This window comes from Antennarius striatus, chromosome 1 (genome assembly GCF_040054535.1).
Source record: "Antennarius striatus isolate MH-2024 chromosome 1, ASM4005453v1, whole genome shotgun sequence".
In the NCBI taxonomy this organism is placed as follows: domain Eukaryota; kingdom Metazoa; phylum Chordata; class Actinopteri; order Lophiiformes; family Antennariidae; genus Antennarius; species Antennarius striatus.
Window position 1 is genome coordinate 28,371,476 of NC_090776.1, and position 72,089 is coordinate 28,443,564.

The 72,089-nt window shown below is 39.3% G+C and overlaps 1 protein-coding gene across 1 annotated transcript; it reads left to right on the plus strand.

Annotated features, from left to right (window-relative positions):
- Window positions 1-5,619: 5,619 nt before the first annotated feature.
- igdcc4 (immunoglobulin superfamily, DCC subclass, member 4) lies at window positions 5,620-53,737 on the plus strand. Its single transcript, XM_068322093.1, has 20 exons — window positions 5,620-6,474; window positions 21,512-21,823; window positions 30,708-30,849; window positions 33,963-34,096; window positions 37,115-37,249; window positions 38,033-38,185; window positions 38,613-39,023; window positions 39,103-39,267; window positions 39,856-39,993; window positions 40,073-40,255; window positions 40,646-40,858; window positions 41,342-41,443; window positions 41,548-41,734; window positions 41,868-41,995; window positions 42,873-43,043; window positions 43,221-43,355; window positions 45,126-45,228; window positions 45,410-45,641; window positions 45,748-45,876; window positions 46,708-53,737. The coding sequence occupies exons 1-20, from the start codon at window positions 6,408-6,410 to the stop codon at window positions 47,227-47,229; spliced, it is 3,762 nt and encodes a 1,253-aa protein (XP_068178194.1). The 5' UTR covers window positions 5,620-6,407; the 3' UTR covers window positions 47,230-53,737.
- Window positions 53,738-72,089: the final 18,352 nt, after the last annotated feature.

Below are 72,089 nucleotides of genomic sequence, written 5' to 3' on the forward strand. Positions count from 1 at the left end.
GTCTGGCATGGGTCAGGTATGCGTTGCCTCACACACCTCTATTTTTAGATCAGAGCACAGCATTCAGCTGAATTGTATTAGTGAAGGCGCCGTAAAATCTGAGCAGTTATGGTCAGAACTCAAAGAGAGCCACCTGCTAAAATTAATAGAAGAAAGCGCATCATCAGGTGTCAGAGAAAAACACAAGCAAACAATTTCTATGAATATAAATTTTATTACCTTTCATAAACTTTTATCACGTGCTGAGTGTGGAAAGCTATGAAGTTTAGCCCTTCTTTCACTTTATTTCAGTGTCACTCCCACAAGTTTTTAATTTTATGTCCACAAATATTAATCAGAAGGCATTCCAGCCTAAATTAGCTTGTGACAGTTTTTTTTCCCTAAGGCCAAAACTTTATTAGCCTTAAACATAAATCTACAATAAATTGTCACCCCATCTTACTTCTTTGTCTGTCTTGCTCACTTCATCTTTCTGTCTGTGTCTCGAGGCCCTCCACAGCAAACAAGGCCGCCATTGACTATTTTCTTTTCACCTTGCAAACTTCAACAAGGATTCTGTTTCAGCATCTGCTTTTAAAGCTACTTCAGACAAGGGTTGCTTCTTTCAGGGACTAATGATCCTATTTGCTGTATTTACAGAGCTGAACCTTATCACTCCTTCTTCAGCCACAAGCCCTACTTCACTTTGAAAAGATTCCAATGAGATGGTCACTATTCTACCGTGAGCGTTCTCAATTGTGGTACTGATGCAGTAGGTAGTCTTCTGGGTCGTCTTTGCTGCATGCATTGACATCCCCTTAGACAAGATATACATAGAAGGCTAGATGCTTTATTGTTGATTAACACCTTGAGAGGACTACAGTATGAAAAATATAGAAAGAAAATACAGCATTGTAAGTAACCCACAAATAATCCAGTAATGAATAAAGTTATGGAAATTAAAAATTTACATTAAAATTCATGGTGACACATTTTTATTATCCACAAGGATAAATGAAACTGTGCTACCCAAGCAAATACACATATTTCTTTCTTTTTTTTTTCATTTTGAATGCATTGGTACATTTTATTTATTTTCATCAGTGGGTGTGTAAATGCAGTTTAAAAGAGGTAAAAGTAAGTACCTGTTGTTTGACACTCAATATCCCTGCTTGACGCTCTCAATTGTGGCCCAGCGCCAGCACACTCCAGTGTCATTGTCCTCCAAAAGAAAAACCATTTGCCCAGTCACCCCCTACCCCATGTGCCACCGTTGTTATGGTTTCTATGGAGACACTTTCCTTCAGACCAAGCATGTGGAGGGCAACTCTCCAGCGGAAGGACTTTGAATAACATTGTGGAAAGGCAATCATACACCAACTTCATTTACATATTCAAACACAAACCACGGACCATTCTGTACAGTAATTATTCCCTAAATATTTCACTGCTGTTGGTAAACCTATCTTGAAATGGAGACCATATATATGACGACTACTTTTTTCTAATTCATGTTAGAGGTCAAGTTTATTCTCAAACAGAGGAGCATAAATGAAAAATTATATTCTTCTATAGGAATTGAAAGCATGTTCTTTGCAGACTGGGGATTGTTCAGCATTCAGCATTGCTCCCTTCGCAGCCCTGGCATGAAGAATGCATAAGTATGTCTGGACCTGGTATGGCCACTTCCCAGCACCTCCAGCTGGGGGCACTGCTCCGTATGTCTGTGAGTCTGCTCCTATGTGGTATTTCCTTATCTATTCAGGAGACGAGCTGCTGTCAGATGGAGCAGTGCGTCTCTAACCTTGAGGAAGATGAAAGACCTCAGAGGCTACTGTACCCAGAATTCAGATACAGGGATGCATATAGAAATCTAAGACAACACAGCAGACAACATTTCTGTCTTCTTACTCTATTATACACTTGAAATGAAAAGACTTAATTGAAAGACATAAAAATAGTTACGTATATAATATTATATAAACTAGAGCTGCAAGTTAGTATCATAAATAAGTACCAGTGATTAGTCTGCTACATGCTAATATACATATAATACATCTCTTAATGTCTAAAAATAAGAACTACCACTGTACAATTGAGAGTAATGAAAAACAGGGTTGATATAATTTCAATGTCATTCTGCTGTAAGCACATTTCAAGTACATGTCAAATAAAAACAACTTCAAGGACTCAATCAAAAAGATTGGGTAATTGTTCTCATGCAACCCTCCGCAACATGTACAGCTCCAATTTATGGTAAAGAATAATGATGATGAAACATAAACAACTAATGTCATACCTGAAATAAAGGTTTCATATTTATTTAAAAGTCCCTATTTAAAAAAAAATGCTCATGTAATTGTGCTTACATGTATGATGCTTTATCTATATAAGAGCTGTACCCATAATATATATCTAAGCATATAGTTTCTTCATATATACATTTATATTAATGTACAACTATTGTAAAACAACTTTCACAGTGTTCTATCAGAAAACCTTGTTTTTTCTCAGTGTCAGGATCAGGGTTAAGCTTTTCAGTGGCTCCTATATTTGGTCTTCTTTACTGACCAAAAATAATGTGATATATATTGCACATACCTACTTCAGTTATCAATAAAAAATAATGTGTTTAAAATGATAAAAATGACTTTTTACATTCACTGCTAGTTTAGTTTTACTGGATATCTTCTTATCTACACCAGCAGGAACAGATCATTCTTAAGAAACATTATGCAACCATGCAGAAGAACCCAAAATTGCATGGCTTACTTTCAAAAGTTAAGATGCATTTCCTTCAGTAACTTTAGTTCCAAATGAGAACAAACTGGGGATAATTGCAGAGTGCATCAGCTCATTGGTTTTGTTTGCCTTGGACATGAATTTGTTAATAGAATATGCTCTGATTCAGAGGGCATTTCCCATTGTTCAGGGTGCCCGTCTTTGTTATTAAGCCCACATTTACATGACAATGATTTTGCTGAGAATGGAGATCTTAAAAAAGATCGGCCATCACACTAATACTTTATATGTATACCAAAGGATTATGATGAAACTTTTAAAATGAACTCCAAAGAACAAGGTCACTCCTCAGGTTCAATCGATACTGCAGGAGCATCAATAAACTTAACAGTCTCCAGCACAAACTAAACCATTTTTTTTTCTCCATTGATGTTGTTGTCATTGCTGCTGTGGTTGTATAGAGTGCAACATGGTGTTAGTAGGCGAGCAGGGCACCTGGACATGGTGAAAAACACACTGAAGCACCAGTTGACTTCAGCTAGGCAAAAGAAAGCTGACTCCCACTGGTTAACAACATGGTTTGCATCAGACTGTACACATGAAACAGAACTTAGACAATAGAGTGACTGTTTCAAACCAAGGTTCCACTTACGAGTGACTTACGGTGAGTTTGGAATGTCTATATCCAGTATCCAGTTTCAGTCAATACAAATGTCCAGAAGGATGTTTCTTGCAGGATGTTTATTGCAAAAAAAATAAAAAAAATTGAAGGGTCAAACAGTAAAAATAGTAATTGGTTTCCATATATGCTGGATTATGTTGCTTATGATAAGAGCCATGTTTCTCCCACCACCGATCTGATCTGATCTGACAGTTGAATACCAAACCTTCAATCACCTGTGAAAGGTGTAGCAGCCAATAATGCGTTAACAAAGAGACATAGCATCTGAGTTAAAGCAAAATAAATTAATAAAGCTTACACATACCGTATATATATATATATATATATATATACATTTAACAAGGTTCCATTTCACCGTGAGTACAACATCTGCCATTTCACTGTGAGTACAACATCTGTGAAAACTGACAGTATCAGGACTGCAGCAACTGAGGATAACTCTTATTTATTTATATTTAAATTACTCTCTGTTGCAGATTTTTTTTTTTTAAGAAAAACAGTACACAACCTTCTTGTTGCTGCCAAGAAAACTCCTAAAAACCACTTCATACTGGACCACAAAACAGTTTACACTTCTAGTGTTCTAATTGGTCTCAGTGGACAGACCTTCAAACTTGTAAATATTTTTCTCAGCAATTCATCTCATGCATCGTCTTAGCTATCCTGCTTTTCATTCTTTGACTAAAGAAAGCTGGGTTTGTTGGAAAAAATGGTCTGCCAGTGGTGGAGAACACTTCTTATTTTGTAAAAACAACAACTGTTGTAACAAACTATTGAGACAACAATATTTAATTATAGAGACACTGATATTAGCCACAGTCCATGGCTGGTTTTGCCAGTCTGGAATGACAAATTTCAGATGGGGTTTCAACTGTTGCTGCAGCATGGTGGATTGTGGCTTGGGGAATCAGGTTACCCATAATTAAAAAACATGTCTTTGAGTAGGTTGTACCAACCACTAGATCACCTTTTGTGGTTCTTATAGGAAGTCATTTCACTGCTGGGTCTCTTGCACACAGCCAAAACTCCATCAAAGAATAAACTGTCAGCATTTTATTACACCATTTTTATAGCAATGTCTCATAGATGATTTGTACATTCATATTCTTGTGCTCGTGTTGAGTGATTTGCGAGCAGCTGGTCGTTTGTGTCCATTATTTCTCAGGAGTTGGAGAGGAAAAAGAAGCAGGGAAAGCAGCTTGACCACAATCACAGAGGACACAGCAATGGCATTAATTTTCTATTGCAATTACACAATCCAGCGGCCCAGACATGCACTTTAATCAGACACCTGGGAAATGTATCTCATTTAATCTAGCCATCTCAAATCAGCTCCGTATCAGTATTACACGAATATGAAAAGACATAAAATAACAGATTGAACAAGATATAAGGTAGATATATAAGGTGCTGGCTTCATTTGATAACATGCCCTTCTTCATGCTCTTCAACTGACTTTGTTTCATTTTCAGGTCATCTTCCACTGACTATGTGCGTGATTTCGACACACTATACTCAAGAAGACCTCATTGTTTTGTTTTTTTCTATCATATGTTACTCTTTCATTTTTATTCTCAATCCTAGTGTACTCCCTCTCATTTTGCTTCAAATTTAATTGCACTTGCTGGATACTACAATTTCCTCCTGACATTAAAAAAAAAAAAGATCTTTCATTTCATTAAACAGTAAATTATAAGTTAGAAAAAACACGTCGATGCTCATTTACAGGGTAACGCGTAAAGTCATTGACGTATGGTCCCCTTCTTTGTGTGTGTCCCTCCTGCTTTGGTGAATCTGGCGGTGGTGCTGGTGTCGGTGATGCTGAGTGCTGCACCAGGCGAGTCTTTGTCCGCTCCGTGAAGGCTGGACTCCAGCTGGCTCCCGTTATGTGCAAAAGTCAGTGGGTCCCTCAGCACTCAGTGCAGGAGGCGAGCTGCTTGATTGATTGGGATGAACACCACTAACGCCACCCCCGTTATTCCTTCCACCCCCTCCTCGTTCTCCCCTTGTCTGGTCTTGCTGACGGAGCACATAAACCTATCCCAGTTTTTTTTTTTTTTTAATCCCCAAAATACCAATAGCAATTATTACACAAAAGCGTTCATACAGCAATTGCATGCACACACACATCCGAGTGTGTGCACAAACAATGGTGCATACTACCCCCCCCCCCCACACACACACACACACAGAGTGAAACCGGGATATCCTGGTAATTGTGTGTGATTTAACACGGGAATCTTATGCGCGATTCCACCGAAACATGTGTATCTCCATATCTCCATGTCCACAGACATAACGGGGGGGGGGGGGTCCCAGACACCGGGTTCATTCAGGGCAACACGTTTGCAGTCATGTCAGTTAAGCAGATCATATCCCCACACTTCATTTGTTTCTGACAGAATGGAGCGTTGCCTCCATCGGCTGAATCCCTTCAGACCAAGTGAGAACGAGCGCGTTTTTTTTTTTTTTTTGTTTGGATAAATTGAGTCGCATCTTCTTCTTTTTTTTTCTCTCTCGATGAATCTCCATTGTTGGTGTGAAACAGGGGTTTGGGATCGTAAGTGAGGGACGCGGAGGGGTGTGTTCGAATCACCGACAGCCTTTCCAGGACTCCGGCGACGACCCAGCCAAGCCTGTCTGGTTTGAATGTGCGTGTGCGGGGGAAGTGTGCGCGCACATGTTCGCCCATACGCGCGCACACCCGTGTGTGTGTGTGTATCCGTGTGTGTGTGTGTGTGTGTGGACGAACAACCAACACACACTTAACACTCGTTCGCAACATGGCGTTGAAGCGCCGAGAGACACGACGGCTCTTCCCTGACTAATGCAACCTGACTGCGAACAAAGGCAGGAGACTGTTACCCAGAGAGACCTCAGCAGCCACGGGGACTCCTTTACGCACCGACGGAGACCATAGCGGATTCCAACATATGCATGTCGCTATAGCTGCTTGTATAGACGTACGCTGCTTACCCCTCTGTTTGAAATCCAAAGGCTGTACATGGCGGTGGAGAGTACAATTTGGGTGTTCTGTCTTCTTTCGCTGTTTTTTGGTCCATCCAAGCAAGGTAAAGCGCTCACTTTATTCATCCGCTTGGTTTCCAGTGGAGTGCGTTGTGTGAGGCAGCGGGCCACTCTCCATACACTAACCTGCGATCACTCATAAATGAGTTGTGATAAATAAAAGAGCTTATACAGGATGGGTACGCACCTTGCTCGGTTCATTCCATGTACACTTCGTATTCTGTGCTCACCTCACGTGGTTTTTGTGGTGCGTATTTGTGGTTGTGATACTTCTGGTGTCTTTTCTCGGGACACGAGGCTTCCAGCGTTCCAAAGTTGCAGCGCATTGCTTCAGCCAAGCATCCCCGATTGGAGCGGCCAGAGGGCTCCCAAACGGGACGCTTGGCCGCACGCTTGAATGCCTGTAGGATCGGTCCTGGAATCTCATGCAAAGCAGAACACGCTTGGATGAGTTGATTGCCCTTCCACAAAGAAAACTTTTTTTTTTTTTTTTTTTGTTCTTCCAATATTTTAATTATAGTAATTTCGTTAATAGAAGTTTTCCATTTCCTTCGGCTCAGCGAGTGGTGTGAGATGATTGTGAGGAACAAGCAATAATGTCTTCGAATGGAATAATAGTCTGCAGAGGAACTCGATGAACCCTAAAAGAGGATGTCTGGGAGCTGCAGCGCTAGATGCTCTAACAGTTGTATTTCCCCACACATAGAGACTCTCAAGAGTCGGCGTGAGGAGGAAAGTCTACCCACACAGGTGGGTGAGTGGCTGCAAGAGTGGCTGCAAGATTTACATGACAAAGAGCTGTGCAGAACATCAGTGGAGGTTATCCACTTTCTTTAAAAAGATCAGCCTTTATATTTACCACCTGCATACAGAAAAAATTTTATCACATGGACTGAAAGAAAAAAGAAGAAGCATTTATTATCATACAACTGTACAACAAACTTACAAGGTTAGATGGAGAGGCAGTCCTGGTCCGATGCACCCTGGGCACGCTTGCCACTACAGGCCAACACAACCTAAAGTTGCTTAGATGCATGTTTTTTTGTGATGATGGGGGAAAGCGGAGAACCCAGAGAAAACCCATTCAGACAGAGAAATGCCATTTTGAAAATGCAGGTGTTTGAACCCATGACATTCTTGCTGTGAGGCAACAGTGCTAACCACTATGCCATGTCACCATAAAGCCAAAATGTATGGAACTACTTGAACAATCTATTATAGAAGAGGTACCTGGATACTGATTCAAAGAAGCAAAGTAGGCAAATCACGGAGTTGCCTACGTCTTTCAATTTACAGATGTTTAGAGAAGGTAAAATTAAATCCGTTTCCACTTTTGCAAACGCTGTCACCCAGTGGAGTATATGCGATCAAAATAAAAGCCAGACTGATGGGAAAATGGTCAGAGCTAAGCAGTTTTTAAATGAAAATCACCACATTAATAGACTGTTTATGCATTTATCGGTGACTCAGCCTGAGAGAGAGAGAAAGACACAGAGAGAGAGAATCAGCCAGTGGAAATGGTTTGATTTAACCACTCCTGAATACATATATTTCTCTAGACGTTGTGTATTTTACTGTGGCACAGTTTGAATTATTACAGAAAACAAACCACTATTTCACCATTAAATTTTTAAAAAAGAAAAAGAAAATGCGACTCTGGGTTACCTCAAGGTATACCAGCTCCCACAGGCCAAAATTATGCAATACGGGTGAACTGTTGACTATGAATTGGCCTAAGGCATCAGTTAGACTATCAATAGTTGTTTGTTTTGTATGATGAATTGGGAATAGGACGTATGCTGTCTCCCACGCAATGGCAGCTGGGACAGGCTCCAGACCCCCTGCAATAAGTGGTTACAGAATATAGATGCATGTTATTTTGGTCCCAACTCGTCAAATGTGAGTGATCAGTCCTAGAAAGTGATGATCTGATATCATAAGAAATGTAAACACCTGCTGCGAAACTTAACTTTGATTTCAGTCAAATTTTAACATACCCTCACGAGACAACGTGGGCAGTGTTTCATCTGTTGTACCATATAATACCTGTGAAGTCCATACTTGATATTTCATATTTTATTAGTTTACTTACCAGTGTAAATGCTGCAGTCTTGTTTTCCAATTTTAATTCAGCCCTATGTCTACTGGGAATAATATTTCAATGTGTGTTGTCTGCAGCACATACTCTATATACTGTAAGCATAATTTCCTCTACAAACAGAACACAAATCATTGCCAGTATTAACTTTTGTCTCATTCAGCAGCATGTTTGTCTCGAAATTGTCTGCACATGGGTGTGCTGCTGCAACTGTACTAGTACATGATCTTCTGTGTTGGTACCCAAAAATGAAGTAAGGTAATATTGTGCAGAAGGATTAGTGTTGTCATGAAACATTTCCATAGCATGAAAGAATTAATCCGATATGTACTTACTCCACATGCTTCTTGGCAGACACTACACGTTTTGAGATTTACATGATAATTTTATTGCAAGTTCCATTATTCATGGTTCAATTATGCATATAAAGACCTTAAAAGGGAGGCAACTGTGCCACTTTGACTTCCATTTGGTATTAGTAGTAGGTCAGGGGATGCAATATATAGAGAGTTACATTATCGTGACCTGCAGACAGAAGGAATTACTCCCCTTGAGATCCTCTTGACTAGAGACTGTGGTCACATTATGATAAAATCTCTCGTACGTACATGATGGAGATGCTTTCTATCTCGAGAGGAGTGGAAATTGATTTATTTACACAGAATTATGAAAGCTGTGTGGCAAACAGTTTTGATATATTGTCTCATCATTGTCTGAAGCATTTTCAGTTGAACAAAAGATCACATTTATGAGAATATAAAAATACCTTCAAACAACTTACATGCTGAACTCGGGTTAAATATCCAACACCTACCTTCAACAAGGGTTTTGACTCAGAATTCTGCAACGCACTGACAGCAGCATAATACTTTATGATCAAATGAATGCAAAAATATTCATGATGTTTGCAAAGTAATGAACCCATGATACAATGACACAATCATTTAGGTTGGCTTGATATGGTCATATCTATTTGTGTGCATACTGTTGGGTTTAGGAAGTGGGGAATGGGTGTTTTGGGAACTAGACTATTGGGTGGGGGCTTGGGGTGATTCTGGGACAGGAAGGATTTTGGCACTGGCAGAGCCAAGTTGAGGGCAAGGGCTGTATCTTCATCCAGAAACAAAGAGCCCATATCGAATGAATGAAAATGTGTCAACATCATTTACAAAGACATTTTTGTGTTTAAAATCTGCACATTCAAATTTGGAAAATAAGATCTACACTCCTGCAAGACTTTATGGGTAGGGGAATTTGATCGCTGCAAAACATTTGTACATCCGAAAATTGTAAATATAGCAAGAGTTGCATGATATAATGTCAGTGTCATATTCATAATATTATGAGATCATTAAAACCTGTGTAGAGCTATGAAAAGGATTTTCACTCACAGGTTACAAATTTTATTTGAGTCTGCTTTCACTCTCCTTTACAAAGTTGCACCAGAAATTGTTGAATTTAGCTTACTTGATGTCTTTCCTGTTCACTTTAAATACATCATTTTCCTACATTTCTACCCGTGTGACATGCCTCGATTATGGAGAGAAGTACTTCACATATTTTTCCTTCACCCGTTTTATGTTTGTAATGCTTCTTGTACAGGGGAACTAATTATGAACTGCTTAACCGTTAGAAGCAAATGAAAGGGGACAAACAGCACTGGTGTGAGAATATCTGACTACATCGGAACAGTTTAACAAAGCAAAAAATAAGATGAGTTTAAATTAAAATAAAGGTAAAGCAGCATTTATGTCCATGTTTTGCCATCACCACACCGTTTATAACTGTTTTTCCCTCAATTTAAACCCACCTTTGTTTTCCTATTTTTTATTTCATCTGTAATGAGGGTTAAAGTTGTAAAGTTGAAATGAATGATACTCATGATTACCATGATCTGCTCATTTAGTTAATATTGTAAGTGAACGCTTGAGGAAAATTAGCCCACAAACAGGGATCATACTGCTTAATTGACCCTGTGCAGTGTTGGTGGGAGTGAACTGGGGTTTTTTTTTTTTTTTTTTTTTTTTGAGTCAACCATTTATTCCACATACTGCACCAGGGTACTCTGGGGTGAAGTCCATTCTCTAGCTAAAAAGGATTACACACAGGGTTATATTTGCAGCTTGGTACAGTGTCAGAGGAACATATTCTGAATGTATTGAAGCTTGAGTGTCAAGCAATGAATCAGTTAAAAGAGAGGAATCTGGAAAAGGTTGTGAGACACTGCTTTAGCCACAAATTTCACTAAGTCCAGTGTGAAGCACAGACAGTTGGTTATCTCTGTCCCAGAAGAGGATCATGTACTGCAGGAAAGCCAAATGACATTTAGCATGATTGTCTCATCTGTGCTGCACTGAACTGTGTGACAGTTATTGGTAATTTCTTCTCTTGTCTTATTTCTTATAATCCTTCCACTTTCTCCAATGTTTACATTCACATCATCAATCTCACAGTGATGTGCGGTCAGGGGAGGCAGGTGTCAGTCATTCATTTGTTTTGACTTGCCTTACTATAAAAATGAAAAAAAAACAAAAAAAATTTGGTAACAACGAAAGTTTTTTAATTGTCCTTATTTCTGTGTTACAGTTTGTATGTGTAAATAATTCTGCTATGAGACTTTAAAAATAATCCACTCACTTTTGCTTATTAAATGACCAATAAGCTACACTGTAGGTTTATATGTTTGTAAGCATCTTCATCAATAAGTGCCTCACCAGCCATGAACCTCACCACACTTCACTGAAATCTCAGGTGATAAAGCACTGGATTAATGTAATGCAAAGCAGACCAAGTGATCAGTTTGAATTTCCCAGAAATCAATTATTTATTAACAAACAAGATGGTAACACAAACTTGTTAGATAAAAAAAAGTCTTTGTTATCATAATGATTCATTTCCTTAGAAAATCCTTAATCATACTAATAATATTGTTAATAAGCATTTTGTACAATATTTACAGCAGAAGCAAAAAAAATATCAGAATGGAGTAAATTTTCAACAATGCATCTTTTATCAAAGTCCATACTCTCATATCAGGACTTAGTCTCCCAGATATTTAGAAAAATTTCATCCTATATTTGCAGGGCTGATGCTCGATTCTTTTCCGATATGTATTTACATTATTAGAGTAAATTAGAACCGGTGGGTAGGCGTGGGGCGTGTTACTATGGTTTGGTGCTGAGATTGGCTAAAACCTCCACTGGCTTCTTTGCTGCCAACTGCTTTTGTAAACTATTGATGCAACAATTGTTTTTTTCAACAGCAACAAAAAAAAAAAAATCAGCCAAGTATGCATCCACCCTCAGAATTTATCAATGGCAAACAAAATATCATATGCTGGGCAAACGGATGTACGTAACACCAACCACTGGCAGCTTTATGGAGCTAAAGATTTGGCTTGTTCCTCTCTTTAGCCACTGCGGGAAAATGGAGTCAGTCTCCATCATTAGGTCCCCTAAGAGTTGTCATCTAGGTCTCTTACTAAACTCTGTCATGTTTCAAGCAATTCTATTTTGTTTTGTCTTCCCTGTAGGGCCAGCTGTTCCTGCACACTGGCTGGTAGATAAAATTAAACATTGAATTTGTACAGGGGCTTCTGTTGTCCACGGAAAGACTTGTCACTTAATTGTCACTTGTTACTTAATTTGTTTTCCTTTATAATTTTATTGACATATGAATGATGTGTTTTTGCACTTTTAATTACTATTTTCTGACATAATTTGTGCCTATTGTTGCTGTCGTTCAGTGATTCTGTAAACACACACACACAGATCTTGTGAGCTCAGTGGGCAGAGCTCGGTGGATAGCAGTGCCTGCGGAGAATTTCTAAGTACACATTAGCAGTAAATTAAGTATCTGCATATGTGTCTGTGTGATTGTATTTGCTGAGGTGCATTCACCCTCTGTGCTTGCTTGCTTTGTGTATAAGTGTGGATGTGCCAGCTGCGATTTGTGAGTGCATCTTGATCTCCTCCCCAGAGAGTCTATGCTAAATTAGGATGCATATTATTTAAAGATGCCCTGGGCTGAGTTTCAGCTGGGCATATTTGTGCAGGGAATATGTTGATTTTTAAGGGTCCCTTTGAGCACCAATTCACGTTACCAGATACACCGTCTTCACACCACAGAAGGAGAGGAGGTCTTGAACTCAATTATGTCTGCTATGAAATCAAATGCTTTGCTCTTTTGGGATGTTCAAAGTATTGTGCTGAATTTATTTTGTTAGTGATTCTGAGCCGACCTGAGAAGCTCAGCATCTGCCTGTAAATACAACCTTGTGATCTAATGAGCAATTGAATTAATGTTTCCTTTCTCTGATTTCTTCCATGTAGACCCTTGGACAGAATACTATTTGGACAATGAATCAAAGCATGTATATTTAGACATCATAAAGATTCCTGTTGGTTAATATAAAGGTAATATTCATGTTAAAATATTTGCGGGGTTACTGATAAAATTAATGTCTTTTTTAGCTTTTCACTAGTGGGTTTGAGACATGGAGAAGTTCCACATTTTGTTTAATGAATACCAACACCACTCAGTTCTCTGTCAAATGAAATATATTACTCAAAGGTCAGCTATGGAAAATGTTTTTAATGAACATCCCAGCATTAGCTTAATGTATGAAAGCCTGCTCAATACATTATGCCTTTCATCAGTGCATGGACTGGGTAGTGTCACACAGCAGTCTCATTCTGATTTAACACTGCTGTGTCATTCCCATGTTAGTTTCATTGCTTGCTTTTGTCGACTCTTGGATGAGGGCCTATTGGCCAGTTAACATGGTTATGTGGAGGCCCCATGCTGCTGGGAGGCTCTGCATTCAGCAACATTGCCCTGTGATTGGTGGAGGCTGGACTGGGATGATTGAGCACTTTACTTTGAGCATGAGGGACTGTACTGGTAAAGCCCCTCCTCGCATTCTAGAATATTTTCCCTGTTCTGGTCTCGTTCTGTTCTTGCTCATATTCACACACAGGAGCCATATTTGTATCACCACACTCTTTCTTTCTCATTGTTCACTTTCATGCAAAATGCAGCTCACTGGAGTATGTAGGGTCTTGACACGGTTGCCATGAACAGCGATGGCCTGTTAATATATATCTTGCCTACGTGAATCTTCAAGTGTGTTTCAAGCTTGTGGTAGTAAGATTTATCAAGCCTTATTTATTAGGTGTTGCATGAAAATAAGCTCATGGGTCAATCATTTGGTGTATGTGGGTGTGTATACACCCCGGTCCACACTCTCCAACCTGCACAATTGCCCCTTCCTGGCCTCCCACATTTAATTTACATACAATAGTGCATTAACAGAAATCCCTCAGGGTTGTAATTTCATCCCAAGACATGCATTTATGATTAAAAAAATTTGCATGATCAAAGATCACACAAATGCAATTTTTTTGCAATGTTTTGGACTGAGTATGTATGTGATTGTGGTTAAAATTGCTGAATGTGAGAAGAGACCTGCTGTATCGTCTTGGGAGGAAAAATGACCATAATGGTTAACACCTGACACGGCAGCTGTTCAGATTATGGAGTGACAGGTGGCCTTACTGTGGGTTCAGTCAAATGTTGGGCCCACTGTTCTACTAATAAACACAGCGTTGCAATTTGCCAACAGACACATTTAACTCACAAAGAGGGTTCAATTTGTATCATGCCTAAGAATAAAAAGGTATTGAATTGAATATCAATACAAGTGCATGATGTTCGGCAAGCCATTCCTCCTCTCCCTCATCTCCTGCTATGGTCTGTATCACACATTCATATGTTTATTCACATGCATTGGCTTTCCTTTCCAAATTTGGTAGGAAGAAGGTGCTTTTGCCCTTCCTTCTAGTGATGCTGGAGAGATGAAGATGATCTGAAAAAAGTGAATGGGTTTTATCACAATATTCATAACCTCATATCCATAACTCTTCAGCAAAGGTGGAGTCTGGTGGATCATATGGCAATATCTTTTTCTTTTTCCATCACGGAGGGAGCACCATCATTGTTGATCGATTTAATATTTTTCTGGTTTATTCCTCCATTTACGGCCAGATATATGTCTTCCCCTCTCATGTGTGTTGTAAGTGCTGTGACACCAAGCTTTACCTCACAGAAATTATCTCTGCATGCTTGCATTTGATATAAACCAAAAGCTGAGCATTGTCACTAATACAATTTTGACTGGTTGACTGAAAAAGGTGTGCAGGATACGTCTGGACCACCTCATCATGCTGTGTCTGTACATACTTAGCTACTACTACAGTGCTTCATGTGGTTATTGCAGCTAGAATAGAGATGATTTTTTTGTCTTTCTGTTCATGTTTTTCTCCATTTAGAAGTTCTTTAGACGATAGTATGGAATCCATTTTCTTCATCACTTTCCCATTTATGTTTTCTGAAAGTCACTGTGTTCTCCTTGAACACCTGTGTTCACTTGTGATTATGCTGCCAGGGATTGAGAGAGAGAACGTAAGTTTGTTTGTTCATGTTTACCTTGTAGCTCATTCATTTTCAAAGTCGATGCCTCAGAGTTTCATCGAAATCTTCTAAACATTCATGTGTAGTTTCACAATAGCACTTAATAGTTCCACATTTGAATAGCTTGATAAACTATGTGGAAATGAAGACATAGCCTTGTAGAGCTTGTTGCAGCAAGAATAGCTTAAACATGTAATAATAATAATAACTAGCGGGAACCCGTTGAAATTCCATGATAAAACAATAATACCATACTTCATACCAAACATGGTATTGGGTGCGCTTGGTATTTTAAACCAAACGCACCCATCACAGAGTTCTCCTACCAGCAGGCAGCGCATCCCGGTCTGACCCAGAACTGGCATTGGCGTCTTTGGCGAGGAACGTAAAAGCTCTTATATAACTTCTGGATTTATTGGTAGATCTATAGATCTACTCCTGACCATTGTGACAAAGTACAGGTAGTCCACAACATATGAACTCAGTTGGTTCAGAGAGATTATTCATCAGTTGAATTGTTTGTAATTCGTTATTTATTCAATTTCAATTTATAATCGCCATTTGAGGTAAATTAAAAGCTGTTACTACTTTAAATGCAAGAGTATTACCAGAAAAAACCATAGGACATAAAAACAACACATAGTAAAAATAAAATACAAGTTAAGTTGAGTTAAGTCGTTTTCGATTATTTGTCTGATTTCCAAAAAAAAAACAAACAGTAAAATTGTTTACATCATTTCACGTGACTTAACATTTTTCCACCACAAATATTGAACTCTTAAATTCACTAGAAAACTGTTAAAAGCACATGATTTCATGCATGTTACTCTACAATAAATAAGAATAAAAACATGTAATTCTATTCAAATACATTCACATAGTCCTAAGCGTCACTCGTAATATACACATTTGTTTTAAATTCAGATCAGTTTATAGTAAACCTTTGCTCCTAATCGGTCCAGGAGCTCTGGACCAGTTTTAAGTGCATCCAACAACAACAGCCAGTCAGATGTTGATGTTAATGATCCACTGTACTGTACTGTAGCATTTAGCACGAAGCTTGCCTTTAGAGAAAAGGAAGAGGAGAAAGTGGGGGTAGTTCTTGTAGTTGTTAGAGGCACAGTTGTCATCAGAAACATAATCACTACCACTGTCTTCACTAGTAAAGTATTCAACTTTAGTAAAGTATTCAAAGTGTGAAGCCTGACACTCTACAGAGAGAACAACAAACAACATCAAGAGGGGGAGTCGAGTTTTGGGGATGCGCGTGCGCAGCGGTGCTGCTTGGCTGGAGTGTGGAAGAAAGGGGAACTGCAGGACAATAGTCCGATACGGCATCTCATGTTTGTTTTTATCTCTAAGTCGAATGTTCATAATTTGAGGACTACCTGCATTGATTTATTTTCTCGCTGGCTAGTTTTGGCCACAAGTGCATGTAAGTGCTGAGCCTATTTTTTCACCTTGTTTCTGTTGATGTGTAAGGTAATTGAATTAGTAAACCAAAGCAGCTGAAACAGCAGGCCTGCTCTCGTTGAGCTTGATTTGAGGTTAGGTTTGTGGTATACGGACCAATCACACACAAACACACACATGCTAACGTACACACACACACACACACACACACACACACACACACACACACACACACACACACAGAGTTTTCCTGTTGAATGCTGCCAAGTGCTATCAGTCACACCATCTGTCCCTGTCCACTCAGCCTGTATTTGGTTTTGCACATAGTGATTTTTTTCTGAGATGAATTCCCTTCCAATATAATACGCTGCTAACATCATTCCGGACTCATGGCAATTATACACTGCTTCGATGTCAATTTAGCAGGAGGTACAAGGCAATCTCGTTATCACTGCTTTTGAGTGCTTTAGTGGTTCCTCTTCAGAAAAGCCTCTGTAATCACATTTCACTGTTCTTTTTTTGCTGAGTCTCAAGGCTTCTCTAATCGTGTATGCACTGCTCAGGTCTCAATTTGATTCTGTTATTCTTTGTATTTCATCCTCCTTTTCATTTTTTTACCTAGTATTTTCTGTGTGGCCTCTTGAGAGCCTTCTTGGTCAACACCATAAAATTTCTATTTTTGAAATTTGCCTCTCTTTTTTTTTGTCCCTTAAATTTTATTCCACACCATAAAGAAGTCAAGCTTTTAATTTGTAAAATACCTTACTTCATTAACTGTGAAATGCATACTTACTGATCGTATCTGTGTGTTTAGTGTTTAATTATTAGGAGGTTTCAGCTTTCAGAACGTTCAAGACAGTCTTTTTGAGAATATGTTAGCCTGCCAAAAGTCAGCTTATAGGAAAAAACACAATGGAACAGCCTTTTAGAGCTGCAAGCACAACTTGTGTACAGTATATGTGGCATGTGATCTTAGGTTAAAGAAATATCCATTCATCCATCCATCCGTCCATCCATCTTCAACCACTTATCCAGGGCCGGGTCACGGGGGTAACAGTCTGAGGACGGATGACCATACTTCCCTCTCCCCAGACACCTCCTCTAGCTCCTCCAGGGGGATCTCGAGGGTCAGCCGATAGACATAGTCTCTCCAGTGTGTCCTAGGTCTTCCCCGAGGTCTCCTCCCGGTAGGACATGCCCGGGGAGGCGTCCAGGAGGCATGTGGAACAAATGCCCATGCCACCTCAGCTCGCTCAGCTGGAGGTGGAGGAGCAGCGATTCTATTTATGCGTGTGTGTGTGTGTGTATATGTATATGTATTTATGTATACATTATATACATATAAATTGATGACTTAGTAACAAAGAAAGGACACAGACAAATCTGTGAAAAGAAAAAGTTGTACTGATGTGATTCTTGAACAGAAGTCCAGTTGCATCAAATTCAAACTTTTGAGGATTATGATGACCTGGTCTCCTCCCGGAGACCAGGTCCTCCTCCAGGTCCTCCTCCTCACCTTAAGGTGAAGAAGCGTGTCCAGGCAGGATGGAACGGGTGGAGGAAAGTGTCAGGTGTGATGTGTGATAGAAGAGTTTCAGCTAAAATGAAGGGAAAGGTGTACAAAACTGTGGTGAGACCAGCGATGTTGTTTGGTCTAGAGACAGTGTCACTGAGGAAAAGACAGGAGACAGAGCTAGAGGTAGCAGAGACGAAGATGCTGAGGTTCTCTCTGGGAGTGACCAGGATGGATAGGATCAGGAATGAGTACATCAGAGGGACAGCACATGTTAGAGGTTCTGGAGATAAAGTCAGAGAGGCCAGACTGAGATGGTTTGGACATGTCCAGAGGAGAGATAGTGAATATATTGGTAGAAGGATGCAGAGTTTTGAACTGCCAGGCAGGAGGCCTAGAGGAAGACCAAAGAGGAGGTTTATGGAAGTAATGAGGGAAGACATGAAGGTAGTTGGTGTGAGAGAAGAGGATTCAAAGGACAGGGCTAGATGGAGGAAATTGATTCGCTGTGGCGACCCCTGAAGGGAAAAGCCGAAAGGAAAAGAAGAAGAAGAAGAAGAGGATTATGATGACCTGGATGAATGCATATACGTAAACTATTATGCTACTGTCGTTTGATGGTACCCCTCATCACATGCAGGTGACTATGAGCAAAATGGCATTAAAAACACCTTTTATCAAAGTAAAATATTTGAAATTTAAATGAAGCTTCTCCTGTGGTTTGTGAAAGAATGTAGATAGACTACGCCTCTTAACATAAGGCCAGTCACCTCATACGTCACCTTTAGTACAAGAGCATAAATTAAAGAAATGATGATATTGTTAGCAGTGCCCAACTAACAGATGCATTGCCAATCTTTTTCTCTGCAATAGAATTCAGTTTCTTTGTCACTGTGTGATCTAAAGTTATTAGTGTTACACTTACACTATGCATGTCTTATATTTACTTTTGTTGTATTGAAGTCCATCAAACCACCAATATATGAATGTGTTTTTCATCTTGCTGTTATTGGTAACATCCGAAATCCATTATGAATGACCAAAAGTGCATTTAATCATTTATGTGTGATCTGTTTGCTTCGTTGTATCAGTTGTTTGTCTCCTTATGTCCTGTTTCACCTTATTCCTTCCCTCTTTCTCTTCGGAAACCATTGTGGTTTCTCTACTGAGAATAAGCCATGAACTGCTTGGCACAATTCCATTACAACCCATTCACTGGATCACAAAGCCAATTCTATATCTTAAAGTGCACCCTCTCCTTCCCACCGGCTCCCATTTGTACAGTAAAATAGCAAAATGGCCTCTCCTCAGATCTCCCCTCTTCACCACATTGTGGCCTTATGAAGTACTAGCAGTTATTGTGTATATGTGCTTCTGTCTTTGTGTGGTTTTGTGCATGCATTCCAGTATGAGAATATTTGTAGAAATGCAAGTGTTTTACATAGCCACAAATCTAGGACATAATGAGGTACACTTTGTATGTGATATTGTTTTATTCCCAAAGGAAATATCGACTACTGAAATGTTTGATATACTTGCCTGCTTAGTTTTTTTTGTTTTTCAATCGTTGGAAAGGTCAAATTAGTCCAAGGCTGTGAAAGTGTTATGCTTATTTTGCTGTATTATACAGTATATTTAGTATTATACAGGATAACATGTCCAACACCTGCTAAAAGTAAATATGTAGTAAGTAAATAATGCTGCTTTCTTATTCTTTGTTCACCTTTTCTCAACCCGTCACTTCACTGTTTTGCGTGGTATAAGGCCTCCATGTAGTACAGGCTGATTCTCACCTCTCATCCTTTCCCTAGCTCAGCAGCAGTAATCTGGGAAATAGCTGCTAATGTTTTAATGACTCAATGACACCAAATTTGTTGAAATGAGAGCTGTGAAATGTACTGATGTGGGCTGTGTCAGTGAGTACTCATTTACTTGAAGATGGTTGTTCCTGTTCCAACAAGAGTGTGAGTTTGTTTTGATATTTTTATGCGTGCATGTACCCCTGTTTGTTCCAGGGTTTTAGATATAGGTGTTTGTATAAATCTCTATGTTGTGAGGGGGATTCATAGAGAGGTTTGTTTGATGTTTTTTATTTTCTTGTTAGTCTGTTCCATTCTCAGGTGTTTTGAAGGAGTTCACTTTCTGTTGAAAAGTTGTACTGATTCTTCAACAGAAGTCCAGTTCCATCAAATTCAACCTTTTGAGGATTACGATGACCTGTATGAATGTATATACGTAAACTATTATGCTACTGTCGTTTCATATTCCATGTTCATAATGTCATCACATAACTTTGTTTGAATTGAAATGGTCTTCAAGGAGTTTGACTTGGTTCGAAAACAGTTTTGATTGAAGACTTACATAGGGAAAGCTGAAATAGCTCAATCTGCTGCAACACAACAAAAAATGCACTTAGAAAAAGCTCTAAGGAAAAACAGCTTTAATAAGAAAACAATGTAAACTTCATGAGGAATATAAGCTGAAGATGAAGATGACTTAGACAAGTGAGTCATTGTCTGTTTCAAGTACTAGAACACCAAAAAACCCATTAAATTTCCTAAGTGCGCAAATATTTGACTTTTTTTTATTATTGTTCAGATTTCTTTGATGCAAAAAGCAAATTATTGTACAGATTTTTTAGAATAATTCCACTATTCACTGTATTTTAGAAAAAAAATTGAGTAGAGAAAAAAATTTCAGTTTTTGTTACTGTACGGTCTCTTAGAAATATACCCGCTTGTTAGAAATATAATTTATATGCTATAAAGGAAATGTAATGCTGCATTACAAGAGGTTTAGACCTTGGTAACAAATGCATATTAGATAAGGTTAGTACAGTAATTGACAACATATCTTCATTATTCTAAGAGAAAATATGTCCTTAGTTATGTCTTCCATCCCATTTGCTATTCAACCCTCTTTTCACTAAAGATCTTCTACTTTTTTGTGAACTTTCTTCTTCCTCTTTATTCACGAACGTTATTAGAATAATGGAGTGTGTCATTTATATATTAAAGGTAAAACAAAGCAAGGATAGGTGATGTATAGGTGAGACTGCAATGAAAAGATAGGCAATTAAAGAAGTTTATTCAAGTTTATTAAAGAAATGCATGTAAGTGAACAGTGTTTGAAATAAAAAATTTAAAGTTTTGGTTGGACTTTGAATAAACAATAACACCCTCTTCAAGACACAACAACCACTTTATTTTCAGACCTGCTCCTACCCATAATCCTGAGTCTTGGCTCTTCCCTGACCCTAAATCATCCTGCCTAGGGAATGCTCTTCCTCTATCCATTTGTGCTGCCAGCACTTCAGATTATATTGACGCTATGCTCCAAAATGCTAAATTAACAAAGGCTGCTTTTGATGAAGTAAATAACCAAGTATGATCAATGGCATAGTTATTTGAATACCTGGTCTGTTATCTGTGATATACAGGTGTATATCAGATCCTTTGGAAGTAATGATCAGCCTTTACAGACGTCTGCTTTGTTTGAACACTGATTGTTAGACTTAAGACTTAACTTTGAATTCTGAATATACAGCATATGGTCAACAAATGTTTTATTATTTTGTCCAACACAGAAAAACCTGTTTCAGTGGAGCTGAGCTGTGGGGCAGGGCCCAGCCATGTATTCTTGGAACCAGGTTTTCCCCTCTTGCTGGACTGCAACCTTGGGTCCAGTGACGCACTCTTCAATGTGACCTGGCTTCAGGATGGTCAGCCTCTGCCTCTGGAGGGGGGTGACCTGCAGTATCTGGCAAATGGATCCCTCCTCTTGCTGCCCACTTCAAAGGATGGACACTCACCTCATGGTGTGGAAGGCAGTTACAGCTGTGTGAGCGCCAGCACCCTCGGAGCCTTGACCAGCCGGACCGTCAATGTTTTCCTAGCAAGTAAGTGAAAATAATTATGCAACTTTTTTGCTTTTTCATGTAGGACCCCCAAGTATGACTTTTATTTGCACATTGAAATGCATGTAAAACTGCATTGAGGAGCAGTATGCGTTGTTGAGTTCTGTCTTGCTGTAGCCCTCAAAGTCTTGAGGGAGAGAGACTGAGAGAAAGACACACAGAGGACAGAGAAAAAGAGACAGAGACAGAGACAGGGAGAGAGAGACAGAGACAAAGACAGACAGAGAGAATGAGAAACAAAGAGAAAGACAGACAGAGAAAGATATAGACATGTGATTTGTTATACCCGCCGAAGGAATTTCCATGCATGGGTAGAGATGACATTCGTTCCCCTTTGCCTCAGATGATAGGAGACCTATCCTCTGGTTGTGTGCTAAGTGTCTCAGCTACAGGTATCAACACACTGTTAAAAATGCACAGGACCGGTGGCTGTGAATGAAAGAAATGAATAGGAAGATGTGTATTTGGGGAATGAAAGACAGGCTGTTCAATCACTGCTTCAAGGGGGCCTCTGTATCTCAAGCACTTAAGTGGAAGTCTTCATTTAGTCATTAGCTTTGAGTAAAATGAGACTATCCATTGTGGATGCCCCTGTCTTTGTCAGCTGTCATGTCTATTTATGAGGGTCTGTTTTTTGAGGAACAATAAGAAATAAAGGGGAGGGATGGGGTGTTAAATGAATGGTGGGAAGGTGGAAATAACTGAAGAGAGTTTGTGGTGATGGTGAAAAGAAAAATTTAGAAACCATTAAGAATGACCTTGTGGTGTGTGTGTGTGTGTGTGTGTGTGTGTGTGTGTGTGTGTGTGTGTGTGTGTGTGTGTGTGTGTGTGTGTGTGTGTGTGTGTGTGTGTGTGTGTGTGTGTGTGTGTGTGTGTGTGTGTGTGTGTGTACATGTGTGCATTTGTGTGCAATTTTTGAATGAAATCAGTGGTGAGAGGCTGTGAAAAAGACAAAATAGATTGAAACCAAACTTCCTTGATATTGATGGTAAATGGCGATTTGTATTTTCTACTGTGTCCATTGGTAGAAATGTTGCTGAAGAGAAACCATAGCAGAGATCATATATGTCTAAACTTTTTCGAAATCCACCCGCTTCGGTTTGATTTTTGCAGTGTATAATGCACATGTTCTTGTCGTGAAGCATGCAAATGCGTTGAAAGAGGAGAAAGACAACAGTCCTCTTTAATGTTGGTGAAATATGGAAGTAGAACTTCAGTACTTCATTCTCTAATTCACTCTTGTCTTGGCAAGACAGCGGAAGCAATATATAGTTTGCATATTAACAGATCCATCCAATGGTTAATTATCATTCTGAGAATCTTTTTAATTGGACCAGTTAATCTTACTCATTATAAGGTGAATTTAATTTTCCTGACTCCTATTGTGGTTGATTTCATGAAGCATGGTCTCCCTCATCCATATTATTAATATGATGCATGCAGTTACAAAACACAGAAGTAATTTTTTTATGTCAACAGAGACAGTTTCCACACATTTTTCTGTGGTACGCACAATCTTTGACTTAATGCGGCATTTTTACATTAGTGTATGTCTTCCTCGTCATTTCTAATCTGCATGAGTCACGTGGTTTTACTGAGTTATAAATATGGCCAGTAGAGCAGAAAAAAAATCCGCAAAATGTACAACTTATGCACCCACCTAAGAAACAATGTCAACCAAAAGGGTTACATGCAAGATGGAACAAACAAGTTTGTCAGATCTGCTTTGTTAAGTTGTTGTAAGTCATTACTATTAGCAGATTTGACAGTATTGAGCACCTTTATGAAGTTAAAAAGGCATGGATGAGACATGCCCTGAGTACCTTAAGTCTCTGGATACGCAGGATTGTCCTTGTTGACACATCTCTGTAACATCTCATGACAGTTGCGGACAGTACCTCTGGATTAGTGGGCCAGGGTGGTGGTCCCTCTTCTAAAAAAAGGGGACCGGACAGTCTGGTCCAACTATAAGGGGATCACAGTCCTAAGTCTCAGTTGCTTAAACTGGACCAGCTCTACACTCTTCGAGTGCTTGAGGGTTCGTGTGAGCTTGCCCAACCACCTTTGTGGACCTAGAAAAGGCATTTGTTTGTGTCCCTTATGGTATCGTCTGGGCAGTGCTCTGGGAGCATGGGGTTCGGGGACCTCTCCTGAGGGCTATCTGGTCCCTGTATGACCAAAGCCGGAGCTTGGTTCGCATTACTGGCAGTAAGTCAGACCTGTTCCAGGTGCATGTTGGACATCAGCAGAGCCTCTATCACTGTTCTGTTCATAATCTTTATGGACAGAATATGTAGGCGCAGCCAGGATCTGGAGGGAGTCTGGTTTGGAGACCAAAGGATTTCATCTCCACTTTTTGCAGACAATGTTGTCCTATTTGCCTCATCAGCATGCGCTGAGTCAGTTTAAAGCTGAGTGCAACTTGAGTGGGATGAAGATCAGCAGGCCATGGTTCTCTAATGGTTCTCCTCTCACCATGGAGGAGCTCAGAGTGGTGCCACTGCTCCTCCACAGCTGAGTTGGCTCGTGCATCTGTTCCAGATGCTTCCTAGATGCCTTCCCTCAGAGGTGTTCAGGTCATGTCATACCGGGAGGAAACCTTAGTCAGGACCTAGGACGTGCTGGAGAGACTATATCTCTTGGCTGCCTGGGAACACCTCGAGATCCCTCAGAAAGAGGTGTTTGGGGAGAGGGAAGTATGGGGATCCCTGCTGAGACTGTTGTCCCCACGACCCGGCCCCGGATAAGCAATTGAAGATAGAGAGATAGATTGCCTCCATCTAACCCTGTCTTCTGCATCCTCTTCTCTCACACCAACTACCTTCATGTCCTCTTTCACTACATCCATAAACCTCCTCTTTGGTCTTCCTCTAGGCCTCCTGCCTGGCAGTTCAAAACTCAGCATCCTTCTACCAATATATTCACTATCTCTCCTCTGGACATGTCCAAACCATCTCAGTCTGGCCTCTCTGACTTTATCTCCAAAACCTCTAACATGTGCTGTCCCTCTGATGTACTCATTCCTGATCCTATCCATCCTGGTCACTCCCAGAGAGAACCTCAGCATCTTCATCTCTTCTACCTCCAGCTCTGTCTCCTGTCTTTTCCTCAGGGACACTGTCTCTAGACCAAACAACATCACTGGTCTCACCACAGTTTTGTACACCTTTCCTTTCATTTTAGCTGAAACTCTTCTATCACACATCACACCTGACACTTTCCTCCACCCGTTCCATCCTGCCTGGACACGCTTCTTCACCTCTTTTCCACACTCTCCATTGCTCTGGACTGTTGACCCTAAGTACTTAAAATCATCCACCTTCTAACAGTTTTGGAAGTTATGAGATGCTTAATGGAAATTTGCATACCGCAGTCTGTTTGTTTAGAATTTGTTAGTTACATTATATTACCAAAACTAAATACACTTTAATCCTGTGCTATTGTAAATGTAAAACATAAAAGTAATCAGTTTTATCAGTAACATGACTTGATGTATGTTTTGTTTTTCGGCAGGTAAAACTTTCAAAATGTATAAACTGCACATTCACAGAACTCACACACACCACCACCAATCACCTAACGTCAAGTCCAAATGTTAACCAAACAAAAAATCTTAAGAAATCAATCATGCCATACACACTGTTATGGTTTCTACAAAGCATGTGTGCAATTTCATTGAATTTTGTCCACTATTTTTTAAGCAGATGTAAATACATTATACTCCTTAATAAACCTGTTACAATATTATAGGTACAGACAAGCAGGCAAGAGTAATTCTACTGTGTGTGCCCAAAGGTGATTTCCATATCAATGCAGCTCTGGACATCTCTGACATAATACTGACGGGGCCTGTTCAATTTTATATTAAAGTTTGATGTTTTTCTTCGCCACAGTTCTCTTTGCCCTTATCAGAATGCTAATTTAAGTATATTTGTGTAAATGATCATGTTCTCTAAAAAAAATTGTCATCACATTTTCCTTCTCCATGCATTGCAGTTTTCACAGCATGTCTCTAAGTTACATTAACAGCAGAATACTGTTCCCTGTAAATGTACATCAAAGATTTACAGTGTGCTGTTAGTCAGCCTGAAAGCTGGGTAGCAAAAAGGTCATGGGTGGAATTATCTGCTTGCACAGGGGGAGGGGAAAAAGATGCAATCTGATAGCTGTGGGGCCAAAGTGTGGGGCATAGATAGAGGGACGGACAGACAGAGAAAAACTCAGGATAAAGTAAAGAGCATGGATAGAGAGACTGAATGAGAGAGAGAAATGAAAAAGAAGTCATAAAGTAGGACAGAACTTGCTTTCAGCTCTTCAGGAGGAACTGTCTAAAACTGTGTTTAATACACATAAAGTCTTTGTCATTTGAAAACTGTCGGATATTTTTGACCCTGTACTGTATCTTAGTAGCCTGCTTATTACTGAGGGTCTTATTTTGAAAATGTACTCCAATGTGCCATTACAGATCCAGACAGAGCAATTTCAACTTTGAAAAATCACAGTGGGTGTGTTCTGTCCATTTCCAGACAGACCTGCCATGGAATTTCATGTCAAGGGACACTCACAGAATTGTGGTAATAGAATGATGACTTATTCTTTATTAGATTTGTGGTGAAAGCTGAGCCAGTCACCATTGATCCATCATGCATTGTACAATGTTTCTTCTTCAAAAACCTGCTGTCCTTGTTTGCATTGAGGCAAACTACTGTGCTCGACTGCAACTCATAACCACTCACTCCAGCGTATAAAAAGACAAGTGATCCAGTTGAAGCTGTCTATGCCATGACATGACACACAACAGTAAACACTGAAGTAAAAATAACTAAGTTTACACTTGTATACACCCACACACGGCAGACAGTCTGGCATGCTTTCACACACTCTGGTAGTGTTACAGGTGATTGTTTACACAAGAACACTATGCTGGGTAATGAGTGGAAGTGGTAAGGGTTAATTATGAACTCATGTTGCAAAGCCAGCTATGTAACAGTCATCGCAACATTGTCTGAGATGAATCACCTGTTCTTTGCTGCTATGAGTGAGGAAGTTTGTTTTTTCTCTGCGTGCTCATTGAGAAACTTTGTTCCCAGTGTAATAGGAAAACACAGATGGTCAGTTTGTTGCCATGACCAACAGTTGGTGTGTTCGGGGTAATCTTGGATAGAACACCCTGTTTGTCGAGCAGTTTCTCAGGATATGGGTTTATAAATCTTGAGTTTGGAAACACTTTCATTTGGCTTTAAGTTAAACTTAAAGCAATGTCGTGTGGTAGTGTGGATTGTTGGGACGCCACTATCCCCTTCAATGTTTCTTTAAAGTCAAATTACATAACATTGTGCCTCCACCATTATGCAGTGTTTTAGCCAAGATAACTGCTGCTGTATGGAAGCTATTTTGGCTGGACGACTTGGCAGAGTCCCACTTCAGTCCTGATAGAAATAGTTTGATAGATTAACAAGATTAAACTTACAAGTATTTTAATGGCACTAAGAGGACATTAAACCTTCTGATTACCCCGATTTTATAAATACTAAAAATATAGCAAACATATCGGGGCGGCAGTGGCTCAGTGGTAGAACGGGAAGTAGAGCGGGTCGTCCAATGTTCTAAGATCGGCGGTTCGATTCCCACTCTCACCCAAAAAACACCTGGAGTGTGAGCTGACAGAGAGGGTGCACTGTCTTAATTTCCCCTTGGGGATCATAATAAGTATATAAAGTTAAAAAAAAAAAAAAAATTAAACAGATTTTCAGTAATGTGCCAAATTTCATATACGTAAGCAGCAGACTGTAGTGTAAAGCAAGCTAAATGGTTTTGGCCATACAGTGCATTTAGCTAGTTCATACTAGCGTAATGCAAATAAAGTATCTACAACAATACAAATACCAATACAAAAGCGTCAGGGTTAATTAGCACAGGAGTTGCTTCAATGAAACAGCTGACACCCAAGTACTGAGTAAGTTGCTGAGTCAAATCTTAGGCAAAGTAGAGGTCTTGTTAAGTGTCTCACATATGTGTGAAATTTAATGAAACCTGGGATTTTTGAAGCAATTTGCATTCCTTCTAAATGCTTCTCATCTCTGAAATGAGTTAACTCTGTCCTTGAACAGGCACAACCTGTATGCAATCACATTTCCCTAATACCATTAGAACTATATTTGTGAATGAACATAGAAGAAGACGAAGAGGAAGACTAAGAGCGAGGAGAAGAAGAAGAAAAAGAAGTACACTTTAATGATCCCTGTAGGGAAATTATTATGTTTTCACTCATGGTTAGTCTGTTAGTGCAAATAAATAGTGCAAATAAATCAACATGTGGCATGAAAATAAATTGGAATACAGAATGGCACGAAGTGCAAACTTTGAACAAAAGGGTAATTACCTTGTTATGACAAGAGGTACAAAAGCCTTTGAAAGCCATGTCAAAGTTTTTCTAGTTTCTTTGTCTGTTTCAGCTTCAGAGCTGCACATTTACAATTTGAATGTCTTATAGCAAAGCTTGAGAAGAAACACTTCTTTTCACTAAGCCTTGGCAAGTTGACTGATCAAAACGAGTGTTTGTCCTACAAAGAGTGGCCCTTTACCAATAGATATTTTTGTTCCTTGTTACATTTGAACCATAAAAACATTACTGCTCTTTGAATCACATTTTATTTTTAAAACAGTACATCGATGTACCAGTATTCATTATTTGATGCTATGAATTTTTTTTATAAATTTGTTTTTCTTCAAACATACAGCAATTATGTAAAACCTTTTACAATTTATACAATGGTAACACTACTATTTATTATTGTATTATAATATCTTATTTTAAATCATCATTTAGAACCATCAAGAACAGTATTTTCCGCAACCGTAAGGTGCACCTGAAAGCCTTTAATTTTCTCAAAAACCAACAGTGCGCCTTATAATCCAGTGTGCCTTATATATGAAAAACGTTTTTAAAATAGGCCATTCATTGAAGATGAGTTCTCGGATAACTCAGGTGTCAACCACATCTGTGAATCAGTTGCAGCATTTCCAGGCACCTATCGGTAGAAGTGATTTGGCTCTTGAAATTTGAGAAAAGGCTACATACTGTAGTTTTGAATGCGATCTCTTTCAATCTAGTGGATGCATAATGCAGCCAGAGCACTACACTAGTTTCTGTTCTATGCACCTTATAATGCAGTGCGCCCTGTTACGGTGAAAACAGTTTTAAAATAGGCCATTCATTAAAGGTGTGCCTTATAGTCCAGTGCACCTTATAATGTGGAAAATACTGTAATTGCTAAAATCCAGACGATGCGCAATCATAGTGTGGATCAGGTGTAAATTACGATAGTTCTTTAGTTTTGCTCCACATGAAGAAAACATCTTACAGACTGTTATATATTAGTATTACTGATATTATGTGTAATTACCGTTTTGCTGTTTTGCCTCCTTTGATTGCCTTCTGTGTCTGCTTTCTCTCTCCGTGTTCCTTTGGAATCCACCCCCAACATTTAGCTCAGAGCTAGAGGCAAAGTGACTGGTGCAGCTAACTAGTTGTGTTCTTAGTGTCAGAGGTTAGGGGCCCACAGCCAGTGCTCGCTGCTGCCTCCTGGTGCTCAGTATAATCCACAAAGTGTGTGTGACTGAATGTAATATGTAACTTGGAGCCTTGTTAAGATTTCATCTAGAAAAAGAATTAATCTTGCCAAGCCTGTTGATATCACAAAAATAATAACATTCAAGGGTATTTAAATGATCTGTGAAAAGCTACAGTTAAACAGCAACTCTAATCATCTTAAATAATATGACAAACAATTACAAGCAATGTGTTATTTTTCTGTCCTACTTCTACCACAGACAGTTCAGTGCTCAGCCTTCCTTGTATTTTTGGTTTAATGAAGGTGACTCACACTGGTTGTTCATAAATGTTAGATGGTGTCACAATGGTGTAATGTATATATATCTTATGTAATAAAACATCAAATTATAGCATTATACAGGTGCATCCTTCCGTATAATGCTATAGGGAAGGATTACCCGCTTCTTTCTCTGTCGTGGGTCGTGGGGTTGCGAACTTGGAGCGTGAGGCGAGGTACACTCCGGGCACGATACCGAGCCACACAAAAGCTCTGGGGTGCAATTCACCTTAAGTGCTTGATTTTGGAGGTGGGAGGAAGCTGGAGAGCCGGGATAGAGCCCACGCAGGCACAGGAAGAACACACAAACACTGTGCAGAGCTGGACTCGAACGCGGAGTCGCCTTGTTGTGGGGTGACAGCGCTACCTACTGCGCCACTGCTCAAAAAAGGATATTTCACAAGATCAGTTAAAAAAAAAAGAAAAGATTTGTAATACAGATAAATCTAAGTTCTATAAAGTGTGTAAATTGATGCACTAAGTACTTGATCCAATATCTTTCTGCATGCATTTCTACACTACTTTGCGATACATGCCATTGATCAGCCTGTGGCAATGCTACGGTATTATGGAAGCCTAGGTTGCTTTGACTGCAGCCTTCAGCTCATGTTTTGTGGGGTCTGACCTCTAATCTTGCTGTTTAACACTGTAATACCTCACAGATTCTCCATGGGGTTTCAGTCATTTGGTTTACCATTCAGTCGGATGGTAAACCAAATACAGTAACACCACTGGTCAGAAAACCAGCTGCCAGGTGTTCTTGCTCTGTGGGCAGTGAAACTTTTTGCACTGAGCTAGTTTGGTAGAAACAAAAATCAGCGTTTCCTTAAAGGATATCAGCTGATGGAAACATGAATTGCTCCAAAATCTCCTGGTGGACAGATACATTGATTTTGTACTTGATAAATAGATCATCTTTTCTTTTTTTTTGCTTTGATAATGGCTCGTAACCTCCATCACCCCTTTGTCCCCAGGTCTGTCTGAGTTCCATCAGCAGCCATCACCTCAGATCGTGCCTGTGGGCGGAGCTGCCCGCTTTGAGTGCCAGACCGAGGGAGCACCTACACCCATAATTACGTGGGAAAAGGATAAAGTGGCTGTCCCTGAAGAACCAAGGTGACCCTTCAGTGTATTGTTGTCATCTTTAATTGTTTTTCTTACATTTCTGTGTCTTTCTTCCTTGCCTTATATCTATGAATGGATGATGCAATAGCTCAGATTTGTGTGAGGATTTCAGTTACTAAAACTCACTTATATTTAATACTCTTTATTCATTATTGTTGATCTATATAACTATTTATAATATTAAATTCCTGTCCATTGCATCATGGATTACATTTAATAGTTAATAATTAAATAACAATTCGTGAAAACCTTCACCAAGGAAAAACACATATATGTACAATGTAGGAAGGAATTCCATGTAAATTCTGAGTGGTGAGGAGACCACTGTACTATAGAATTCAAGTTGGCTATTGCCCTCTATATCTGAAAATGTGAATTTGTATTCATAAACTTGCAAATGAGGAGAGGGACTGCTGAGGCAATTTAATTAAAGGTAAACTGAAATTCATATGTTGCTAAAATTCAGTTCAAGTACAAATAAAAATAATTTAATGTAGCACAAACCATATGTTGTGCTGCTGTTGGTTTGCAGATCTATCGGTAAAGCTCACATGCACACTGAGTCCCACAGGGGATTAGAAGCAGCAGCACTATCTTTACTAAAATGACCTTGCATATAATACTCATTTTATTTGGCTTGGCCTTGTATTCAATTACATATAAACATACTTCTTCTTCTCCTTTCGGCACTTCCCTTCAGGGGTCGCCACAGCGAATCAGTGTCCTCCATCTAACCCTGTCTTCTGCATCTTCTTCTCTCACACCAACTACCTTCATGTCCTCTTTCACTACATCCATAAACCTCCTCTTTGGTCTTCCTCTAGGCCTCCTGCCTGGCAGTTCAAAACTCAGCATCCTTCTACCAATATATTCACTATCTCTCCTCTGGACATGTCCAAACCATCTCAGTCTGGCCTCTCTGACTTTATCTCCAGAACCTCTAACATGTGCTGTCCCTCTGATGTACTCATTCCTGATCCTATCCTTCCTGGTCACTCCCAGAGAGAACCTCAGCATCTTCATCTCTGCTACCTCCAGCTTTGTCTCCTGTCTTTTCCTCAGTGACACTTGGTTTTAACATATCTAACTGTGTTCCCTGAGTGTAGACCTGTTTGTGGTCTTATAAAAAGAAAGACCTTTCAGACATGGACTATTTTCACTCTCTGTCAGTTGTCTCTCATAAATAGACTAATTTTCTGGGGCACTTAGTGATATTGACATTTCTCTGTGGCTTTGCTGGCCCTGGCGCCTTAGATTTTTTTCCCCCGACCTTATTGACTAAGTGCTAATAGCTGCTGTAGCCCAGCAAGACTCACAAACAGCTCGTTGCTCATACAGTGGGGCAAAAAGTATTGGGCAACCTAAAAAATTTCCAAGTTCAACCATTTAAAAAGATGGAGATTTGTAATTTTAATCGTCGGTATACATCAAGCGAGAGAGAGAGAGAATATTTTTAAAAAATCCAGGAAATCATATTCTATCATTTTTAAACATTTTATTTGTGAAAATGGGTGGCCCATAAGTATTTGGCAGCTAGAAAACGAACAAGACCAGACCAAGCCATGACCAAGACCAGAGAGCTTCCCAAAGACACCAGAGATAAAATTGTACAACTGCACAAAGTTGGGATGAGTTGAGCTGCAATTGGTAAACAACTTTGTGAGAAAAGATCAACAGTTGGAAAATTATTAGAAAATGGAAGAAGTATAACATCACAGACAACCTCCCTAGAAGTGGAGCTCCAAGCAAGATCTCACCTCATGGGGTTCGAACTGGGTCCTGGACTTCCTGGCAGACAGATCACAGACAGATCAGGATAAACAACACCGTCTCCTCCCCCATCACCCTCAGCACCGGCTCCCCACAGGGCTGCGTGCTCAGCCCCCTCCTGTTCACTCTACTGACATATGACTGCTCAGCGAAACACCCGATGTGTCACACAGTAGAGTTACAGACGACACAGTCGTGGTGGGACGCATCCAGAACAACGATGAGTCCAGATACAGAGGAGGTGGAGCACCTGGTGCACTGGTGCAGACACAACAACCTCTGCATCAGCGTGGGAAGGCTAAGGAGATGGTGGTGGACTTCAGGAGGAAAAGACACCCCCCCCCCACCCCTGCACATCGAAGGAGCAGCTGTGGAGGTGGTCTCCAGCTACAGGTCCTTGGGGGTTCATCTCACCTGGAGCTGTAACACCTCCTACCTGCTCAGGACGGCCCACCATCCTCAGGAAGCTGAGGTGTGCTGGACTGGGGGGCCCTGTCCTGAAGGCCTACTACAGGGGTGCGGTGGAGAGCATCCTCACCATCAACATCACCGTGTGACATAGCATGAGCACCCACACACCTTAAGCTGTTACTCTGTATATAACATTACTATTCAAACACTGTATATATTTTACATACTCAACTTTTTTCTTTGTTTTTTCTTACCCAGCGGGTTAACTGGGACCTTCAGAGGGGTATTTTGTACGGTCCCAAGTGAAAACGTGTGTCAGCATGACAAATAAAGATTCTGATTCTGAATGTGTTTTCCTGGATTTTTTTTTTATTTTTAGTTTTTTTTTACATTCTGTCTCTAATGCTTGATGTGTAACTATGATGAAAATTACAAACCTCTCTTATCTTTTTAAATGGGTGAACTTACAATTTTTTTAGGTTGCCCAATACTTTCTGGCCCCTGTGTATGTTCTCATTGGTGGGATGTGGCCTCTCACAAAGATGATCTAAGGGACGGCCAACACAACCTTGTTTTCTTTCCCTTTGCTTTCTCCCTGTAGACTTCCTATCTACTGGCTCCTCTGCTATATCCTTCTTTTCATTGTGCTATCATTTACTTTACTGTCATTACCTATTTTTTTTGGTTCTCTGCCTTCCTGATTCCCTCCACGTCTCTCGGTTCCCCTCTACATTAGGCGTCTCTTCCATCCATCTGTACAGACTATTGTAGTGAGCACGCTATGATAACGCTAGCAAAAGGTGGTGAGGTTGTGACCTAAAGAGATAATAAATCACAAATTTGTTTTTGTCGCTGGCTCAGTTGCCATGTTTCACTTTCTGTCTCTTGGCACCCTGTCCTCTCATTTGGTCCTGTTGCAACAGGTTCATTTCCCTGCCTAATGGGGTGCTCCAGATTCTGGAGGTGACCAAGGAGGATGAGGGTGTATACCGCTGTGTCGCGTTCAACTCTGCTAGGAAGGACATCAGTCGTGAAGCCAAGCTCACTGTCACCACAGGTGAGGTCTTTGTAGTGCTAGATTAAGCAGATGGGCACTGCTCCAAGACTAAAGATTAAAAAATGAGATATGAGTTGAAGGAATTAATTATTTATATTTATTAGGTTCTCAAGTGCTAATAAAAGGGCACCCTCTCTTGTGTTTTAGTATTTTAACTGTGTCCTTTTTTTTGTAGCTGTATTGGTTGTAAAAATTCTAAAATTCTGTATATATTTTTAAATATCTATTTTTGAGTTAAAATTTGTTAAAGTTTTTCCCCCATAACGTGAAATTCTGTGTTTAGAAGAAGAAGAAAATTCCTTTATTAATCCCTCAGTAGATCTTTTGAAGAATATCTAGATATACAGTCCGCTGTCGTTCTTTTCGGTTAATGCGTTCCAGGAACCACACGCGATTGAGGAATCCGCAATCAAGATCGACTGGTTAAAGCACTTTTGTGTCTCACGAAAGTCTGAGACTGACGGAACAGAGCGCACGTCCCGGTTACCATCAGCCAGTAGAATTGTGGTACGATATCACATGACTGCGTACTAAAAATCCGTGATGAGGTGGATTCGCAATTGTTGATGCGCAAATGCCCAAGGGTGCACTGTACTCTGTCACTGTGTGTGAACAGTAAATCCCTTCATCTGTTCATTCATTTTCTAACTTGCTGCTTGCGCGGATCAGGGGGAGCTGGAGCCTAACCCAGCTGGCTTAGGGCGTGAGGCGGGGCAAACTCCGGCCACGACACCAGTACACCACGGAGCTCCGCATAGACACGCAAACACTCACACACACTCTCTTCTAAGGCCAATTTGGAACAGCCAATTCAAAAAAATTGAAGAAACACAAACACACACGATAGAATGCTCCATGATTGATTTTGTGAGCCAAACATCTCGTAAGTCATCCCCATTTGAATAAAATAATTTTAATCCATTCCAGTCTTGTAAAAAAAAACCCGCGCAAACCCTCTATATTATGAAAAGCATGCTTTGCCTGTGTATTATTGACTATGCATAATGTATGCAAACAATTATAAAGTATGAAAAGAAATGCAAAAGTCATGAGCACACATGCTGTGTTTTCACTTTGCAAAAGAGAACGAGATCCTGTCTCATTTGATGTTGTATCCATCCGCCCATGTGTTCTCAACTAATGTTGTATCCATCCGCCAACACAACAAAAATAAGTTGCAGTCTCAGCTGATTTTGTATCCATCCACTAATTTCCCGTCGTGTCCCGAAACATAGTTTGTATCTTAGATTTTGATCATATTGAACACAAATACGTACGGCTTGTGTCTCAAATGACTCATGTGGAGCAGCTCATACCTTGAGGGACTTATTTATATATGTTCCATGTCTTTCTGATTTGCCTATTAAAGACTTCAATGACCTTTCAATATAGATATCTATACTTCTCTCTCCATTTCTCATTGCAAATATATGCGAAGCACTTTAAGGGGGAATTGTGTGTTAGAAACAAATGCTTACATTGGATGTCCTTCAGACTTCATTTGCTGAGATTCATCAAAAAAGCTTTTATACAATCATTGAACTTTCTGTTCTATTTCATGTACACACTATACTACACTTATAAGCCAATACATCCATTTTGTGCAGGATTTATTGTATGTAGCAATCACTAAGCTGTCTCTGTAATTACGTGACATTGTGTCAGAAGGGTCACTTTTCAGGCTTTGTTCTGTATGTTATTTCAGTTTACCCTCACTAAAATTTTTAAACCACAAATGGGAAGAACATCATATACATCAACAGTCAAATATTGTAACACCCAGTCCCAGCTTTAACTGCTGGATGTGATCAAGTTTCTGTAATTTACCTTAGAAGATGTAGAACATATGAAACATTCTGCTCCTTACAATGTCCGTTTCAAGTTTCTTCCATGTTTTATCTTGGCACTACCTCTACATCCATGTCCTCATGAAGTTAGAACTACTGTGAAGAAGCACCCTGATGCATATCTCTCACAAAGGCAGTTTTGAAACTTAATGCATAAATAAGTATTTCTGTACGTAATCCCAATGAGTTATCCATAATGTGGTTATATGATGCCATTTTGTATGTAAGAGGAATAAATTTACCTACAGAATGCTGAGGCATGCACATGGAAAATAAGTCCTCTCAAAGCACTGTATGACCAATCTTCATCACTCCTCGCTCATTCCCACACAGCACTACAAGCACATGATTAGATTTTTACCATGCAAAGGGAAAATAATTCTTTTAGGATATTTGTGGCGTCATAGTACTTCCAACACACACTAGAGTGGAAGGCGTATACCTGTCTGTAAATGAAATGCTATCAGAGGGGAATCGATGGGGAAATATTTTATGTCAATATGAAAAGAAAAAGAAGCAAATGAATGAATGAATAATGAAGGAATACACTGTGGGCGGCAGCTTTCCATTCTGTTCAAGGGAAGTTGGACATTGTGGGACTGGATTTCCAACAATCAACAACACAACAAAACCAGTCAAACACGAGAGATCATTTATAATGAAACTTCTTCAGAATCCTGTTCTAGTCAGAAATGTCATGTCACTAATCTAAGTCCAAACACATACTTTGACCCAATTGTACTGACCCTTCTGAGGCTCAATGGGCTGTATGTGGGGGGGAAAAAACTTTCTTTATTGAATTTTGGAAGGCAAGATGCAATGTGTGACCGCTGTTTTAAGACTTATCTTATTGTTAAGCTCAGTTCAGCCTGAAATAATGTATTCATTTATTGATAATGCAAGTGAACTTAATTTTTGTTTATTTATAATGCAAATTTAGAGATGTTTGGATTTTTTCATGAAATTAAAATGTGAACTACATTGATTATTCTGGGGGGAAAAAAATAAAAAAAGCAGGCCAGTCTTACCCTTTGGACCTCAACAGGGTGAACTTACTGTCCAATAGGTGTCAACTTCGAAAGCAAATGTAAACCTTTCAATACCTTTATACTTGAAAATGTATGTAGTATTTGCTGGTCCTTAATACCAAAGTATGCATTTGTTGTTACAGGCTCTACTGAATCCCTTAACAAAGTGACAATTGTTGCACCACCTCAAAATGCCACAGTCATGTTAGGCCGTCCTGCTGTGATGGAGTGCATGGCACAAGGCCAGCCGAAGCCACTGGTGTCCTGGAGCAGACAAGGTAACACAGATACTCAAGTTCCAGAGTGCTTCTCCTCTTGTTTGTTCTTCTCTCTTTTCGCTTTATTTACATGTCATTCTTTCTATTAATGTCATACTTACAGAAAAAATGTTAACATTACACAATGAGACTTTCATACCAATAGTTTGTTTAAATCTAAGCATGAATGTAATGCTCGATAGAAATGATCACGACAAGCTGAATTTGTGTTTCCTGTCATAATTAACCACTATAAACATTTAGATATACAGACGATTGTATTGATAACTATATATTTTTACTGCTATCAAATATAACAGTTAGTGACCGTATTGTATTCACGGCATTTAACATATTATGAAATATGTGACTTTGTAGATGATGGTTTTCTTAATTGATTATCTTATTCAATACGAAGCTGTGGATATAAAGTATTAAATAAATATTAAAGATTAAAGACATGTTAATTGTGTGCTATTTTGTCTATTTCTTTTCTTTCTTTTTTTTACAAATTTTTTGTCACTTGTCCAAAGTCGTTCAGTTTAAAAAGTCACAGAGACACCTGCTGGTATTTTTTTGTAATTGCATATCCAACCCATCCATCTTCTAATCACCACTTTGTCGGCCGTAGCGGGTCACAGGGAGCTGGAGCCTATCCCAGCTGGCTTAGTGCGTGAGACAGACAACCATGCACCTGAAAGCCTAAAAACATATCTTTGCTTTTTTTTTTTGTTATTTCTGATCGACAATTTGTTTTTCCCCCTCATATGAATTGAGACTTGCTTTTCTTTGTCCTTTGATTAGATGGAAAACCTATTTCTACCGATGTTGTCATCCTCACCACAAACCTGGTCATCAAAGATACAAGGCGTCACCATTCTGGCATCTATGTCTGTCGGGCCAACAAGCCCAAGACTAGAGAATTCGTTATCGCCATTGCTGAGCTGGTTGTGCCTGGTAGGATATATGTCGTCTCTCTCTCTCTATAATGGAATGCATAATTCTTTTGACAACTACGAACTACAAGCTCATGTGTTAGTGTAATATGTGGTGAGCAGCTTTAGCTAGCGCTCCCAATCAATTTTGATTTGATAAACTGATTTTTCATTAATGAAATAGTCTTTTAGGTTACACAGATAAAATATTGATGTGTGCGCTCCGAAGGTTTGGTCATTTACCTGGCGAAAGGTTTTTTTATTATAGCAGTGTAGGATTAATCTTTAGATCTCATTGCTTCCACTCAGTAATAATTTTTGACCAAATCTGTTTTCATCTGCCTTTGAAAAAAATAAGGTGTAATACAAAATCTGACATTTAAATTGTATTATGTCTCCAGAAAATTACTTTTTTTTTTTTCTTTTTTTTTGTTTCCTACTTCCAACAGCTCCCCCTGTGATTCTCCAGCCTCCTGAGACAGTGTCTCTTTCCCGGGGAAACACAGCCAGGTTTGTGTGCAACAGTTCTGGCGAGCCTCCTCCGCTCTTGCACTGGCTTAAGAACGGCCAACCCATTAAGTCATTCAGACGGGTGAAGAGCCAAAGCCCTGGAGTCCTGCTCATCAATCAGCTGGCAATGGAGGATGCAGGCTACTACCAGTGTATAGCAGATAATGGGCTGGGCACAGCCTGTGCCACAGCTAAGCTGACAGTTATTGTACGGGAAGGTCTGCCCAGCCCTCCTCGACACCTGTCTGCCATTCCCTACTCCAGCACAACTGCCTTGCTAACCTGGGAGAAGCCGGAATACAACTCAGACCAAATCATTGGTTACTCTGTGCACTGCCATCGCGCAGCAGGTGTGTCTCTGTGCATACGCTTTTTTTTTTCTCCTAAAAAAACACATTTTCATTTTTAAATTCCGCATCTTTCTTCCAGGATCCGATAATGTGGAGTACCAGTTCGCAATGAACAATGACACCACAGAGTATCATTTCAAAGATCTCCTCCCTCATACTGCGTACACATTCTTTGTTGTGGCTTACTCTCCCATGGGTGCTAGTCGGCCGTCTCTGCCAGTTACTGTCGAGATGTTGGAGGACGGTGAGTAATACAACTTTTGCTCAGGTACAATAAGGCCAGCCTTCAATGCCTGCTCTGTCATAAAGTAGTTGCTATGTTGCCAAACAAGTAACTCCTGCTGGATATTAAAAGGCTCATAAGTAATATACAATCATTCATTTCTTAGAAAACACTGCCTGCGTGGGTTCTCTCCGGGTTCTCCGGCTTCCTCCCACCTACAAAAACATACACGTTAGGTGGATTGAACACTGCAAATTGCCTGTAGGTGTGTGTGTGTTTGCGTGCGTGTGTGTGTGTGTGTGCGTATGTGAGCGGATGTCATCCATGTGACATGAGAATGAAGGGTTTTCTCATTTTTCCATTTCACTCTTGACCTCTTTGTCATGTCTCTATAGATTTGTCTTGTATTGCTTGAATTATAGCCACTGTAGAATGATTATGCACAGAATGAATGCAGAAGACAGGTGTAAGGCAAGGTCTGTGTCCTCATTCCTTTTTAATGAAGAGCATAAATTGGCTTAAAGTGATCATGTAGCAGTAATATACCGCACTTTCGGATTTTCCTTAAGTTGTCCCGTAGTTCAATATGTCCTTTATTCCTTCTTGCAGTGCCAAGTGCACCTCCTCAGCTGTCTATAGCCAGCACCTCCCCCACAGACATCAGGCTTATGTGGCATCCATTGTCCTCACAGCACAGTCGAGGAGCTGTTACCCGATACCTCATTGAATATAGTATTCTGGATCAGAGTGAGTGATCAGTGTATATTCTACTTGTTGAGCTGAAGATCCAGGGAGTTACTAATGTGTGTATTCCATATTCCCACAGATGACAGTGTTTTCTCAGTTGAACTTGGGGGCAATGAGACTCAATTCACACTGAGAGAGTTGCAGCCCAACCAAATGTACCGGATGCGGATAGCAGCTGGAACGGTCGTTGGTTTTGGAACTCCCTCTGAGTGGGCCCAGCATCAAACTCTGGCACATTACAACCACAGTGACCACAGCATGGGTAAGGGACAACACCAAAACTGTCTGTCTTTCCAGGTTTTTTTGGGTATTTTTGTTCAGACAAACACGTTCTGAGTGGGTGTTGGATTCTTGCAAGGTTCTCCCTAGTGTGTGATATTTATGGGCTATATCTTAAGGCGCAGTCAAGGTGAAGAGACTGCTCAGTTTAGCTAGCTTAGAGTTCTTCAAATATCTCCTCTTTTTGCTCATGATTCTTTTATCACTGTGTGATCTTCAGCATTCCCCCTGAGTGTTTTGTCTCTGAGTGTTGAGCAATTGGCAAGACAGTCAGTATCTCTATATCCGAGGCCGTGGTTGTTTGCCAAAATGTAAGAGTTGTAGTGGGGTGGAATTCATGGTCATTTTCTTTTCTTTTTCTAAAATGTTTCAGTAATCTTTGCCCCGAACGAACTGAAAGTCAGAGCCCGTGTGAGCACACTCAATGTGACGTGGCATCCTTCACCCAATCACACATTGGTCTCCGGCTACAAGCTGTCTTGTAGCGAGGTGGAGACTGACGAATCTTCTAATGGAGAAAGGACGACACGGACCCACATGATCAGACTGCGTAAGAAGGCCAGGTATCAGTTGCTGACTGGATTGGGTAAGTCATTGACAGAGGTCAAATGAATCACACATTTCTTTAATCTTCCTTTGACTAAATATTAAACACAATTCCATCCTAGTTTTGTATAGAAAAATAAATATAAAGTGAGTCAGCTGTATACGCACATAAGTATATAGTTCTGGAAAGTTTTGGTTTTTTTTCAGTTTGGACTATCTGAGTCACTGCTTTATGGGTGTCCTTGTGAGCCATACTGTTGTGCTCTCATTCCCATACTGCTGTCACAAGCAATCTCAGGTTTACCTAAGGATGAATTGTGAAATTGCCGTCTCAAGTATTTGCAAGAAAGTTGGCATTTGTGTGTTGAGCATGCAGATAGGATATTTGGAGATACATGGCACTGCTTGAATTAATTTAACTCATTACCGAAATCTGACGTCAATACTTTATTATCTTGTTATAGTAAGATGCTGGTAATGCGGGGTTGGTAATGTTTTATGTATTTATTTTCTAATCTTTCAGTTTCTAACAGACAGTATGAGGTAAGGGTTTGGGCATTCAACAAGCAGAGCGACGGAGCTGCTGCTGTGTGGAAGGGAAGAACGGAGAAAGCATATGGCAGGAGTAAGTTCATATATAAAGGAGACCCTGTATTTTTCTGATTATAATAGCAAATTATATTCAATTTTTTCAAAGAATCATACCGAAATATGTTTATGTGTGTTCAGCACTGTCACCACCCATGCGCCCTCCTCCATTACCCCCAAGTAGCATCCAAGCCACGGCTAACAGCTCCACCTCCATCTGGCTGCGTTGGGAGAAACCCAGATTCAGCAATGTACGAATCATCAACTATACGATTCGCTGCAGCCCGGCTGGGACCACCAATGCATCCTTAGTCTCCTATTACACTAGGTCAGGAAACTAGCGCTTGAAATGTAATCGTGTCTAAAATGCTTGGGAAATTTCTCACCTTAAAGTACTAACACAATGTTGTAGCCCCTGGTTAACATTTAAAAACTCAGGTTCTTGTGCTTGTGTGTTACAGCGCTGCTCAGGAGATTCTCCTGGGGACATTGAAGCCCTTCACTCGCTATGAGCTGGCGGTGCAGTCTAATGGTGTAGATGTGGTGGGACCCTTCAGTGGTACAGTGGAGGAGTCCACTCTGTCTGACCGTGAGTGTAGTCTACGACCCTGTGACTGTAGTCAATCCTGTTTTATGTTTAGGTTTGAAAATCAATAATCTAATTATCTGAGGGCTCCTTATTTGTGGATGTAGGTTTCTTTTTCCAACCACTTAATACCGATGACTGAAATTGCAATTCTAGTAGTGTCCTTGGGTGAGACACTCTTCCCTAACCTCGAAGAACTACAATATGCCAAAAAAAAAAAAGAAGTGTAGTTGCACTAGGCAGCCTCAGTACGAGGGGGATCCTGTTTCTGTATGAGGAGGAAGAGTCACTCAACTTTATTTGTTTGAATATAGATGGAAAGATAAGAACCCAAATGATAAGTTATGATCTTTCAATTTCATTTAGCTCACTAAACAGTCATGACACGTAACATTTTGCCTTGTCTATGCTCAGATTCTGTTGGACTTGATATTGCCGTGTTTTTATTCTGGTAGCATGCTAAGCTTGGCTGCAGCTCCTTTTATGTATGCATGTATAGGTGTTCTTGAGCGTGCCTGCAAGGGAGTGTGTGTTGAAACGTGTGTGGATCGTTGGATCATAGGATCATTGGATCCTATGGTCATTGGATCATAGGATTGTGGGCCAGTTTTAATGACATTATGAGCACCAGTAGCCCCATCACACTCTATCACTACCTGAGCTCCACCCAATTCGCCCATTTCCCTGCTTATCCCCTCTCAGCATCAACACAGGGACGCAGATGTTCTTCACACTGAATGTCAGACCCCCCCTCCCCCCACCACACACACACACACACACACACACACACACACACACACACACGATAATTTCCATTTTGCAGCTGTGAAGCCTAATTTTTGCCCTCTAATTATTGACCCAATCTTCCTCTCTCCTTCAGGGCCCTCCACACCTCCAGAAGAGCTCCATCTGAGCGCTCTGGACTCATCCTCTGTGTTTGTCAGCTGGCGCCCTCCGCTGGAGCCTAATGGTATCATCATCAGCTACAACATCCTGTACAGTGGCAACCTCAGCCAGCCGGAGCATTTATGGGAAAACCTCTCACAAGATGGTGAGTATCGGCTGTCATGGCCCCCTCTTTTAACTGCAAGCATTTGATTAATGAGTTTTTAAATTTTATGGATACTTGGTTAAATTTGTCTTTATCAGATTGTGTGATAAATGTAATTAAAATGGTTCTTGTCAAACATTTCATTAGTCTCTCCCGCTGTTTCTGTGTTGCTTTTAGGTAGCATTACCAGTGTGGAGGTCCAGGGTTTGTCCAGTGGCGGCCGTTACTTTTTTAAGCTGGGGGCTTCCACTGATGTGGGACCAGGACCGTATTCATCAGTAAAGGATGTTCACATCCCCCTTCAAAAGTATGGTGAGTTCATGACGACACTAAAAATAAGAATAAATACAAAATGTTCGTCGTAGGCAAAAAAACCCGGATTAAATCAATCAAAGATAATTTAATTAATAATTAATAATTGCAAGGAAGTACAAATTAGGAAAATTAGTGTGCAATTAATTTTCAGCCTTGTGCTTCACGTAAACAGTAAAAAGAAGTTATCCTGAATTATTGTATTATTTAGAGTTAACATTTCTTTTGGGAGACGACGAAACAGAGCTAACAATGTTGAAAATCAATCAACATTCACCATGAACTGACGACAGAGAGACCATTGCTGAACTGAATCTTCAGTTTGTTGGCCGAAGTTATTTCTGTGGTCAAAGGTGAGATACTAAAAAAATGACAACAACGAGAGTCAAGAGGACACGTGACGTTGCACTCTATCAGAGAGGTTACGGCAAGGTCAGGTTTCATGGAATCACCACAAAATTAGAAATAAAAAAAAAATTCAGACTGTCATCAATAAACATATAGAATCACGTACATTGACTCGACATGCTTCTCAACTTTTCAATCATACTCAGATTATGTAATTCCAAGGCTAGTCTGGGACCACAGTACGCTGAACCAATGAAAGATTATGGATATTCATTCAAAATGAGTTCAAGGCTTTGAATTCTGGTATTTATATTTCAACACTAACTTTTCAGTTGTGATCAAATTTTACAACAGTGAATCCAGATAGAAATCCAGATACTTTATCATGTTTATAGTTACTACACAATCTGGCTTAAGAGAGCAATTTTTTCCCTGCCAGCTGGGAAAGAATGACACTGCTGGACACTTTTTGCTTCTCCTATTCGATGCATTACCAGGATAATAAAAAAGTGTGGGTATCAAAGGGCCAGCCTCATCAGTGACCCCCAGGGGAGAGCTTTGAATTACTGTTCTTTGTGCTCAGCAGATTGCTATGGAAAGCACTTTCTTTACTCTTATGTTACTGTGTTTAAGCATGCAGTCTCATTAGACACTTCATAGTTTCATTAGTCAGCATTTTACTTTTGGTTATAATTATTAAATCTCCTATTTTGTCTTCAAACAGAAAGCCGTGAATACAGAGCTGTTACGTACCCTGTGATCTGAAGTATTATCCAGTTTACTAATCCTTATCCCAGTAATATCTACAAAAACATCCCCACCAGTAATTAAAACAGTCACCAAAGTTGAAATATTTTATTTCTCTCTCAAGCTAAGAATATTTATTTTTTCATGTGTCATCTAAAAAAAAGTAGTTCTTATTTTCATTGTGCTATTTCCCCATTCATGCAATTAAATCTGTATTTTGTGGGACTTATTTGCCAAGTAGATCATATATTTGGGTTGTCTGAACATTAATCAAACCTTTAATAAAAAGGTAGAGTGACAGGTTTATTTTGTACACACAGGGTAAAATAGTGGTGCCAGTTGCAGTGTGAATGGAATTGATGTGGTTGGTGGGTGGGTGAAAGCTTCTGCCATCTGTTTCCTCTCCTCACTCTGTCCAGACTGCCAAGATGCCCAGCATAAATGAATATCAATGAAGTCCTACTCTCCACTGTTGGACGGTGTCTCATATTTCTTCACTGCTATTACTTTGTCTTGCATTAGAACATTGATTAATTTGATAATATTTCATACCAGACATGTTCAATTTATACAATAAATATAATACGTATAATGTATTTAGGCCATTTTATGTTATCTTATGTGTGATTCATCTTTTTTTGTCTAATTTCACATTTTGTCTGATGCTTTTAACAGAGCTGGACATACATGCAGTGACTGGCATCATAGTCGGTGTGTGTCTGGGACTAATATGCATCCTTCTATGTATGTGTTTAAGCTTTCGTAGTGGCAAATTCAGGTAAGATACTGCTAGACTTGTAGCACTCACACAGCAAATATGCCATTTTATTTACTGTTCTCACTTGGAACAACTAATGTCACAGATGAAACACCAGAAAAAACATCAGATTAACTGTATTAGCATTGATTCTTCTATGCTGTCCAACTCTAATATCGTCTCTCATCTCTGCTTCAAATAGTGAGGTGTCTGGGGGCCTTGACTCCACAACTGGGACTCCTCACTACAGAAGAGGGGGCAGTCCAGTTCCCTCTAATGTGCCAGAAAGCAGCGATAGCCATGAGCTGGAAACACTGATGCCCCCAAGTAACCAAGAGTTGGGTCAGCCACTAGAAGAGGCCTCAGAGGAGCAGAGCTTGATAGCAACCGCTAATCAAGGGGAAGTGGGGGATGCTCCTGCAGCTGAATCCAAGGTCAAAACATTACCAGATGGGCTGTGGCTACTCTGATATATTTACTCTATTACAGAGGGATAATAGTAGTAATTTTGGTGCATCCACTGTGTTGTTATTCTTTCAGGCTGCTTGGAATGGTTCAGTGAGCCATAACTGGGCCAACAGAATCACTAGATACAGAGACACCATAACAGAAGACTGCCCATCACTCATTAGTGGATCTCTCAACATACTTTTAACTGATAACGGCACGGTAAATACACAAATTGATTTAATGTTCTCTTTTCATCAAATTCGACCTACAGATCCTTGATTTCAGAACTAGTTCATCAAAAGCAGGCATCTCATCTCTGGTTTGTCAAAGTAGATTTTGCTTAAAAATTATTAAAACCACCAGTGACATCATAAACTTAAGTCCCATTGAGTCCATGTTTTAATTCCAGGCCTGTTGTGTCTTCAGTTCACCCTGATGTTGTGTTTCAATATGATGAAGATGTAATTTGTTAATGGTTTTGGTCATGATATGTTCATTTGTGTCACCCTGTGGGATTTTAATATGTTGGTTGAACCTTGCATGGAAGATGACCTTTAACAGCTCGCTGTTGTTTCCTAGTCACACATCTAAATGGGTTTACAAACTGTGTTTATTATTGGCCTCACAAGAAAAAAAAGGCTTCACATAGTAGAACAGATGGATTTCACTTAGCAATAAGGACATAGTCATCTCCATTTATTTAATAATAAGCTCTTTGTTGCAGTAACAACTGTGGGCAGAAAGCTAGTTTGTTGGAAGTTCAATAATTGAATATTATTTTACAGTAGACATAAAATGCTGCACAATTCAATCGCTTTTCTAATGTTGATTGTAGAAAGGAGAAAAATTCTTTGGTGTAATTTTACCCCTGCTATTCAAAGTTATTCAACAGTTCACCACTGTTGACGTCAATTTTCACCATGCTTTGTTAACTTATTGGTTTGCTAACATTGACCGTGCTCTAACTTAACAATTGTTGAAAACTGGAGTTATCTCCGCAGATAAACTCCTAGAACACAAAAACTAACAAGAGAAACATTTTTCCTGCAGGATTCAGGAGATCATCTGTGCAGTAATCGTGTCGAGGCAGATGTCATTGTTCACTCAGAGCTGTCAGACTTGGAGAGGGAGAAAGTGGAGAAGTGCAGTGAAAAGGAGACTGATTCTAACACCACCAGAGGACCCTCATTATTAGAGGAGATATATTCTCCTTTGAGCCAGCCAAGCCCACCAGGAGAGGAGGACACACTTGAAAAACTGTCTTTGGTCCAGAGCCCATTGAGTCTTCCCTCTATAAAATTGGTGACCAATCACAATGGGGAGTTAGACAACATGGAAGACAAGCCAAACTCAAACTCGGAGGCAAAGCAGGACACAGGACTTACCAATGGCTTCCACTCCCCAAAGGCTGTGCATTCTGTGGTGAGGTCACAGCATATAGAAAATGGGGACTCCAGACATTGCCCTACAGCACCAGGGAAGGCCATGTCTGTTGTGCTGTCCCCTGCCCCTTTTGTTAGCTCTAGCCTCGTCCACTCTACCTCTGCAGCACACAGCTATCTATGCCCATAGCCTTTGCATGCACGGCATCAATTCTGTCAGATACACACACACACACACACACACATACACAAAGACATCAGACATCACTTTCTTTCCTTTACATACCCATGAAGAATTCATAAAGTTTATTTTATGCACTTCATTATTGGATTTATTTCTCATCTTTCCTCAGATTTTATGTGTACTTTGAATCCATCGATTCATTCTTGTGTACGTACACAATATATATATACAGTATATTTTTTAATGTCATGGTAAATGGGTATGCATTCTCTTGAATTGCATCTACATTTTCGTCTGGGTTTTCCTTCTTGTCCCAATAGGAAAGAAAAGAACAATTTAAATTAACCAAACAGACAGAAGTTGATTGAAGGAGGCTGTTCTCACCAAGTCATGCATTGGCTCTGTTCCAGCCATGACCAGCGGAATCCTGGGATAATCTGTGCACGAGATAGGCTGGATATCATCATGTTTGGGAAGATCTGAAGTGCCGCTCAGTACTTTTCTCTGGGCTTTCGATTGGACTCGTTTAAGTGGCACTGAGGAATAAGCCTTAATGAGTATCTGCACACTCTGAGAGTGCAGAACACCTGTGTAAATCTCCAGCCTTCTGCTGTCTCAGGGTTCACACACACACACACACACGTTCACAACTACACACACGCATACACTTTGAAAAATACGCAGCTAAACTATAGCAGATTCTGTGGTATTTTGCAGTCACCTGTAAACACATATTTATGCAGACACGTTTCCTGATTGTGGTGTTGAGGTCTCAGGTGCCTAGTTATTATAGGTACATTTATAATCTCTGTATATTTCTATGGATGATTATATTCAGCATGGATATATATAAAAAAAAACATGTCAACATGATGGAAAACACTTCAAATTTTAAACAATGTGGAATATGCATATTTGGTACACATGAAATATTCTTTTTATATCCATAAAGACGTGGCGTGATTTGATGAACCAGGGATACTCAGTTGAAAAGAAAAAAAAAGTGTTTTTGCTATATTTCAGGCAGTATAAGTCATTTTGGAAAGAAAGTATTTGCATGTTCATGTCCGTTTAATATGTTGGTGGGGAACTTGAGAAAATGTTATATAACAACCCATCTGTAGATCAGTCGTCTCGTTTGTACCAATGTGATATTGTGCCATAAGTTGTCTTTTAAACTCAGTACAAGAATTTTGGACAAAAAGCTTGCCATATTTTTAATTACTGTATAGCAAAAATTTAATGACTCTCCTGTCTGATTCCAATTTGAGAAAAAAATAATCTGCAATGCTCTACTCTTCTACAAAAATAAGCTGATTTGAAAGTTGCATTTATCAGACAGGAGAAGAGTCCCTCTCTTTTTTTTTACATTGGCTTTTAACTGTTCAGCATATTCCTTTAGATCATAATTGACTGAAATGTGAAGCTGAGTGAGCCACTGTTGGTTATTACAGTGTGAAAGGGGAAGTGGTGCACACCTTCTCCTTATCAACAACACTACCTCACCTTTTTCAGGATGATTTCCAATGTGGATTTTATTACTTTTGTGTAACTGGCACCTTTTTAATATCCCTTTTAACTTGTCTTATTTTTCGGCCTTTGGTATGTGCAGAAATAATCACCTGACACTGACTGTATTATCATTAACCATCTCAAAGAAATCTGTCTTGCTTTACTCCATTACAGATTCAACACAATTTTCTTGGAAAAACAAAAAAACAAAAAAAACTGTCACAACTGTGTTACTACTTACAGAAAATGTTAAGTGTGACCAAACAGTTCCAACAAGCTATAGTTTTTAATTATGTTACAATCAAACATCTCTAATTTTCTACAATAGCTCCTATAATGGAACACTTGTGCTACCTGCAGTCAGTTAATGGGACCTTCCTCCTTTTCACAGACCACAGGTTAAACTACAATGACCAAGCAATCCAACAAATATTCTGACATACCCACAAAATGTAATACAAATGTCATAGTATTTTTTGCATAATTAGTAAAAATATTGAAAATGACATTTTGTAACTTTATGTCAAGTTATTTTAAAAAGAAATAATTTGCGTGCAATGCTTCTAACCCAGGTGCATCCTTCTTCCACTTTTTGTGTAATCCTACTGTCAAACAAACTAAATAATTGACATGAGGTGAAAAGATGGAAGGGGCAAAGATATTTATCTTAATCATTCTGAGTGATGCTTATTATACAGTTCTGAAACAGGAGTGTATGTTATCACTGCATTTTTATATTACTCGTTTGAAGTTACTTGGCAAGGTTCTGTGAGCAGAAATATCTGCATTGCCTCTTCAATAACAAACTACAGAGAAATGTTCTGGAAACAATTCTAACTGGTTGTTGTTAATGCAAAATGGACAGTTATTAAGTTAGATGTTTCCATTATGTGCTGCACATTGACAAGTATGTCTCATTTGACATGTAAAATTACTCTGCTGGCATTGTTTTTGCCATATCTTAAATCCTATATGATTGGGATGATGACTGATCATGAAAATAATAGTCAACTTCAAAGATGGATATCATTGCGTGAGTCCTGTTTGCACAAGGCGGCTAATTTTTTTATTTTCCCTGTCAAATGTGTTGAAGTCACACCAGCTCCACTCTCATCAGCAAATAAAAGAGTCATTTTTTTACATGTTACAAACAGAATTGTAATTTTATAAAAATGTATATAATTTTTTTTTAAATTGGGGGGGGGGGTTCTTCTGCAACAAGATACAGTACATGGTTAGTTCATAAGAAAGAAATATTTTTACTTTGCCTTATCTGTATTTAACATGATAATTTTGTTTTCACCGCAATAGCGGTTACACAGAGACGTTTTGTAGTAAACTTGAGTCAGATATGAGGAGGCATTGGGATTAAAAGAATTGGCTTTGCCACTTAAAGAGTGACATTTTATTACCTGTCAGATACAGAAGCAGTCATAAAAACATTCTCATTAGATTGAGGTAATCTTCTAGCACTTGCTATATTGTGCTATTGGAGCAACAAAAAACTGAATGGTAGATAATGAACAATTCAACAGGAAACTTCCCGACAGCAGGATGTCTCATCCATCACTCAAATCATCAATGGAAAGCGTCTGTGGTGTTTTGTTTGTGACTACTTGTTAGATCAGAGTTTGTGATGTCAAAACCAGGTTTTTACTTGTTAAAAGTGAAAATATTTAAGTTACAACTAAAATAATTGTAATACTGTACGTCATAATTTTTTTTTGTGAGCTATGCAGCCACCCTTTGGAATGACGATCATATGTCCCTGGTAACGTAACTGCCAAAACGTACGTGTTGTGTGTCCAGATGGAAGCCATTTATTCTCAAAAGCATTCCAGTTTGACATACTGTACCTCTCTCAGTCTAGCTCTGCCACCGTTACCTTATGAAGAGATGTGTTCATGACCTAAACTTCTCTGAGAGGTTCCATCCATATGTTTACCTCAGGTCTATCTTTCCAATCTAGCAGTTTTTCAGATCATCAAGTATAATCTTTGTGTTTGATGTTCATAGACACAGATATACAGCTTATTTTTTTATGACTTTCTTTCATACATACATCACTTTGCATTCACTGAATGAAATACAGTCCTCGACTCACGGAATCTGAGGGTCACTTCTCATCTTATGTTTTATTAAGAAAGCCTGTGTCCAAGAATTCTATTCACATGTTATATGTTTTGGGTCAGATAATCACTGCTTTTGATTAATTCATGAGATGTTTATGTGAGTGAATGAAACAACCTTGATGTTCCGCATTGCTAGGAGGCACTGGGATAAATACTGCGAGATGACAACCACACTGCAAAAAGCAACAAAAAAACACACAAACAAACACAACATTTAATATTAGAAGAGAAAATGGCTTAATATTTGTGAACACGTGAACATATTCAGAATTGAAATAATCAGTCTAGATAATTACTGGTAAATTACTCCCAAAATAAGACACTTCATATCATGTGTCCAGATGCATGAACATGAATCTTGTCAGCAATTTACAGTGCACAAGCTGCAGTTTGAGATTAGACTCCACCTTGGTAAAATTTGGACACCAAAAGCATTTTTGGTTTTAAACAAATAAATTATAATACATGTAATTTACTTAAATACTACTAATGGTGTTAAATTCTTCAATTATGTGATCTATAATATTCTGTTCTGTTTTTTCATTTTTTTAACGGTATGTTTCACCAGTGATCGTGATTCACTTAGGCTGAAGCGAAAGGTTATTTTTGCAACATCCTGACAGCAGTTATAAATAATTATATTCCATATTCGGTCAAGTACATTTTGTGGTCACAGATACCCTGGACAGTATTTTCTTTTCCTTGATCTACCCATCAGAAAATATTCTCTGTGAAGCACTGTTCAGATTTTAAGCCAACTGTGATATAATATTAGGTTTTGCACCCCTTGATGGAAATTACAGGAGCTCATTCTTTGACATATCTTTATAACTATGACTTTAACCAAAACAACTGAAATCTTGTGCCAATGTAACCCAACCTATTGATTATGTGTCTTCATATTACGCTGATTACCACCACACTGCATTGTCTGCTCACTGCATCATTTACAGTCACTGAAGTCTTAATTGAAGAGTTTACAAAACATCTTTTAAATCCAATCATAATCATTGGGATAGTTCTTGTAGTAAGTGTTCTCTATCTGCAACCACTCATCTGTTAATCTGAGAGATTTTAGATTAACCGTTCAGAAATGGTCTCTCATCTAAACCTTACTTAACCTTTGACCATGCAATCTATTTTAAAACATTTGTGGCATTGCAGTATTTTTTATGGTTTGTTTTTTTTGTTTGTTTTTTGGTTATGCAACTTATTGCACATTTAAATTCTGTGTCTTTTTCTTCCCCTTCATATATTTCATTTGAATCTTCAGTTTTCTTTTATTGTAAGATTTGATGCAGTAGTGGATTTTAATGGTGTGTGCAGTGGACACAGATGGTCTGACATGACAATTAGCTTAAAACTGCCGCCTATGCTCTCCTTATAGGAGCTTTTTAACCCTGTAACCACAATTGGTCAAGCGCTTGTGTTTTTCCTTTTGGTTGTCTTTTTATGGGCGATCTTGTTTTCTTTTGATTATTTGTATTTGACTATTGCTTATGGTCTCATAATTATTTTGATAATTGTGTTTATTTCATCATCCTCCTTTGAAAGGATTTTATAAAACACTATACCTCATCTTGTTAACTTGTTGATTTGACTGATTTCGTTTTTGGTACTGCACATTTTGTAATGAGTTTGTGTGTGCGTGTGTGTGTGTGTGTGTGTGTATACAGTATATATATATATATATGTAAGTATATGTGTATATATATGTATGTATACTATATATACACACACTGTATAAAAATCTGTTCAGTCAAGTTTTTCACAGAAGGCAGCATCAACTATTTCATCATACTGTACCTCCGTATGAGTTTTTACTCACTGCAGTGACCTGGATGAAGACATTTATTTGTGAATGGGAAAACAAATGATGGGACACATCAGTGGAAATAATTGACTCTTTGATTGTTATTTTGCAAATGTAGAGTCAGCCAGGGTTTTACTAGTATCAAATAAACGATCGATCAACGTGTGCTCATGTTCCAAGCTAAAATTAATGGACAAAAAGAAAAAAAAATAATAATTGTGTGCTACTGCTTAAGAGTTCTGTCACTTCTCTGTAGATTAGCACATCTCATTACGGGCGACAGAAGTTTTAGGCAGGGAGAAGGTCTAAATGGATGTCCTCCCCCCCAAAAAAAAGTCATTTTTCTCGGTGCAGGCAGTCATTTTGAAATTTCAATTATCTCTGCTCTACTCAGGAGTCAAATCTCATGGCAGTACGTCTGACTCAGATACATTTTCTGTCAAACAAAACCTCATTTTGTCCTTTTGCAAAGTAGCTGAAAAAAAAAAATTGTATGCATACATTTTTTGTACAAATCACTGTATTTGTGTCCCTCTGGTTTTCTTCTGTCCTTTCTGGTGCTTTCTGGTGAGCTGCTCTGTCCAGTGATGTCCCATTGTTGCGCTTTTTCCAGAATGTGTAAGCACGGATTCAGACTCTGTGGTTCTGTCATACTAGCAATTCCTCGCAACGACTTAGATACCTTTTTTTAATCATTGTGATTTAACAAAATCCTCATACATGTCAAAAGATGCTACTGTAGAAGCAAACTTTAGGAGCATTTAATAGACTAGCACTTTTTTGTGGGCCATTAATGACTTTCGACTGTCATCTTTACATTTCTAGAAGTGCAATTTTCTTAAAACTGTAAAAGAATAGATGGATTACTCACTGTTAGTCATGGTGTTCATGGCCATGATTTGTGATAGAAACATTGTTTAGAGGATTCATCACAGGATAGGTAGTACTTGTGGTCTGTAGAAATATCTCCACTGTGTTACCATACATATGTGAAAAACTCACAGCTTCTCTCAAGACGCCTGTGGAAACTTCTCTCCTGTAAATAAAAATCAAAGAAAGATCAGCAAGATGTGTGATTTTTATTTTTATTTTTAAATCCTGAACATAAAATATCAAACTATTTCAGTGTTAACTATTTTTTAGTTCATACTTTTTTTAACAGCTGATTCAGTTTAGATCTGGGTTGTTTTTTTTTCCTAGCTTTTAAAATTTGTCAAAGCTGGGATTCTTGGGTCTCCTCTTACCATAACCTATGCCCCAATCATTTTAACCATACTGGAAAAAATACTGTAAAAAATGCACACATGTTAACATTTAACATATGATATACATCTTTACAATTTACAATCACTAACAAGCGGGAACCCGTGGAAATTCCACAATAAAACAATAATATCAGACTTCATACCAAACATATGAAAACAAATGTATTGGTATTATAAACCAAGTGCACCCATCAGAGTTCTCCCACCAGCAGGGCGGGCATCCCGTCTTTGGCGTGGAACGTGAATGAATGAATGAGTGAATGTTGAATCATTTTGTTCTTCTCCACACCACAAGGGGGCAGTGTTATTCCACCCAATGATCATCATCAAGAAGCGCCATCACTCTGCATCTGTAGACTACTGCCTAGGTATTGAACATCTGACCAAAGCCTGCCTTTAATTGTGTCACTGATCCATGTCTGTTAATTTTATCTCAAATATTTTATGAATTTACATTTATTTCATTTGGTCATTAATTTTATGAATTATACTGATGCTTTTTCCAAAAACAGACGTGTGTGTGTGTGTTAAATTGCATGTAGTGTTAGGTGCCTCAATTCGTATGTGAGCACAGGTAAGACCGACTTACTGAAAAAAGACAGAAGATGATGGAGATAAAAAGGTTAGCTGAGGGCAAAGCGCTAAGACAGGAGGAGTGAGGTGACATCACATGACACAATCCCCTGCAGAATCAGATAAAAGCCCTCTCCGAGCAGAGGAGTCAGGCTTACTATCTTCAACCACTTATCACTGCTAATCAGAGAGCAAGGTTCTACTATAGAGGTTCAAGTGGACACAAATGCACAAATGGAGAAAAAACACACTCACATGCTCACAGGGAGCAGATAAATAAACATGCCTGAATGCATACTCATATTTACCATAGTAGCCCATGGGTCGTGTGTACACTCTTTTTTTGTCCTCCTGCAGCAGAGTGGTCCCTGTGTAGTGCTCTACTTCAGCATCCATCATATTTCACTTGAGAGGCGAGTGGAGCCTGGAGAGTCAGGTAGAGCCTGTGGGGGAATAACAGCTCTCCAGTCGACACATTCATCGTACCAGCCGCTGTCTTCGCCACTGCACTGCTACAACATCCGCCCTCAAAGCAAGCTCTGCTTGTTTCTCAGGTGAACTGCTTAACGCTTATAACAGAAGAGGTCCTGAGTATTTGCATAGCAGCCCTGCTCATGGGAAGCTTTTGCTCCATTGCATAGATGGCCACAGTACTGCATCATGTCATTTTTGTTAAATAAGTTTAAATGAACTGGTTTATCATTGTATATTTTTTCATTCAATGTCACCCTCTCATACTAAGAACTGTACAGATGGCATTCTCTTTTCTATGACTAATCCTTCTTTACCTCATGATAGAGTTAGCTGTAGTGACATATAGTGACAAAGGTTCCAGGTCAGCCGTATGGCCTGAACTGAAAGTCGTTCCATCTCTGCTGTCTTAGCGTAGGTCTACCATGGGTACACCTGAGCCGCGTGTTGTCCTTTATATGAAAAGTGAAGTCAACCATTCTGTTGTCTTTGTTTCTGTGACTATGAAATAATCCCGATTACAAACAGCGTTGTTGGAGGACTTATTTTCAAACTGTAATCTATAGAAAAACAATATTTTCTTCCATTTAAATTGCTTTGATGGCACTAAATTGCTTCATTTGTATTACTGTCAGTGAAGAGTAATCAGTGCATTCAACAGCATGTGATGGATTAATGGTCGCAGAAGAAAGCCGGCTAATGTCTGGCTTCCAAACTGGCACTGCAATTCATGGCTGTAGCCACTAACACACATACATTCCCACCAGAGACATCACTGACATGATGGTCTCCCTCTGGATGGAAATATCTACATTTTTAGCATGCAGAAATTCTGGAGATGTTTAACAGGCCACATATAACATTGTCGGGAACAGAAGGTGGAGCCAGATGGTAATGCATTGCTTGACACGGTACACGTAAAAAAATGCTGTTTGTTATGCATGATAATTGTTATGCAATTTTTAAAAAAAATTGGAGACATTTTAGCACTTGACTTGTATAAATCGTTGCTCTCCACACGGCTTACAGCTGAGACATTATTCATTGTCAAGTCTTCTGCAGGCAACACGGGTTTGAGTTTGTATGTTCAATCTGGTGGGTGGGGGGGGGGGTTTCCTCCGGGTTCTCCGGTTTTCTCCCACCCCCACAGGCATACACTTCAGGTGGATTGGTTGCTTCCAAACTGTCCGTAGGTGTTGGTGTATGCGTGAATGCTGGTTCATCCTTCTTGTGGTTCCGCCGTGCACTGGCAATGTGTGTCGACTATCTCCCTGCCTCATGACTGTAAATCCGCTCTGATAGGCTCCATCACCGAACCCCCCACCCCTGTTAAAGTGAAGGAAACGGTACAGAAAATGGCTGGATGAAAGGATGGAAGTCCTCTGCAGCTTTCAACCTGCCAATTAAATATTCCCCCAAAACAGACACAGCCTGAGGAGAAAGAGAATGAAGGAGGAAAAGGCAGAAGATAAATGAATGAAGTCAGGGAGAAGGGGATTTGAGAGGAGGATGAATCTGGAAGAAGTTAGCGGCTTCATTTTGACTGCATATCTCTGGATTTATATTAAATCCTTTGTGCTTTACAAGAAACTTTAATATGCCTCATGAAGTAGCAGTAAAAGGTGGGCTCACGGGAGCCTGGCTGGCAGCAAAACAGACTCGTCAGTAATAGCTTTAGACAGTTAGCTCTATCTCCTTCCCACCGCCAGGTTGTTTGTGCTGCTCTCCTTTCACTCATGGCTGGTCATGACAGAAGTCACTGCAAAACTCACTGTAAACCAATTTTTGTGTTATACAGCTATGGAGTGTGACTCGTATTTGAAGTGAAGCGAAGAAATGTTATATTCTCAATTCTCTTGTCCAGTCAAGTTGGAGGATTAGATATGTCCTTGCTGTCACGAGGATTCAACTTCCAATGTTTTACCAGCCTTATCACTCAATTCCCTCCTCGTCTTGCACCCAAATCACGCAGGTCCAATGCTGATAAGGGGATGTCTTAAACCTGGTAATGAACTGACAGGATGCCTGTCTGGCATGCTGTCTGTCCACTGAGAAAACGATGAATTGATCGGTCCATAGTTTTGAGCCAACAATGAAAAACCTCAGCCCTTAGAAAATGCATGTGGATCCAATTCTGCATATTGCCTGCCAGGGAAGGCTTGCTTGGGGGTGAAGCGCTGGCTCCTCGCCATCACTCATCCGACAAGGATTTTACTTGCTGTTAAATTATATTCAAGTCTGACCTTATGTCAAAGTTGCAGGAGCTCAAATTTCAGCATATATTTCTAGATCTGGCATGATCATATGTAAAAGGCTTGCTTCTATATTTTTTTGCACTCTAACAATAGAATGTTATGCATTTTTACATTTGTAAGCAACACTGGTGGCAGCAAAGTTGTCTTCCTCTCTTTGGCATATCTAACTTGCATGAAAGACTTTGTTGTTCACTGAACCAACACACACTATTTGTATCATTACCAACACACACTATTTTGCATCATCTTTTAGCAAGCCTGTGTGCCTCTCATGGAGGCATAGGAAATAGAAGCAACTGGTGGCGCTGCATTTATAAGTGACTTTTGAAGCGTCTTGAAGCCAGTCCTTCAACAAGCATGGGTATGTGGTGCAATGAGCGCCAGTAGCCTCAATACTTAAAACAAAAATCGCAATATCCAATTAACAATCCTCGAATTTACCAATGCTAGCATGTGATTATCCTGCATTAAAAACAACAATGGAGTGTGAACAATTCTTTATTGAGTTTATGCACAAAGCTGGGTGCTGACTGTGGCATTGTTTGGTAGTGCAGCCCTACTAGCTAGGCCTAATGCTGGAGTCTTATTTCCACATCAGTGAATGGTACAAACTGAATCTCAGTGGGCTGGCTGACCCACTTTTCAGCTCTCCAAGTAAGCATTGTGCATTACACAGCATACAGCACTTGGCCATTATCTAGATTCCTTCAAATGCCAGCCATGTCGCACCAAGAACATCGTTACGAATTATTTTTTTCTGTACCTTACATGGGTTGTTGCTTCGGTTTTACCATGACAGATCTGATGAAGAAGCTCTGTTCTGTTGATGGCTGAATTTCCAGTCAGTGTCAAGTGGTTGTTCATTGGTCACCTCATCTTATTCAGTCAAAATCAGTCTTCTTGGGCAAAGTCCAAGATGCTCTGTCAAGGAACTTACACTGTTGTCCAAAGTTTGCTATTGCAATTTCTGTACAACTAGTCATATTTTATATAAAGCTATTAATTAAATTGTATTTATAGGTACAGTTAGGTTTCAACATGTTATTCCGAAAAGACAGCGTAGGTTGAATGAAGACAAAAACTATGAATAGCTAAGCTGATGAAGATATAACCACAGTTATTTTTTTGAAATTTTTGAAAATGAAATGTATCTAAAGAATTTGAAAAAATGTAATATTATTGATCAGAAAAGCCACAGCAAATATATTCATCTGCCAATTACTTGGCCCTATAACCACCATATTCAGCTTCGTAAAAATAGTCGTCAATTTAAAGGCCTTTCTAAGCTGGTTTGTGATCTGTGATGTCAGCTCTTGAAGCAAAATACTTTGTCATTGATATCTATGTAGTCACAAAATTGTGTTTCTTTTTGCATTACTGTTTGCTATTTAATTGTATTGTTTTCTGTTTTTCTTTTTCCTGTCTTTAATTTTGATCCTTCTGTCTTTGTTTCGTGTTCGGTGTTTGTATTTTTGTAGTCTCCCCTTCCTCTCCTGTCTGTGGAATTCATGTTTCTTGTTCCTTGTGATACACCTGTCTTCCCTTTCAGATTTTCTGGGCTTGTTCTCCGTGGTGATAGTCTGGTTATTATTTCCACTATCCTCCCATTGTCTCCTCCTCGCTGTGTCACACGGTTGTCATTCCCTTGTGATCCCAGTGTGTTTCGCTGTATTTCAAGTGTTTCCAGTTCATGTCGTAAGTTATTTTGGTTTCCCAACTCTTTTCTGTGTTTGGTTTACTTCACAATCTCTTGTTTCTGTCGTCAGTATATATACATTTTATTTTTACAAATCTTTGTAATTGTGTGTTGGATCTTACCCTTTATTCTTATCCAACTTTGTCTACTAATCTTGATTGATCCTTGCTTTCTTGCTTTGTTGAGCATTCTATACTTAAATATAGCATGTGGGAATACTTAATGGCATTCTGATTTTTTTTTTAAATTGAAAATGACTTTTGACTGTGAACATCACACCCTTTTGAAAATTGTCTTGCCTTTTCATTTACCTAATTCAGTGTGGGCCACATTTTGTCCAAAATGCTTCTTTGGTTGCACTTTTGTTCATATTTTGTTGTAGTATAGTAGTCTTGTAAGCTGCACCACTCCTTGCTTAGTGGCCAAAACAGTAACCACGGTGAAAGGTGTCCACTGCACCAATTTATGGATTCATTCACAGCTTTCTACACACATTTATCTAATTTAATTTCTTTCAAAAAATGAGAAACATTTTATTACTACAGGAGAAGTGTATGAACTTATATGATTTGTATTTATCCTTAATAATTGTGAGGTTTGAAGTGTTGATTTCATGAAACAAAGTGTAAAGGTGTCGCTGTATAACTGGATTTAATTGACAAGCATTTATCAGCATTAGCTTTTCTGCATCACTCCATTCATTTCTGGAGTAAAAAAAAAAAAAAATCAGCAGATTACATAATGCATGACCAACACATGGCATAGCAGCTGTTTGAGTAGTGTTACAATAGGAAACAGTGTGAGATAACTGACAGGATATCAGGAAAATACAAGACAGATGACAGACAGCAACAGGTAGGAAACTGGTAAACGCACAAAATCACCAGCAAGAAACAACAAAATTGACAGAATTACCAGGAAGCTGCCTTCATTTTTGTAAACAGACACTAGTGATGACAAGCCACAGCTGGTAGTTAAATAATACATGTAAAAGTCACTCAAACTGTGTGATTCAGAAAATGTTTGTTCAATAGTTTCAGCAATTTTCACATGCTGAAGGGAAATGATACTGTAACCATTCTTTGTCTGTATTGAACCTGAAATGATTGTTCTCAAGTCTTCCATCTGTGCAAAGCTGCGTTCTGATGCTAAACAAATCAACAAGGTGTCCTCCAAAACTGAAATCTTTTTTTGTGCAAACGACCCATTTTTGTTATTGTGCCTCCACTAAAACCCAGCAAAGAAAAAGTAACCAGGGGGGACACAAAGAGGGAATGTAGTATTAAAACGTCTAGTGAATATTGGCTTTTTTGTTTAACAAAACATATTTTGACTGACTGACTTGGGTCTTGATATGTGATATTGTTACAAACCAGTGATTGGTCTGAGTCGCGGTCTGCACTGAGGTAAGTACGGATATTTAGGACTCCTCGCAGGCGCTTCCTTCCTGCCTTAGGGACTGCGGCTCCTGATTTTTCCTCTGGGTTTACTCCCGAAGCCTTTCCTTCAAAAGAGTAACCGCAGGGCAGCAGCTGGGGTTTGTTTTGGAGTTATAGTTTTTGGTGCTTCTACGGAACCGCACACCCAGGAAGTTACAAGCTGTTAGGTGGTGGTGCCAGTTTAGTCGCCGGCTACCCGACCCCTGTGCAGGCAGTCCCATCTACAGGGTGTACAGTAGCAGGTTTTCAGCTTTTTGGCCCACCCGGCCTGACATTAACCATCCACCATCCCCTAAAAAGTGACTAAATATAGTTGTGAATCTCAAAATATATATCATCAAAGTATATTTGATTTTTATTCAATAAAAAGATCAGATGTACTGTTGAAATATAACAATAGGAAATACAACAGCCACACCAGGGTAAGAGAGGACAGAGAGAGAGGAGCTGTTGACACTGAAACAAGGAAATCAACCATTTCTGGTAGTTGAGAATACCATTCTCATTAAATTCAAAAGCTAGCAATATGTGATTTTGGAGTCACAGCAGAAGAGCAGTTCAGTGTGTCTGAATTTAAAAAGAATTATATTATTGGAAATTGCGTCATGTTTTAAAAATTGCTGCAGTGCCTCACCCTGTCAGTAATTGTGTTCGTATTTTCCAATCACTTTCTCTTCTGTTTTTCTGAACCAATTATGCCAGTCACAGGCACATGTTTTCTCACCATGCAATCAAAGACAGAAAGCAGGTATTTAAAAAAGGAAAATTGCATAAAAATAAGCTAAATGCAGCTTGAAATGTAGTGTTGAGAGAGGGGAGGAAGAGTATTCAGGACGCCATAATAGCACTGTAGTGGAGCAGTGAAATGCAACATTACAATAACATTGCCTTCTCCAACCTTGACCTCTCATTTACGTATTGTCAACTCCTCCAGGAATTTTTAATCATCATCTGCTGGACATTTCAAACTGATGGTGAGCAATTAAATCTCTGAGGATGAGCTGGTTCACATAATTTATGGTATGATGCCAATCACATTGTTGACCTCATGGTCCCATGTAAGCGTGTGGGCTCCCTGTTTTGCAGTTAAATACAACCAGTAAATAATAGCTCAGATGAATTTTGAGGCATACCTAATTAAGTATATGATCATAGAATTAAAAAAGAAAATCAGGAAAGCAAAAGAAGAGGATATGTGTGTAATATCAGGATTGTGTCCATCTGTCTTGTAATGGCATGCAGCCAGCTGTTATGTCTGTATGAGTTACAGCCTCAAAGAAATGTAGCATCCTACCTGGACTTTCCCGTGTCCTTCAAAAACAGAGGGCTGTTTATTCTTCAGGCTAAGATTGATGTAGTCCACCTTGGGGAAAGGATAAGTCATTCAAAACAATTAATCCTTAAAGCCAGCTTGAATAACCAAAGCTCTGTAGCCTTTAGGCATACATTTAAAAATCTGGGGGGGAACGGATTCATCAATTGTATAGCATTTGTCATAAATTAATTATGATGGTGTGCATATTAATGTTATAATGATTCGAGAATTTGAACATTAATACTGATAGTTCAAACATTTTATGACATTTTGAGATACCCAAAACTTCACTGAAATCTAAAATGAAGCAAATTCATTTGACACCGGTCAAGTTCCAGCGAGTGTTCCAGCAGATCTTGACCGTGAGTCACTAAAATTACAAGGAAATTGAACAATTTCTTTTAACGGAATGATGCCTGTGATTTTCTTGCAATGATGTGTTAAAACCACTACTGAAAAATCTTTTCTGAATAAGCCAGCTACTGCAGAGAAAATCTCACACTAAAACATTAAACATGTACATCATTTCAATATTACTCAAGCGCCTCCCGAAATTCATTGCAGAACAGTTCCTGGAATACATTTGCTATGATTGTCATTTTTTAAAATTATATTATAGGGTTTTATTCTTCTGGTGTAGATACCAGAAGAGCATCTTAAGTTTTTTTTTCTTTTCATTATAATGTAGTGCAAAAAAAAACCCAAGAAGAAGAACACCATCTGAATCCCCCTTTCACACTGTGTAGTATAGTCAGTCTGACTGGTTTAACAAAACATCAGACCAAACGTGTGTGGAGATGTCTGTGTGGACAATATATGGAATTTGAGAAAGGCAAACATTGTGTGACCTGCTTATGGACACACTGCGCATGTGTCTCATGAAATATATAGTATGGGTTTTATTAAAGTGTCATTTGAGTGTATTCTATATTTAAACTTGCCCTGCCCTGTCTCCCTAACTAATCTGGCTGAGTCTAATTACAGCTCTGTGTGTCTCAGTGGATCCAGCTCCTCATCCTGCCCCTAAACAGAATAAAATCAGGTCTGTAGCCATGATTAGGGAGCAGGAATCAGCAGCTAAAGAACATATTTGGTCACTATACTATACTAGTTTTGTAACACCACCCTTGAGGCACTAGGTGAGATATCACGGTCATTAGACGCTGCGCAAGGATTGCTGCTGCAACCTCTGTAACTGCTTGCAGGGCACCATTGCTGCCATTTCCACCCTGATGGATGGGATATAGAACTGGAGCATGACAAAAGCGTTCAAGCGTTAGCATTTAACTGGCACAAACAATGCTGTAATTAGTTAAAATGGTAGACAGTTTTACAGCAGACACATCCGATGACATGGGAGGGGAAGACAATTTATTTCTATTTGTGATACAGTCATCTGTGTGCAGTTATCAGGTGATGATGCACAATTTCATTTTGCAGCTTATCATTACACGGAAATGCCTGCATCTAGAAACTGATCACTAGATCACTCAATGGCGAGTATATCACATCGATCTGACAAATCATCATTTTAAGGCCTTTAGATATTATCTTCCTCTAATCCATCTTTTAAATAAATAGATTGGCGCCCTTAAAACAACAAATATCTGCAATCTTGCAATCTATTGTTTGTTCCAGAACTCTGCATATTTTGTGTGGTGCCCCTAAGTTGTTAGCGTGAACTTTTTGCTAAGAGTAACTTAAATTCCAAAGAGAATGCCTGGTTGTTGTTTTTTTTAAGCCATAATACATTTTGTCTGTATGAAAAAGATGAGCTGCAACATCTTTATACTTCTCCAAGCATTGCAACACACAAAAGAGCTCTTATGCTGTACGTATGTCATAAATCACCTACACTATTTGAAAAAGAGAACAAAGGACATGGCTCGCACAGCAGGCTTGCGTGCCAATTTATCTTTATCCCTAAGGAGTCCAGAGAAACACTCTCATAAAACACCAATTGCACTTCACTGTTTATAATTTTTTTTCATTCTGCCCTTGCCAATGATGAAACTGTTTCCTTAAATTTTAAACAAAGTCATGGAATTCCATGTTTCCATAATTAAGTCTGTCTGGATTTTTAAGGTTTTATTAGTGGCAGATGTCTGCTACATGTTGTAATGCTTCGAGTGTAGGGAGCGCTTGGTGCACTGCAGGTAGTAGGTCTGAAAGAAAGACGGCTTGTGTGAGGACAGTTCTCCAGCAAGGCCATCTGTTCATTTGTAATTACAGCTTCGGGCCTCAGTTGGCTCAGTCTGAATCTGGGCCCCCTGACTAACCTATAGCCTGGCTGAGAGGTAAATGCTGCTCTGCCTCCTGCATCATGTTATGTCAGAAACAAGCTGTTAAATCTTTAGCTCACTAGATTTGAGAATAAGGGGAAAATCTGAGTGTTGTATTACAAGAGATTATGTCTTGTCTCCCTAGTTCCTTTATGGGCTATGTATTTATGATATCTTGACTGCTTATGTAACAAAGAGCTATTTTGCTTTTGCTTATGTCATCTAACAGTTAAGATCCCTCTGTTAGTTTCTGTCACGGCAAGGACACAGCATCTTGGATCACCTGTTTATCATGTTTGTAATGCTAAACAAAAAATGAAGTGCAACCTGAGGATCGTCCAACATGTTAAATTTATTAAAACTTTGAATAAAGGGGATAGAAAAAATAAAAGAGCAATCTCTTATGTGTATGCACTCATTCAAAGTTGTTGCACAGAAGCAGTTTTGCTATTAATCATTGTCACTGAAATGGTGCCAACTTTCAATCAAATCATTCAATCAAGTTTTATTTATATAGGACTTAATCATGGCAACAAACATTTCAAAGCGCTTTAACAGACAGAAAAACCCAACTGAACCCCCCCAAGCAAGCATAAGCGACAGCAGACTCTTTTGGGTGGCCATCCGCCCTGACCGGTTGGGTGGAAAAAGACCAAAAATGAAGATAATGACAGGGTACGAGAATGTGGCGGATAAGCCAGATTGTCAGTGGCTAAGACTAAGTCTGGCTCAGTCTTTATGGCTAAGGTCAGGTGATTTGATGCAAGCACTGAGGTGGGCACGGGAAAGTCAGGCTGCGTTCACCGACTCCTGGGTTGTTGTCTTCAATACATGTTCCCCACAATGCAGTTGCTTAGTTCAGAGCACAATTGTGCATGCAATAATGCATGTACAATAATCAATTTTAAGTTTATAATGCATGCAATATCATTTATGCATTTATCTTGATATTAAGGAACATATTTTGTTTTCGAAGAACATTTTTTTTGCTGTTTGCCTGTTGAAAAGGTTTCACCATGAAGTTACTGAGGCAGCCATAACAAAATATTGCTTTATTTAATCATTACATAATCATTGGTTCAATTGGCTATGTTCATTTCAGTATGTTTTAATGAACATTGAACCAGTCTGGCCCTCGGCTTAAAATTAAGCATACTTGGTATTTCTTCGTTGAATTTAGAATTAGCTTGATCTGATAAATGTCGAGTGTAAACATTTTTTGCAGGAAGGGAATCAAAAGTTATCAGGCAGTGGCCGGAAAGAAGCGGATTTTGTGGAAAGATAAGTAGCTCTTCAGCTTCAATCCCATAAATCAGGACTAAATCCAGAGTATGCTTAAACTGGTGAGTAGATTCTTGTACACACTGAGTAAAGCCTTTGGAGTCTGGTAATGACATAAATGCTCTACTGAGGCTATCATTACTGTCGTCCACATGAATATTGAAATCGCAAACTGCTTTTGAAGACAGAGATCTGTTGTTCTGGAGACCACACTTCATTTTCTTGTACTCTGGAGCTTTTGGATTATTGGTTTTGATTTTTATTACATTTTGATGTCCAGTTGCTTTCCTATGGACTTGAAATTTACATGAATTAACTTTAAACTGTCGGGGGACAGACACAGTTTCTATAGTGTATATACGTATTTACTGTGGGTGAAAGTACAGTGGGTGACACTACAATAGGTGACACTACAATAGGTGACAGTACAATAGGTGACAGTGCAGTAGGTGACCGTTCTAGGAGCGCAGAGACTTGTGTAAGACTGCGACTCTGCATCCGGGTCTCAACTCTGGGTCAGGGTTTTGGGTTGGAAATTAAAAGTCGTTGGACTTTTGGACAGGAGAGCAGCGCCAGTCCAAGTGGGATGTATGCCTTCTCTCCTAATGAGACTGGGTTTTCCCCAAAAAGTCCACCAATTATCAACAAACTGTACGTCAGGACACCACCTAGACAGTCAGCGCTTGAGTGAAGACATGCGGTTAAACATGTCATCACTGGTCAGGTTGGGAAGGGGACCAGAGAACACTACAAAGTCCAACGTTGATTTAGTTATGTTTATTTAGTGACTAGCATTCACACTTCATTAAAATCAAAGCTTGATTTACACGTTATCGAGACGCTCATAGCATATGAGCAATATTTTGGATATGTCTGTGCGTGTATTAAACAGATTATATTTTGTATGACCTAGAAGTAGGTGCAGAGATGGTGTGATTTTGTGTGGAACAACCTTTGTGATTCAGTCCTGTTCTCAGATCTGTCCAAAAACTGCCCAGTTGGATGGTGGCAATGTCTCAGTTTTAACATTAGGTCTCAGTCTGCTCCTAATTCTGTCCAGCTTGTACAGTACAGCAGAGGCAGATGGTCAGAGGTGTTGTTTTCATCACTTTCCACCAAAACTGCATTTCCACCAAAGTGTCTGTGGTTCTTCAAACAGACTTGTAGCAGAACATAATCCCAGAAACACATTCCACATTCTACAGCATGTCTATTCACACAAGTCAAAACTAATTTTTGATATAGCTTGAATATACTTCATGCTTGACACAACAGTTTGAACAGCCTTTCCCTCATCATGGTTAATTCCTTTTAAAAGTATTGGTGTACCTGCACATGACAGGCGCACAATGTTAAACTGGAGGACTTTCTGCCTCCACCTTCGTCCAATCATCTTCTTGTATTAACAAGTCCTTTTGAATTGAAGTGAGCAAATGCTTGAATATTTAACAGAGGAGGAGAAGGAGGAGGAAGACGAAGAGGAGGAGGAGCAAGAGGAGGAGGGCTGTTGTGGTTACCTGTAATGTGCAGTTCACAGTCCATGGAGCAGTTAATAAAAACGATCACTCTGATTGATGGTGGCAGCGGATAAAATAATGAGCAACACAAATCAGAAAAATGATGCATCCATACCGTCGTTAGGCAAATGCAATATTTGCAAAAATGCCAAACAAAAAAATTGCCTGTCTGTTTTTCTTCAGTATAAATATAAGTATCAAAAAATAATAACAGATTGCAGAAAATTCAGCAATAGAACACTGACACCCTAACAGACTGACTAGAATATTAGGTTGAAAAAATTAAGATTCTGCATTTTGTCTTTGTAATTATAGTCTTCACTTGAAGGGAATTCAGTGGAATACTAAAGAACCGCAGTCATATTTAATTCAATTTAATTCTAAGCGGAAATCCAACAAGCTATGGGCATACTACAAGTCACTTGTCTCAAGGTCCTTACAATTTTAAAAGACGTAACTGTTTCTCCCACGGCATGAACAACATCCGTCCAGCCAGTTTCAAGATAGTCCATCCACTAACTGAAACAGCAAATCTCCAAATAGGGATGGTGGCAAGATGATCTGCTCTGTGATATAAATGGACTTTAATAGATTCTTCCCTGCCTCAAGACCACCCAAAGGTGGTCTTGGAACAAAGGTTCAACAAGTGCACTTAGAATACGACAGTATTTAATTACCCACAGCATTCAGGACACTTCTTCAAGACAGATGAAAGATTATTGAGACTGTGCTTCACAGTGATTAGCATAGTTGGAACATTCATTATTCTAATGTTGTTTTGAATGATCACATATGATCTGTTCATGGGACCATGTCTTAAGGCCATTATGCAATAAGATTATTATGGTATTCCTGTATTAGAAGTATTTAAACTGATGTATTCCAGAATATCTAATCACTACATTGAATGTAAAATTATTCAAGGAGAAATATCTACCAGCAAAATAGATTAATGTTCCACGTGAACATAGGCCAGCATTAGTTAGCTAGCATGGTCACACTATTGAACATCATAGGTTTACAATGGGGATTGTTCTGCCTCACAAAACATGATAACTAGGCAAAACAAGATCCGACTGAGCTCTGTGATATGCAAGCTATTAAATCTGGATCATCAACAGCATGAGTCTAAACTAAAATCCCTCTGGCATAAAAGAGGGAGCCCTGGTTCTTTCCATCGTGATACATTTTATCATACATTGGACAAGAATGTTTTCTATTTACAGGTCGTGCTGGGTATAATTATCACAGTCATCATAATGATTGGATTTTAGTTCATGCTGTGCACTAAATTTCATTTCAGGGCGACTGATGCATTAGATTTTATCAGTCACTACAGCCCTGGGGAGGACGAGGTCTACTCTTCAACTGGAAATAACGTTGGTGTTAATATGATAGCACCATATTTTATGAATGAGAAGTACTTCTACTGTGCCTCAGTGCCTTGCTTGCAACAGGCGTATTTACTATATCCCTCCTGCAATCTTCTAGGAATCTAGCCTAACAACATTACCTTTCACTGTTGATAACGCTTGCCTCACTTCTGTGTTCTTGCGGGAAAGAAAAAAAAAAGGTGAGGATCCCAACTTTTCGTTTTGCCCAAGGTTTAACATGTTATATATCTTATATTGCATTTCATATTCAATCCTGAATAATTACTTTTTAGGGACTGACGTGCTAATTTCTAAAATGTGATTCCACTGCTTAACTTTAGCTGGGTTGTTGGTGTCATCTACAGGCCAAAGGCTCTCTTGAGGAAGTTAGCAAGAAGAGTGAAAGCTCACCTTGAATAATCCCAGTACAAAGGATATATTGGCACTGTTTTCCATCAAGGTTTTTAATATCCACGGAGCACTTCGGACTGTCTTCACCATAAACTTCAGTACTGTAGCTGCCCTGGGAGAAAAAATGGATGTTATTGTGTAGCTACCTTCAGGTTTATTAAACTCTCAGGCTGCACTGACTGTCCTTGAAGGCAACTCTGTAGGGCGAGAACCATTCAGACAAAAATATTTAGGATTCAACAGTGATGAAATTCGTCAAATGTCATTACCTGATTTGATAAGTGCTATTGAGAGTTAACTATAACCTTCTATAGTGACTTGTCTCTGAGGTACAGTATATAATTTCTTGTTTTTAATACAGGGATAAATAAAAAAAACTAATTTCAATAAATAAATGTTTGTGGAATATAAAACACAAATCTCTAATCTCTAATAGACATTTAAAAAAAATCCTTTCCAATAATATACAACCATTCTGTGTCTACACCAATTTGATGTTGTCCCAGCCAAACAGTCAAGTGATTTAAGGGTCACAGCTCATTGAGCCGATCCCCATTGCTGCACAGGGCAGCATTTGGGAAAGCCTTAGTGATTTGCAGCATGCCTTAGTTCATGTACTTCCACAGGTTTAAATGGATGCCAGCATCATTAATCTCTATAAGGAGAGGATAAAAGGTATGTAGGCCATGTTATGAAGCTCCTTTGCTGGGCTGATGCATTTCCACCACGCCTTCACACCATTGTCTTTTGTGCTCATATTTGACTAAATTCCTTAACACCAGTATATGTTCAGGAGTCACACTCCAGCTGACTAACTTATGAATACAGAATACATTGCCGTTACTTTTTATTGCAGATATAGCAAATTGATATATCAAATGTAGAGGCAGTAAAATTGTCTCTAAGTAGTTATGGAATTGTTTCCTCACTCCTGACTACATGGACATGGACAGATAAATCAAGGTAGTTTGTTCAAGGCAAGAATTACAACACCAAAGAAGGTGTCATATATGTGGTAAAATATGTAGTTTGAGGACGACAGAAGACCTGGAGAGAATTTGCAAAGACATGGGGAGAACATGCAAACTCTTCATGTGAACTCTGGATCTTCTTTTTCTTGGCAGCCCCAGTTTGCTATCACTAGGACTTTCATGGTCCACAATGTCAAAGTCATTCTCATATCGGAAGGAATTCTCTTTGGTCACAGTCAAATAGAACTGAGGCTGTGCAGCTAGGTTCTATGCTGTAAAGCAGCATTTCCCAACCGTTTTTACACCACGGACCAGTTTCATCTAGGACAATGTTTTCAAGGACCGGTCTTCATTTGCTTGATAATTGCTAATGATGCCAGGACAGCTGTAGTCTAATAATAAATCATCCGCAGTGGTTTTTATGTAAAATGCAGACATCAACAAACAACCTTTTTTTTCATAACTTGATAATCAACCTCTCTGTAAACAAAATAATTATAAGAAATAACTATATTAAAAACTCGATTGAAGTGACTGCAGTGACTGATGAGGTTTATTTTGAAGCTTAGCAACTTACAATCAGTGCATTCAACGTAGGAGATATACTAATCATTTCTGATAAAAGGGTGAATAAGTCAATCAGATAATAATAATTATAATAATGAGAATTGGAGGGCTGATCTATAGGGGTAACGGGGGACAATGACACCTGAAGTGTGTTCCAGTCTACTCTGCAGTTTAGTTTTCTTTACGATCACTGTAGAAAATCCCGCTCCCCAAAAACAAGAGGTTGGAAATGGAAGCTGGGGCCGGTATCGGCCCACAGACCGGTACCGGTCCGCGTCCCGGGGGTTGGGGACCACTGCTGTAAAGGACCAAGCACCTCTTCCTCAACAGGTGCTATAAAATGGGTGATGGAACCACTTAGTGAGCTCTCTTAGGTCACAGCGTACTGGAACATGTTGACTTCTAATAACCGTGCAGTTGAAATAAATGTATTCATGGAAAAGACAATGGCTTCCCATGACAGAGCCTGGGAGGATCTCAGTAAAGGAGGTAGTCAATACCATATTGATTCTCCTTCCTCCAGAGACCCTGCACTCTCATTTTGCCACAACTGGTCAGGCTCTCGGTTGGACAGACACAGATAACTGATAGCAGCTGTGCCAAGAAAAGACCAAGCTCAGGCAAGGAATGGAAATCTAGATTTTTTAAAAAATGATGCTGTATCTTATTCCTCTGATTTCAAATCTCCTTGATGGATCCTGAACACACAATTCAGCAAAGGTGGTCCTCAAGAGACAAACATCGGACTGACTAACACTCTGCTGCCTTGGGAATTTCAATTTAGCAGTAATGTATTCTACGTTACCAGCTGGAGCGGCCCCTTCAAGAAGGTAGCCATGTGATTGAGGCAAGCATCTTGACATGTGTCAAGAGTGATGTGGCTGAGAGAATCCAGTAATTTTCCAAAACAAAATATAGGTCAGAATCAGATAATAAATAAAAAAGAAAGAATGTAAGTTAAGTATTCTTTCTGTGTGGTATCGACAGACCCATGGGCCAGTACTGGTCTATGGCCCAGGGGTTGGGAACCACTGCTCTAAAGGTCAATTACATTACAGTACTGCAGTATTTTATTAATATCTTTTATGTCCTGCAATTGTTTCTAGGGAATAGTACTTTCATATTTGGAGTTGTAAAGGCATCTAAATGACCTCAAATGATGATTATAGATTAAAATTTAATAAGTAACAACTTACAAGCAACCTCTTGGAACCAATTGATTTTGTACGTTGAGGACTACCTGTAATCTGTCCAAAATCTTTCTGTATGGCCTGATGTGGAATGGTGGTGCACCTTTATGGTGGTGATTAGGCCCCCTGGGAGCATCTCAGGTAGAGTGTTGACATAAATCAGCTGAGCAGGCATGGGTTCATGCTATGTCCTTGTGGCCTCATGGAACAAGTTCTCTGCTTGGCTGGGATGGTCTCAGAACTGTCGCTATCAGAGATCAATACAGCAAATGTCACTGCCTGTGCTGAAAGGCTTCGAAGCTGATTGGAGACTTTCAGCATGTCAGTGTGCCCACAGTGTTTTTCACCTTCAGGCTGTATATTCAAATACATAAACAAAAGATAAACACACAATATGCCTAGCAATCAGTGTTGTTGTTGTTGTTATTTTCAAAGTGGAAGAAATACTTGTGATTTGAATATTGTTGATGCCAATTAACTTTTAACATTTTAGCCTGGGGTGGATACGTCTGAAGACACCCTCCTGGAACATTTGTTGATCACAAGATGCAGGGTTCGTTGAGAACACGCTATGTAGTGTTCTCTGGCCCCCCTTCCAAATCTGACCAGTGATGATATGTTTAGCTGCATGTCTTCACTCAACCGCTGGCTGTCTAGGTGGTGTCCTGCTAATGACATACAGTTTGTAGACTTCAGGCTGTACAATGCCACTCTCCCTCCATCTGCCACTCTCTTTCTGTCTCTCTCTTTCTCTTACCCTGTCCTTACCTTCATTTTATCTCTTTTCCACCCGAGGCAGATGG

Bases quoted from the DNA above. Each gene is read 5' to 3' on its own strand.
- igdcc4 (XM_068322093.1), top strand. From the start codon at position 6,408: ATGGCGGTGGAGAGTACAATTTGGGTGTTCTGTCTTCTTTCGCTGTTT. The intron at 6,475-21,511 runs GTAAAGCGCTCA...TGTCCAACACAG, and splicing joins TTTTGGTCCATCCAAGCAAG to AAAAACCTGTTTCAGTGGAG. The intron at 39,994-40,072 runs GTGAGTGATCAG...ATATTCCCACAG, and splicing joins ATATAGTATTCTGGATCAGA to ATGACAGTGTTTTCTCAGTT.